At 47.5% G+C, this 72,089-nt stretch overlaps 1 protein-coding gene across 2 annotated transcripts; it reads right to left on the reverse strand.

Annotated features, from left to right (window-relative positions):
• Positions 1-31,761: 31,761 nt before the first annotated feature.
• On the reverse strand, positions 31,762-54,790 carry gpr83 (G protein-coupled receptor 83). Of its 2 annotated transcripts, XM_038775472.1 has the most exons (4): positions 54,209-54,790; positions 51,245-51,370; positions 40,186-40,319; positions 31,762-32,942 (listed from the first exon to the last, which is right to left on the reverse strand). In XM_038775472.1, exons 1-4 carry the CDS (start codon positions 54,602-54,604, stop codon positions 32,324-32,326), a joined length of 1,275 nt encoding a protein of 424 aa, XP_038631400.1. In that variant the 5' UTR covers positions 54,605-54,790; the 3' UTR covers positions 31,762-32,323. The 2 variants fall into 2 exon arrangements, with proteins under 2 accessions (XP_038631400.1, XP_038631401.1); XM_038775473.1 differs by lacking the exon at positions 51,245-51,370.
• Between the last annotated feature and the right edge of the window lie 17,299 nt (positions 54,791-72,089).

Below are 72,089 nucleotides of genomic sequence, written 5' to 3' on the forward strand. Positions count from 1 at the left end.
CTCCACTATCTCTGATCAGCCCTACTCTCACTCTGATCATCCTCTTATTTCTCACATAAGTGTAGAATGCCTTGCGGTTTTCCCTAATCCTACCCGCCAGGGATTTTTCATGCCCCCTTCTAGCTTCCCTCAGTCCATTTTTGAGTTCCTTCCTGGCTACCTTGTAACCCTCTAGAGTGGAGTCAGATCCTTGCTTCCTCGACCTTATGTAAGCTTCCTTCTTCCTCTTGACCAGAAGCTCCACTTCTCTTGTCATCCAAGGCTCCTTCACCTTACCATTCCTTCCCCGTCTCAATGGGACAAACTATTCAGCACTCGCAGCAAGTGCTCCTTAAACAATTCCCACATTACTGTTGTGCATTTCCCCAAGAACAATTGTTCCCAGTTTATGCTCCTCAGCTCCTGTCTAATAGCAGTATAATTTCCCCACCCCCAATTAAATCCCTTCCCATACTGTGTGTTCCGATCCCTCTCCATGACTATGGTAAAGGTCAAGGAGTTGTGGTCACTGACACCGAAATTCTCTCCCACCGAGACATCTGACACCTGGCCTGGTTCGTTACCGAGCACCAAGTCCAATGTGGCCTCCCCCCCCCCCCCCCCCCCCCCCAGTTGGCCTATCTACATATTGAGTCAGGAATCTTTCCTGTGCACATCTGAAAAAGCCTGCTCCATCCAAACCATTTGCACTGTGGAGGTTCCAGTCAATATTAGGTAGGTTGAAGTCACCCATGACAACAACTCTGTTACTTCTGCACTTTTCCAAGACCTGCCGCCCAATCTGTTCCTCTATCTCGCTGCTGCTATTGAGGGGTCTATAGAAAACTCCCAATAAAGTGACTGCTCCTGTTTCTGACTTCCACCCATACTGACTCAGTAGGCAAACCCATCTCAACGACCTCGTTTTCTGCAGCTGTGGTGCACTCCCTAATCAACAGTGTCACTCCCCCTCCTCTTTTACCTTCCTCCCTATTCTTCGGAAAATATCTAAACCCCGGAACATCTAACAACCATTCCTGCCGCCTGTGAAATCCATGTCTCCGTAATGGCCACAACATCGTAGTTCCAAGTACTGATTCATGCTCTAAGTTCATCTCCCTTATTCCTGACTCTCCTTGCATTGAAACAGACACACTGAGTGCAACGTTGCCCTGTCAACTGTCTGTCCTTCTTCACAGACTTGCTGCATACTATTTCTGCCTGTTCAACAGCTACCCTATCCTCTGATCCATAGCTCTGGTTCCCATCCCCCTGCCAAACTAGTTTAAACCCTCCCGAAGTGCTCGAGCATACCTCCCACCCAGGATATTGGTGCCCCTCCAGTTTAGGTGCAATCCGTCCTTCATGTACAGGTCCCACCTTCCCCAGAAGATATCCCAATGATCCACATATCTGAAACCTTCCCTCTTGCACCAGTCCTGCAGCCACGTGTTCAGCTGCCCTCGCAGAGTGGTTCACTTTGATTGCAATGGACCCCAGAGCTTCAGCCTTCAATGCACAATGGGCTTTGGCCAATTTGTCCTTTCATCGTGCTGCCGCACTTTGAGGTTAATTCAAGACAATCTCCTTCGATGCCTGCCAAGAGCCCTGTGCCCACGTCCCTCGCCTCACCTAGTAACATCTTACTTACTTACTTACTTACTTAGGCATGAGGCAGCACGGGCTGCACGGTAGCATTGTGGATAGCACAATCGCTTCACAGCTCCAGGGTCCCAGGTTTGATTCCGGCTTGGGTCACTGTCTGTGCAGAGTCTGCACGTCCTCCCCGTGTGTGCGTGGGTTTCCTCCGGGTGCTCTGGTTTCCTCCCACAGTCCAAAGATGTGCAGGTTAGGTGGATTGGCCATGATAAATTGCCCTTAGTGTTGGATAGGGTTACTGGGAGATGGGGATAGGGTGGAGGTGTTGACCTTGGTTGGGATGCTCTTTCCAAGAGCCGATGGGCTGAATGGCCTCCTTCTGCACTGTAAATTCTATGATGATGACGTGGAGATGTCGGACTGGGGTGGGCACAGTGAGACGTCTTACAACACCAGGATAAAGTCCAACAGGTTTGTTCGGAATCACTTTGTTGTTGAGTCACCTGATGAAGGAACTGCACTCCGAATGTTAGTGATTCCAAACAAACCTGTTGGACATTTTTTAAAAAAAATTCAGAGTACCCAATTATTGTTTTTCACCAATTAAGGGGCAATTTAGCGTGGCCAATCCACCCAACCTGCGCATCTTTGGGTTGTGGGGGTGAAACCCACGCAGACAATGTGCAAACCCCACACGGACAGTGACCCAGAGCCGGGATTCGAACCCGGGTCCTCAGTGCCGCAGTCCGAGTGCTAACCACTGCGCCACATGCCGCCCTTACCTGTTGGACTTTAACCTGGAGTTGTAACACTTCTTACTTACTTAGGGTTAGTTCCTCGAGCCCCATGTGAAGCAATGGACAGCAAGACTCTCGCACAGGGCCACCGTGGGCAGCATCACAATCAACAGCATCAGCGTCACTTTCAGCTTTTCCCGTCATCATTCAATTGTGGTTTTTTTTAAAGTTGGCCAAGAACATTTGTACCAGATATTGAAGAATGATCAAAGCTGATTATTTGGAGGGTTGTGAGAGGGTTGTGACTGTTTAATCTCTGGATTTACAGCAAGTCAGACTGGGGCTGGATGATGAGTCTCTTTGAATCAGCAAAGTGAATAATTATGGACAAATATAGAAAATTGGCGACACATTTCCTTTTGAGTGATTTGTTTCTTTAAAGGTCTTCAATCAGTTCAAATATCCTATGAATTAGAAGTGGGTGTTATGAATTCACCTCAATGTGCTACATTGCGTACATGAAATGTAATTTATTTTGGCTCAAAACACTTTGTACTGGATGAATAAGAAATTAGACTTCATTATCATGTTGATGAGGGTGATTGAGACTAATAGCTGTGCAGACCATCCAGTAATCACCTGGCCTCAATTCCTGATACACGGACACTGCTAGCGCTCCTTCATAAATAGTATCCTATCCTGTGCAACAGGCTCCTCGTAATGGGAACTGCTGCACTATTGAGTCTTCCATCAAAATAACTGGTTATATAACAGGCTGGAAATTAGATTGGGCTAGCATTAAGATTGATGTTTGGGTCAGGAGCAGAAATGTGGTAAACCTCTGTTACATCTGTATTAGGTGATGTAAGGTAGGACCTGTACTACAGGTTCGCCGGTAGCCCCTGCCTACTGGCTCCGCCCAGTAGGAGGAGCGTGTCCTCTATTCAGCAGCCATTTCGCCAGCTGCCATGGGAGGCCACACATCTTACTGCAATAAAGCCACAGTTGTATCCAACCTTAGTCTTTGTACAATTGATCGTGCATCAATTTATTGCAGTAAGATTTTCTAAAAGGTGGACCTCCGAATCAAACCACATCGCCTGCAGCTGGATCCGCAATCAAGCGACGCCAAAAAGGACGTTAATCACTGGCTAGTTTGCTTCGAGGCCGATATCAACTCAGCGACCACCCCTCCGACGGAGGCTCAGAAGATACAGATCCTGTACTCAAGGTTGAAATCAAACGTGTTTCCGCTGATCCAGGACACCCCGAATTATGCAGACGACATGGCGCTCCTCAAAGAAAACTACGCACAGAAAACGAACACACTCTTCGCCAGGCACATACTCACCACTCGCTCTCAACCCCCTGATGAGTCCATAGAAGACTTCTGGTGGGTCCGAATCCCACTCGTCCGGGACTGTGACTGCCAGGCCGTTACGGCCACCGAACATTCCAACCTTTTTATGTGCGACGCGTTTGTAACGGGGATTGGGTCGGACCTAATAAGCCAAAGACTGTTAGAAGGAGCTACGCTCGACCTAGCTGAAACTAAAAAGCTAGCACTCTCATGACAGTCGCCTCATGTAATGCTCAGGCCTACCCCCTCCGGCCATGCGGCCCACCCTTCCTATCTCTCGTGGACCCCACAGACGTCCGCCCCAGCCGGGTCTTCACCCAGCCAGTACGCCTGCGCCACACGCGAACTCGCGCACCCTGGGGGTCCCCAATGTTACTTCGGCTGCCAGCAGAAGTACCCCCGCCAACGCTGCCCGGCCCGCACTGCCATTTGCTACCGCCCCCTCCCCCCACCCCCCTGACCTACACACAATGGGTGCTGCCAACTTCATCCCGGACCACGCGCGGCCAGTGGGCGCTGCCATCTTCACCTCCCGGGGCCACACGCGGCCAATGGGCGCCGCCATCTTCACTTCCCGGGGCCGCGAGGGGCCAGTGGGTGCCGCCATCTTCCCCCCTCAGTCCACATGCAGCCCATGGGCACCGCCATCTTGACCAGCCCCCGCAACATGCGGCCCATGGGCGCCGCCATTTTGTTCCCCGCAGGATCTTCAAGCGCCGCCATCCTGTCTTCCCCACGGGGCATGGACGGCGACAACATTCCAGGACCTGGGCCCCCCACGCTCTCCATCTTCTGACGCCAGCAACGACCGACCGCAGCTTGCCTCAGACGATCGACCAGTCTCGTCCGCACAACCTGGCCACCGCTTCGACCAGTGTGAGAATCAACAGTCGTGTGACCTCTTGCCTGCTGGACTCCGGGAGCACCGAAAGCTTCATCCACCCAGATACGGTAAGGCGCTGCTCCCTCGCGGTTCACCCCGCCAATCAAAGAATCTCCCTGGCCTCCGGATCCCATTCCGCCGCGATCCGGGGATTCTGCACGGTCACTCTGACAGTCCAGGGCGTAGAATTCAGCGGCTTCCGCCTCTACGTCCTTCCTAATCTCTGCGGTGCCCTGCTCCTAGGCCTGGACTTCCAGTGCAATCTCCAGAGCCTTACCCTCAAATTCGGCGGGACCCTACCACCCCTCACTGTGTGCGGCCTCGCGACCCTAAAGGTCGACCCAACCTCCCTCTTTGCCAATCTAACTCCAGATTGCAAACCCCTTGCCACCAGGAGTAGACGGTACAGCACCCAGGACAAGACCTTCATCAGGTCCGAGGTCCAGCAGCTGCTTCGGGAAGGCATCATCGAGGCCAGTAACAGCCCCTGGAGAGCCCAAGTGGTAGTCGTTAAAACTGGGGAGAAACACAGAATGGTCATGGACTACAGCCAGACCATCAATCGGTATGTGCAGCTCGATGTGTACCCTCTCCCACGCGTATCTGATATGGTCAATCAGATTGCGCAGTACCAGGTCTTCTCAACGATAGACCTCAAATCCGCCTACCAGCAGCTGCCCATTCTTAAATCGGACTGTTCATACTTTCGAGGTGGACGGTCGTCTCTATCACTTCCTCAGGGTTCCCTTCAGCGTCACTAACAGGGTATCGGTCTTCCAAAGGGAGATGGACCGAATGGTCGACTGGTACGGTTTGCGGGCCACCTTCCCGTCCCGAGACAACGTCACCATCTGCGGCCACGATCAGCAGGACCACGACGCCAACCTTGCCAAATTCCTCCACACCGCCACTCTCCTCAATCTCACCTACAACAAGGAGAAGTGCGTGTTCAGTCCAACCCGCTTCGCCATCCTCGGCTATGTGGTCCTGAACGGTGTTCTGGGGCCCGCTCCCGACCGCATGGGCCCCCTCATGGAGCTTCCTCTCCCCCACTGCCCCAAGGCCCTCAAACACTGCCTGGGGTTCTTCTCCTACTACACCCAGTGGGTCCCAAACTATGCGGTCAAGGCCCGCCCACTCATTCAGTCCATCCACTTTCCCCTTACGGCTGAGGCACAACAGGCCTTCGCCCATATCAGAGCTGATATAGCCAAGGCCGGGGTACACGCAGTAGACGAGACACTGCCCTTCCACGTAGAAAGCGACGCATCAGACTTCACACTTGCCGTCACCTTCAATCAGGCAGGCAGACCCATGGCATTCTTTTCCCGCGCCCTTCATGCTTCAGAAATTTTGCACTCGTCCGTCGAAAAAGAGGCCCAAGCTAACGTTGAAGCTGTGCGGCATTGGAGGCATTATCTGGCCAGCAGGAAATCCACTCTCCTCACTGACCAACAGTCGGTAGCCTTCATGTTTAACAACACGCAGCGGGGCAAGATCAAAAACAATAAAATCTTGCGGTGGAGAATCGAGCTCTCCACCTATAATTACGAGACTTTGTATCACCCCGGCAAACTCGACGAGACCCCAGACACCCTACCCCGAGGTACATGTGCCAGCGCTCAAGTAGACCGACTCCGAGCCCTACATGACAGCCTTTGTCACCCGGTGGTCACACAATTGTACCATCTTGTCAAGGCTCGCAATCTACCCTACTCCGTTGAGGAAGTACGGACAGTCACCAGAGACTGCCAGGTCTGTGCGGAGTGCAAGCCGCACTTCTACCGGCCGGACCGTGCGCGCCTGGTGAAGGCCTCCCGCCCCTTTGAACGCCTCAGCGTGGATTTCAAAGGGCCCCTCCCCTCCACCGACCGAAACACCTATATTCTCAGTCTGGTCGATGAGTACTCCCTATTACTCTTCGCCATCCCATGCCCTGATATGACGTCTGCCACCGTCATCAAAGCCCTAAACACAATCTTCACTCTGTTCGGTTTCCCCGCATACATCCACAGTGACAGGGGATCCTCATTCATGAGTGATGAGCTGCGTCAGTTCCCGCCCAGCAGGGGTATCGCCTCCAGCAGGATGACCAGCTACAACCCCCGGGGAAACGGGCAGGTAGATGTAGTGATCCTTACTTGAGTGTGTACAGAAGGGGCTGATGGGTAATGGAAAGACCACCAGGGAGCAGCACGGGAATGTATAAAAGTGATGCCAACGGCCCTCCCCCTCACTTTGGCTGATGTGACTGTGAGGGGAACAGGAACAGAAATTTAGCTCAGCGCTGCTAGTGTGTTCAGGCCTAGTTGCAGAGCATCGAAAAGTTGTAACCTCATTTACAAGTGAAGTTCTTTAAGTAAGAGCTCACGCAGTTATTTAAGTTGTGTTGCTCAATAAACCTACCATCAAACTTCTGGACGACTTCTAGCCTTCTTTCCAGAGCGTCTACTGTAACTGAGTTACCATCTCTGCAGGTAACAAAACATGGTACAGGAGTGGCTTTATTTGAACAGCACTAGATAGATCAGGTTAGAGACCAGAAAGAATCAAAGCAACCAGCAAAAGCAACGGGCCGGCCGCTCGACTGTGGAAGACTTCGCAGCATTTTGATTCCAAACAACCTACTGCAGCGATGGATCGCACGCTACTTCCAGAGATGCTGAAAACTACCAGTAATTTAAATAGTAACTGGAAAATGTATAAACAGCAGCTTCAGATATATATGGCAGCTATGGACCTAAATGCAGCCACCGACGAGGGAAAGATTGCATTATTACTCTCAATGGCAGGCTGGCAGGCAGTAGACATTTATAACTCGTTTACGTATGGTGATACTGAAGATAAAACTAAATATCAAATGATAGTGGCAAAATTTGATGACCACTGTAAATCACAATCAAATGAATTCATGGAATGATTTAACCTGCGTAACTGATTCCAAAAAACCGGGGAGACTATCTCCAATTGTGTCACAGATCTCCGCTTGCTAGCACAAGGCTGCAACTATGCTGGTGTAACAGACTCCTTCATCAGGGATCAATTCATCTATGGTCTTTCCGACGAAAATTTAAGGGAAGCATTCATGCAACAAAATGATTTACCACTAAAAACCACAATAGCAAAATGCTTACAGCAAGAGCAGTGAAAGCAGCAGTACCTGGAGTTACTTGAAAAAAAACATGGAGAAGATCCACCACGAGGCAGGCCTTCTTTTCCGGTGGCTGGCACCCATAACGGCACGCCTGCGCGTGTGCGCAATCAGAACAGACACGATCCCGAAAGGACCCGGTACGCGCATGCGCAGTACGCACAATACCGGCCCCAGTCTGAACAGCGCGCTGCGCATGCGCGAACGCTGCCAGTGCGTGATGTCACGGACGTCATGATGTGCTACCGCGCTGGCACCGCCCATTTAAAAGGGAAATGTCCTGCACAAGGGAAAAGGTGTCTAAAATGCTCTAAGATGAATCATTTTGCCTCCCAGTGTCAGTCCACAGCCAAATACTACTCTCCAATGCAAAGGCATGGAAATTTTAAGGTATGCACAGTAGATGCAATGGACACTCGGACACCCGAAGAAAATTTTTCCGACCACGAAGAGTTCCACTCCTGGGAGAACACGTACGGCGTTGGAATCATAAACGCCACAGCGGAACCATATAAGCTGACCACACAGCCTCGTTACGTGCATACCGTTGAATCCACAAGTGAATGGAGTGCCACAGTGCAAGTGAACTCCCCAATTACGTTCAAGCTGGACACAGGAGCATCAGCAATCTTGATGACAAGCAAAGATCTCGCATCCATCCCAGGGGCACACGAGATGCTACCTGCAAGTTAACAGACTACAATGGGAACCAGATCACCTCGAGGGGATCATGCTACCTACAAGTAGTCAACAAGACAGTCACAAAAGGACTACATTTTGAGATCGTGGACGACAAAAGAACTTCACTATTAGGTGCTCAAGCCTGCAAGGATTTGCGGCTGATACAAAGGATCTTCATGCACACGGCTGTCTCATCACAACTGGACGATGACATACGGCTGCTTCTCAGTGAGTATCCCGACGTCTTCTCTGGCATGGGTCCGTTACCTTACAAATACAGAATCCTGCTCAAAGAGGATGCAATACCGGTCATTCATGCACCATGGAGGGTACCAGCTCCATTGCGGGACAAGCTAAAAGCAGAACTCCAATACCTCCAATCTCAAGGCATCATATCACAAGTCACACAGCCGACTGACTGGGTCAGCTCGTTGGTGTGTGTCAAGAAGCCGTCCGGTGAACTCAGAATCTGTTTAGATCCCAAGGATTTGAACAAAAACATTCGCTGGGAACACTACCCTATCCCCAAGCGAGAGGAGATAACGAGCGAAATGGCACAAGCTCGCATATTCACCAAACTTGATGCCTCACAAGGCTTCTGGCAAATGCAGCTCGATGATTCCAGCCGACTACTGTGTACCTTCAACACGCCGTTTGGACGGTACTGTTATAATCGGATGCCCTTCGGGATTATATCTGCATCTGAAATATAATGGAGCAGATGACAGAAGGCATTGAAGGCTTCCGTGTATATGTTGATGACATCAGAATATGGTTAACGACAGAGGAAGACCACATTGCGAGGTTAAAACAAGTCTTCCAAAGAATCCACCAATTTGGGCTGAAGCTCAACCAAGCCAAGTGCACCTTTGCACGTTGCTCTCTGACCTTCCTGGGTGACACAATATCAGAGCACGGGGTGAAGCCGGACGCTGACAAGATCGCAGCGATTCAGAGCATGCAGCGACCACGTGACAAGAAAGCGGTGCTCAGGTTCCTGGGATTCATCAACTTCCTAGGCAAGTTCATACCGAACCTAGCAGCACGGACAACGGCGTTAAGGCAAGTGATAAGGAAGGACACGGAGTTTGCCTTGACCCAACGTCACCAAGATGAATGGGACGATATGAGACACCAATTGATGGCAGCTCCAACGCTGGCATTCTTTGACCCGGCAAAACCCACAAAGATCTCCACCGATGCCAGTCAACATGGAATTGATGCGGTGATACTTCAACAGAATGACCAGTCGGACTGGGTCCCAGTGGCTTACTCTTCTCGAGCGATGACCGCCACAGAGTGCAGGTATGCGCAGATAGAGAAGGAGTGCGTGGGATTGATCACAGGCGTGACCAAATTTCATCACTATGTGTATGGTCTCCCCACATTTCTCATGGAGACTGATCATAGGCCACTGGTCAACATCATCAACAAAGATCTCAATGACATGATGCCGCGCCTGCAACGCATGATGATGAAGTTGCGGAGGTACAACTTCACGCTGGTCTACACCCCTGGTAAGGACCTAATAATAGCTGATACCTTATCCCGAGAAATTGATGCTGACAATCCGCCTCCGGCTTCCATTAATGATGTGGAAGCTCATGCACAGTGGGTGCAGGGAGACACTCCCGGCAACGGACGAGAGGCTGCAGCAAATTCGTCAGGCGACACGGGAAGATGCCACTCTGCTTCAAGTCATGCACAACCTTCAGCATGGCTGGCCAAGAGGGCGGTGCCCACAGTTCCAAAATGTCCAAGCTGAACTGTCCGTGGTGGATGGCATCATACTGCGGAATGTCAGAATCGTCATTCCACTGGCGCTCTGGGCGGGCATGCTCCGCAGGATTCACGAGGGGCACCTTGGTGCCGAAAAGTGCAAAAGCAGAGCACGGCAATCCGTGAATTGGCCTGGGATAAATGAGGACATAACGAACATGGTGCTCACATGTGACACGTGTCAAAAACATCGACCGGCACAATGCAAGGAGCCACTGCAGCAGCATGAGATGGCTACGTCACCGTGGGACAAAGTTGGTATAGACTTGTTTCACTCCATGGGTCGAAACTATGTTCTTCTCATCGATTATTACTCCAACTTTCCGGAAGTACTGAATCTCCCAGAACTCACATCGGCGTCAGTTATCAAAGCCTGCAAAGAAACTTTCTCGTGGCATGGCATCCCACAGACGGAACCTCCCAGCCTCTCGCTGGCAGGAGGTCCACCCTGATGCACTACACTCCATCCGGTCACTACTGTGTACCGCTACAAATAACACACCCCATGAACGTCTTTTTACTTCCCCAGGAAGTCCACATCCGGGGTGTCGCTCCCCACTTGGCTCGCAGCTCCAGGACCGGTCCTGCTCCGTAGGCACGTCCGACTCCACAAGGCGGACCCGTTGGTGGATAGGGTGCACTTGCTCCATGCCAACCCCTAGTATGCCGATGTGGCGTACCCCGTTGGCCGCCAAGATACTGTCTCCCTCAGGGATCTGGCACCAGCAGGTTCCACCCATACACACTTCTCCGGCCCGGCGCCAGCCTCCCCTCCCCCAGCGTTCCCAACATTAACCCCACCAGGACCATCCCTCCTTCCCCTGCCCAAGCCAGAGGATGAAGAGGATTTCAGCACACTCCCGGAGTCATCCAACATCAGGCCAGCATCGACATCGCCGCCACCGCTATGTCGCTCCCAGCGGAACGTCAAGGCACCAGACCGGTTGAATCTCTAACTGGCACTGGACTTTCAAAGGACATTTTTCTTTCTTTTCCCTGATAAAACACTGTACATAAATTCACTACAGTATATAGTTCTCCACCACCCCCGCCGGACTCATTTTTAACAGGGGATGAATGTGGTAAACCACTGTTACACCTGTATTAGGTGATGTAAGGTAGGACCTGTACTACAGGTTCGCCGGTAGCCCCAGCCTGCTGGCTCCGCCCAGCAGGAGGAGCGTGTCCTCTATTCAGCAGCCATTTCGCCAGCTGCTGTGGGAGGCCACACATCTTACTGCAATAAAGCCACAGTTGTATCCAACCTTAGCATTAAGATTGATGTTTGGGTCAGGAGCAGAAACCACCACTGACAATAGTCCTGGCACCCGATATGCTCTTTGAACAGAAATATTTAACATTATGGAAAATGTTCAAGGATTGATATTCCCAATTTCCAAGAAGAACATATGTCGCAAAGTAATGTATTGATCTGGACTACTTTTAAGTCTTTTAAAAAAATTTTTTAAATCTCCTTTCCCAGAGGCACTCCACCTTGCTGGTGACTTTGCACAAAGCAGCTCTCTATTATTTCTGTCATGTGGCCATTCTGCAATTATGGTCCGTTACAACGGCGACTGGTGGCTAATTGAGCACAGAAGACATCACAGCTGCATTGGGTCTGCCCCTACTCACTCAACCCATAAGACGTGCTTATTAGGTTATTTGGACATTCTGAATTCTGCCCCAATGTACTCAAACAGAACTTGTGATAATAAAACAGATTCTTATTATATCCAGCGTTGCTAGAGATACTGGATGATTGAGGCCGTCAAGTAGCACAGTGGTTAGCAGCCTTGCTTCACAGTATCAGGGACCCGGGTTCGATTCCCGGCTTGGGTTGCTGTCTGTGCGGAGTCTGCATGTTCTCCCCGAGTCTGCATGGGTTTCCTCCGGGTGCTCTGGTTTCCTCCCACAAGTCCCGAAAGACGTGCAGATTAGGTGAATTAGACATTCTGAATTCTCCCTCAGTGTACCCGAACAAGGGCCGTAGTGTGGCGACTAGGGGCTTTTCACAGTAACTTCATTGCGGTGTTAATGTCAATCTACTTGTGACACAAATAAAGATTATTATTATTATCAGGACAGGATGCTGATTGGTGGTAATTGTGATGAAGATGATCTAATTACTTCCCGGTGGCGTTTCCGAGCTAAAGAGTCATTATTCTGATCAACATTTCCCCTCAAGCAAAAACAGATTAAAAAGGCCCTCATCTAACTGTTCATAGAATCATAGAATCCCAACAGTGCAGAATGGCCTTCTTCTGCACTGTAGGAATTCTTTGATTCTATCTCTGGGAACATGTATGAAGAGTATTGAGGAAGTATAAATGGGTGGGTAAAACCTATCATAAAATACAATGCTGAATGGAAGGGGTGTGATTGAAAGGATACCCTTTCTTTTTCCAAGATTTCTAAAGTCCTTACCGCACCAGGGTGAGATTTATGCTCCCTTAACCTTTCTGCATCCCTAAAATGAGATTGTGAATTTAGTTTCAATTTATGTCAGACAATGGGAATTTGCAGATGAGTCTTCCACTTCATCTAGGATTCTTAGAACCACTAAGACCATCAATCACCCTGTCGTAAAAGCAAATTACTGCAGATGCTGAAACCTGAAATAAAAACAGAAAATGCTGGACAATCTCAGCAGGGGGATGCGGTGGCAGAGTGGTATTGTAGCTGGACTAGTAAACCAGAGACCCAAGATAATGATCTGAGGACCTGGGTTCAAATCTCACCACGGATATCTGGAATTAAAAGTCTAATGATGACCATGAAACCATTGTCGATTGTTGTAAAAAACCATCTGGTTCACTCATGTCCTTTAGGGAAGGAGATCTGCCATCCTTACCTGGTCTGGCCTACATGTGACTCCAGGCCCACAGCAGTGTGGTTGACTCTTAAATACCCTCAGAAATGGCCTCGCAAGCCACTCAGTTGTGTTCAACGACGAAGAAAACACAAAAAAGGAATGAAACTGGACGGACCACTCGGCATCGAACTAGGCACCGGAAATGGCAAGGGCAAACCCAGCCCTGACCACCTTGCAAAGTCTTCCTTGCTAATATCTGGTGGCTTGTGCCTAAACTGGGAGAGATGTCTCACAGACTAGTTAAGCAATGGCCTGACATTGTCTGTAAGGTATGATTCTGTGACATGGACGATGTCAGGCTGTTGCTTAATTAGTCCATCCTTGCAAAATGGCCTCATGATGGAAATAATGGAGAGCTGCTTTGTGCAAAGTCAACTCGTGCATTTGGGAAAGCAGAACATTTTTAAAAATAAAATTAAAAGTAATCCAGATTTAAAATGGCTTTGCAATGGCCCAGACACGATTATCACCATTCCTGGGTATGTCCTGTCTCACCGCAGGACAGATCCAGCAGAGGTGGTGGCTCAGTGATATACAGTCGGGAGGGGGTTAACCTGGGAGGCCTCAATGTCGACTCTGGACCTCATGAAGTCTCATGTCTTCAGGTTAAACATAGACAAGGAAACCTCCTGCTGATTACCACGCACTGACCACCATCAGCTGATGACTGAGTACTCCTCCATGTTGAACACCAGTTGGAGGAAGCATTGAGGGTGGTTAAGGGCGCAGAATATGCTCAGGGTGGGGGACTTCAATGTACATCACCAAGAGTGGCTCGGTAGTACCACCACAGGCGGAGCTGGCCGGGTCCTAAAGGACACAATTGCAGCAGGTCGTGAGGGAACCAACAAGAGGGAAAAACATACTTGACCTCATTCACACCAATCTGCCTGCTGCAGATGCATCTGGCAATGGAAATATGGGTAGAAGTGGCCATCGCACAGTACTTGTGGACAAAGCCATGTCTTCACATTGAGGATACTCTCCATCGTGTTGTGTGGCACTACCACTGAGCTAAATGGGATAGTATTATGGGTCGGAGTTTAGAAAACTCCAAAGTATGTCATGGAGTTCACCTGACCTACAACTGTTTATGGACTTCGGTTATGATGAGAACAAGGGTCTGCCTTTCAGGTGTTATTCAACAGAAGCATTAAGCACTTTTAATCAAAAACAAAGTTTATTCTGCAAATTTAGTTAACATTTTTATAAACACACACACAGTAAGCATTTTTATCAACTACCAACATAAATACCCCACACAGCTACAGTAATCTATGTATCACCTGTCATAATATACACACAGGTATATGATGGTGCACAGACAGGCATTGATTGACACACAGGATGACCAATGAACACACAGAACACAGCAGCCAATCACCAGAAAGGACACGGCCACTATAAAGCCAGACGGCACTAGTTTTCCAGTTCTCATGGATGCAGCCTCTGAGACAGTCAGAGCCTGTTAGCAACAACTAGAACATCCACCATGTGGTAGTAAGACAGTCTGGTCAGGTTAGCCTCAGGTCTCCAGTCAACTCAGCATAGTGTCAACCCACAGTTAAAGTATGTTTAATAGTTAAGAGTTCAATAAAATAGAGTTGCATTTATTCAAGTGTTAGAAACCTGTCTCTCTCACTGCTATGGTAAATGCAGTCCTCGCAGACCCAGTATACCCAACACATCATCACCTTTAATAAATTCCCCTCTTAGCTGTTCCAATTTAATAACAAGATCCCATACACGAGAAAACCCTTTTCAAAGGTGTGACCCAACACACAGCACTCGAGACCTCGTATGGATGTTCCTGTTTCCTTTCCAAAACAGCAGGTTTGAATTTCTTCCAAAAAGCAGTCTGGAAATAACTTTTAAAATGTACATAGAGGGAAAAACCTTTTTTCAACCTGTGCAGGCCAAAACCAACTCGAACTCAAAGCGAAAGTAAAACCAACTCCCAGAGCCACAGCCCAGCTCCACCCACACAATGACATCACTGAAGCCATGTAATAAGACAAAAACATTTCTTAACGGGACACCCATGTGACAATAGACTTTGAACAGATCTAGCAACACAAGACTGGGCATCGATGAGGCACGGTGGGCCATCAGCAGCAGCAGCAATAGAAATGTATTCAAACACAATCTGCAGCCTCAAGGACCGGCTTATCCCCCGAACTCTGCCATTACCACCAAGCGAGGGGATCAACCCTGGTTCAATGAAGAGTGCAGGAGGCCATGCACCAGGCATACCGAAAAATGAGGTGTCAACCTGGTGAAGCTACAACACAGGACTACTTGTGTGCCAAACTGCATAAGCAGCAAGTAATAGACAAAGCCAAGCGATTCCACAACAAACACATCAGGTCTAAGCTGTGTAGTCCTGCCATATCCAGCCGTGAATGGTGGTGGACAATTAAACAACTTACTGGAGGAGGGGACTCCACAAATATCCCGATCCTCAATGATGGAGGAGCCCAGCACATATGTGCAAAAGATAAGGCTGAGGCATTCGCAACTTCAGCCACAAGTGCCCAGTGGATGATTGATCTCGGTCTTCTCCAGAGGTCCCCAACATCACAGGTATCAGTCTTCAGCCAATACGATTCACTCCACGTGATATCAAGAAATGGCTGAAGGCACTGGATACTGCAAAAGCTATGGGCCCTGACAATATTCCAGCAATAGTACTGAAAACTTGTGTTCCAAACCTTGCCTCAGCCCTAGCCAAGCTGTTCCAGCACAGCTACCACACTTGCATCTCCCCGGCAATGTAGAAAATTTCCCAGGTCTGTCCTGTACACAAGAAACGGAACAAATCCAACCCAGCCAATTGCCGCTCTATCAATCTACTCGGGATCATCTGCAAAGTGATGGAAGGAGTCACCAACAGTGCTATCAAGTGGCACTTACTCAGCAATAACCTGCTCTCTGATGCTCAATTTAGGTTCTGCCAGAGTCACTCAGCTCCTGACCTCATTACAGCCTTGGTTCAAACATGGACAAAAGAGCTGAATGCCAGAGGTGAGGTGAGAGTGACCACCCTTGACATCAAGGCAGCATTTGACCGAGTATGGGAGCAAGGAGCCCGAGCTAAACTGAAGTCAATGGGAATCAGGGGGGAAACTCTCCACTGGTTGGCATCATACCTGGCACTGGCACAAAGGAAGATAGCTGTGGTGGTTGTAGGTCAATCATCTCAGCTTCAGGACATCACAGCAGGAGTTCCTCAGGGTAGTGTCCTCGGCCCAACCATCTTCAGCTGCTTCATCAGTGACCTCCCTTTCAGCATAAGGTCAGAAGTGGGGATTTTTGCTGATGGCTGCACAATGTTCAGCACCATTCGCAACTCCTCAGATAATTGAGCAGCCCATGTCCAAATGCAGCAAAACCTGGACAATATCTAGGCTTGGGCTAACAAGTGGCAAGTTACAATTGCGCCACACAAATGCCAGGCAATGACCATCCCCTACATGAGAGGATCTAACCACTGCCTCCTGACCCTTGAATCACCCATAATCAACATCCTGGGGGGGTTACCATTGATCAGAAACTGAACTGGACTAGTCATATTAATACTGTAGCTACCAGGGCAGGTCAAAGGCTAGGAATTCTAAGGCGAGTAACTCACTTCCTGACACCCCAAAGCCTGTCCACCATCTACAAGGCACAAGTCAGGAGTGTAATGGAATACTTTCCACTTGCCTGAATGAGTGCAACTCCAAGAACACTCAAGAAGCTCAACACAATCCAGGACAAATCAGCCAGCTTGATTGCTCCCCTTCCACAAACATTCAAACCCTCCACCACCGATGAACAGTGGCAGCCATGCGTACCATCTATAGGATGCACTGCAGGAACTCGCCAAAATTCCCAGACAGCACCTTCCAAACCCACGACCACTACCATCTAGAATAGTGTCATTCAAACTCGGGGGTGCGACCCACGGGTAGGTCGCGGGTGGGTGTCGGGAGGGTCACGGAGCCGGCCTTTGCGGTGCTGCCGATCGTACAAATCCCTGCGCAGCAGCCGGCTTTTAATAGCGCCGGCTGCAAGTGGCCTTTAAAATGGCTTCGAACATGTAAAAAAAATTCGGACGCAGTGCGCATGCACGATCGATCATCGGCCGCACATGCGCAGTGCGGCCGCTATTTTTTTTAAACGGTCGCTGCTTTTTGTTTTACAAGTTCAGGGGGTTTTTATTCATTTATTTTATTCATTTAATTTTTATTTTTTTCATTTATTTTATTCATTTTTTTTTACAAGTTCAGGAGGGTTATATTCATTTTATTCATTTATTTTATTCAGTTAATTTTTATTTTTTTCATTTATATTATTCATTTTTTTTACAAGTTCAGTGGGGTTTTGTTTGATAAAATTTTACAGGAAAAATATGCAGAACTTTGGACAGATGGAGACTCCATACTTTCCAACACCGGAAGGCTTCACTTTCATCCAACAGGTTCCATTGGAGGAGCGTGTACGAGGTCCAAAGGACCCAAAACCATTTCCTCCATTTTTATCAGCAGCAAACATGGTAAGAGAAAATGGTGGGTCACTCAGGTCAGCCAGCGTGGGTCACTCAGGTCAGCCGGCGTGGGTCGCGAAGGTCGGCCGGGTTGGGTCCTGAAGGTTGGCCGGTTGGTAAAAATGGGTCCCCGGAAAAAAAGTTTGAAGAACGTTGATCTAGAAGGACAGGAGAAGCAGATACCAGGGAACCCCACCACCTGGCGGTTCCCCTCCAAGTCACTCACCACCCTGACATTCCTTCACTGTCGCCAGGGCAACATCCTGGAACTCACTCCCTAACAGCACAGTAGAAGTACTTACATCTCAAGGACTGCAGCGGTTCAAGAAGGCAACTCACCACCATCTTCTGAAGGGCAACGAGGGATGAACAATAAATGCTGGCCTGACCAGCGATGCCCACATTCTGTAAATTAATAAAAATAAATGTCTGACAGCATCTGTGGAGAGAGAATGGGGAAAAAACAGATCTGAATCATCCTGTGATTCCCGTATTGAGTAAAAGTCAAATCCCAAAATGGAAATTATGGTCTGCCAGTTCTAAATAATTCAAAAATGAGCTTCATTTGCGAGGAGGAATTTATTTGTTACATTTGCCAAATACCTTTAATACCTCTTGTGTTGCATTTTAAGTTCTTTCCCCCACCTCTTACTCATGGTTAACCTTGATTTTAAATTTAGAATCATGGAATGGTACTGCAGCTGGCTATTTGTTTATTTATTTATTCAAGGGATTTAGATTCCATTGGCTGGGCCCATTCCTAATTGCCCTTGTCTGTCATCTCCCTCCCGGCTCCCTGCAACAGAAACTCTGTGAGTACCATACCATCCACCCTTTCCCCACATTTTTCTTTCTCTTTGGCTGTCTGTCCAATTCCCTTTTGAAAGCCATGATTGAATCCGACTGCACCAGACTCTTAAGGCAGTGCACTCCAGATCCATTCTACCTGCTGTGTAAGAATGTCACCAGTGCATCTTTTGCCAATTACCTCACATTACATACATGACAAATCAGCATGTTCTTCATCTATTTTTTTATTCAGTGATAGTTTCAGCAATTCATCAAATCTGAGATGTGCTTGTGAGTCACAGGCCGAAGTCCAATTGAAAGGTTAAGTTGTGCATAGAATAGCAATACTGGAATTGTGATGTTTCCTTTACTCCTTTCAATGAAAACATTTCAAGTGGAAGAAGAAACACATGGATCCTGAAAACTCACAGTCTGCTTGGAGCTTGAGGCAGGTTTGTACCCAATGCCGGCCTTCAAGCTAGTTTGTGGTGTCAGTGGGAAGGTATCTCATTAAGCCCGTCCGCTCCAGGCACATCTCTGGCAGAAAACACGAACAAACCAAATCCCCATGGGTTTGACCTGTTTCCTCTTGCCTCCTCCTGCAGCTTAATTTCTCAGTAAAATGTTGAAAGCTGCGGAGATAAAAGAATATCAACATAAGATAGTTTGAGGCTTGAAGGAGATTAGAGACACAGCCTGTCAAGAGAGCTTGGATCTGTCAGCTTGCAGCCACTGATTCAAATCTTTTTAAATCTACAGAACGAACGAAATTTCATATTCAGGCTGTCAGCAAGACCTGAAACTAACCAATTCCTTATAATCTGATAATAATCTTTATCGTCACAAGTAGGCTTACATTAACACTGCAATGAGGTTACTGTGAAAAGCCCTTCATCGCCACACTCCAGTACCCGTTCGGATACACGGAGGGAGAATTCAGAATGTCCAAATTACCCAACAGCACGTCTTTCGGGTCTTGTGGGAGCAAACCGGAGCACCCGGAGGAAACCCACCCAGACACAGGGAGAACGTGCAGACTCCACACAGACAGTGACCCAAGCCGGGAATCGAACCCGGGTCCCTGGCGCTGTGAAGCAACAGTGCTAACCACTGTTCTACCGTGCCGCCCATACAAGCGAAAAGGAATGAACAGTTGCAAGGGTAATTAACAAAATAGTTTTGCTGTTTAGGTAAAGCGTATCGCAGAACAACTGGGGGGGGGGGGATGGGGGGGGGGAGCATTGGCGCTCCTTGACCTTTGAGGCACATCCTCCTCTTCTAATGAGCTAAAGCCAACGCTCAGATTTTCACTGTAAGTCCTGCAGTGTGAAGGTATTGCTACCCCATTCAGTTATATTTGGGAGTGGGGAGCTTTTAGCTTTTTGGCCCATTGAATGCGGAGCGAGTCCTGTAGCACGTGGGAAATGCTGAAATATGTGCAGTGCACCTGTCAGTGGCTTTGTAACTCAGCCACTACATTAGCAGCTGACTTAAAGTTTTCTAGAACAATTAGTGCAAGCAGGTGTGATGATGAGTCAATCGAACTATTGAAAGACCTCCTGTGAAGATGACAGTATTGTGGAAATGGAGGAGCAGAGGAAGTAACTGTACAAAGGCCTTCCCGATATGGCAAGGCTGCAACCTGGTTCCCAGATGCCTCCCTAAACCTGATACTGCAACGTGTGAGGATACTGTTCTCTGCTGACATGGAGAGAGAAGCCTGGCTCAGAGAGTAAGAAAGCACAGCTGGAGATTGCAGAGGTGGTTAACAGCAGCAGTGTGGCCCCATACCCCATGTATACAGTGCCTGAAGAGTTTTAGTGGTGTAATCAGGGCTGGCAGCGTAAATGCAGTGGCACGTGCACACATCCTGTCACTACTTTCTCGGCCATTGTGTAATGCTGATTGAATAACAATGCTGCCATTTTCAACCGTGCTTCTCCACCTAATGCACAGCTGAACATGATTCAGTGACAGAAAGGACCCCCCTGTCAAGTGCTATTTAAAGGGATCATCAACAATGTGCAAGCTGATTGCTGATTCATCTCCACTGCCTCAGCTGAAGTTTCTGTTTTGTAGATTTGGTTAAGCTGGTGACATCTCAAGTGAGAGATACTGCACGTGGAGAAGGTCTTGGTGGTGGCTGCATGGGCTCTCAACAGATCATTTTCACCCAGTTATGGTTGCTACAGTGACAATTTCCCTCAGGCGCAGCATGAGAGGGTGACGAAGCAGTGAAGATGAGGACAAGTTGATCACAGAGGGATGAGAAGGAGTGCTTTCAGCAGGAGACATTATCCATGCGGGAAACAGATTAAAGAATGGCAAAGCGCCAGGTTTTGACTGAAAACCAATTTGCTTCTCTCCAAAAACACAGCCAAGTTTTCCAATCAGATCTTCTGACATGCTGTCAAAAACAAAATAGGGTTCAAGGTTTGTCATCTGGTAGTGTGTGCCTGATAGAGCTAACAGGCCCAGCGGCACCAAGGTTGGGGCGCCATCTTGAAAAGGCACCCCGATCTGCAAGTGTGGTAAATTCCCTCCCTCCACCCACAGCTACGGAAGTTCTCACCCCCACAAACTTCGGTGTGAACCCGGTAACACCACAGACGTATCGGGGGGTGGGGGGGGGGGGCACTGCCCCCCCTCTCCTCCAACAACCCCCCCACCCCCAGCATGTTAATTGGTGCTCAGCCCTCACCTCCCCCAATGTACATAAGGGTAAGACCCCTCCCTCAGTGGAAGAGGGTTACCCCCCCCTCCCCCGGTGGTAGTGCCCACATCATTGCTTCCTGGCATTCTCCCAAGCACTTCCAGGGTGCACATCCAGGGTGCCAGGGGCCAATTCCCAGCCTCACCCTTCAACCCCGGGGTCTCCAGGCATCGTCACACCCCGCCTGCCCATCATGACTCACTTTCATTTCCGAAAACCAGTATTGATTTGCACCGGTGTGAAGTCACGTTGCGGGGGGGGGGGGGGGGGGGGGGGGCATTCCACGGTGCCCGACACTATGGCGTATAGCCTTTTAATGATATTTAAATCCATGTAAATATATGGATATCAGATTCAAGCAGAGATATCACCATATCACAAGTGCAAATCCCTTTATGACCTTGTTGAGAGAACGCAGTCAGAACGCAGCTGAAAATCGAGCCCGGCGTCTTTTCCACTCCTCATCCCCATGGTGCGTGGTGCCAACAACTACACAAAGTCTTTTCAGGTGCCACATCTCAATGTTGAGGCATGGAACAATGGCAAAGGTTGCTGCTCGCTGAGCATGCAGTTGGTGTATCAGCATGATCAGGGCAACATGCTGGAGAATGTCCATTATCCCAGCAGAAATCATGATGTTTCCATTCTGTGGCAGCCAGCTGATCCCTCAGTTTTACCACAGTCACCACGTCAAACAAGATGCTGATTGCTGGATAACAAGGACTATCTGACTTACATTTGAACACCTCAACCCAACCATCCACGGCCAACATGCATATAAAAGAGGTCCCAATTTGTGGTACTCTGCCTCCATGTTCCCTCTAATGTTTCTTTGTTTGCGCTTACCTATTTGTTGTGCTGCACTGTTCCCTTCAAGATTGTGACATGGCTGCATTTGAGCAGGAGGCACAGTGGTTAGCACTGCTGCCTTCAGCACTGAGGACCTAGGTTTGATCCCGGCCCCAGGTCACTGTCTGCATGGAGTTTACACATTCTCCCCGTATCTGCGTGGGTTTCACCCCCACAACCCAAAAGAAGTGCAGGTTGTGTGGATTGGCCACGCTAAATTGCCCCTTAATTGGAAAAAATAATTCGGTATACTTGAGGAACTCCAGCTCAGATTGATCAGAGTTGATGAGCTGGATTGTGAGCTTCAGAACGCTGATACACATCAGGTGTTAGCTTCTGGCTGCTGTTGAGTAAAGAGTCAAGAGTTCTGCTCCTTTCCCAAAACACCTTTATTTTCCTTGAACACGCTCTGTACAAAATTCTATCACCACACCACACCAAACAAGTGCCACCTGCAACCCCTTCACAGATCAGTGTCACTTATTGGACACTTAACATCAATGAGATATCTAATTGGAATGTCTCTTAACCTATCCCTTAACATCAGGGAGGGGGAGAGGTACCTGTGACATTATACAAATGTACAGCATGTGAAGAGTTAATATTATGTTCAGCCCAGCCACTAAAGAGAGCTAAGGGACAATACTATAAATTGCACTGGCTCTTAAGCTAAGGCAAGGAGTTTAGACTGGAGCTGAAGAAGATACGATTCATAGTGTATTGCAGAGTTAGTTAAGATATAATAGTTATGATTAGTAGATAGAGATAGTGTTAGTGAGTGTAGTTTAATTCTTTCATGTATGTTTGCTATTCAGAATAAGTGTCGAACTCAAATTTAGTCGCGTTAATAAAATTAGTTTAGTTCTTCAAAAGAGCTTTGTGGATCTTTGTGATCACTACGCCATCCATCTTGAAAACCTCTCACAAAGTACCTGGACACTGTGTTCCAGGAAGCAGTCACACCTCTTAGATGAACTAATTTAAATTCAGCCAGTGGTCAGGGACAGGAGGGTGTGGCTGAGAGTGAGGTAGGTAGAGGAATCCAGGAAGTAGGGTTGCAGGAGCCTTAGCCCTTGTCCCTGTCCAACAGGTTTGAATTTCTTGCTCCCTGTGTGGACAGGAACGGGGACTGCAGGGAGGATGAGCAAACTGACCACAGCACTGTGGTACACCAAGCCGTTCAAGTGGGAGGAGAAAAAAAAGAAATGTCGTCGCAATTGGGGATAGTATAGTTAGGGGCATTGACACTGTTCTCTGTGATGTGGAGATGCCGGCGTTGGACTGGGGTGAGCACAGTAAGAGGTCTTACAACACCAGGTTAAAGAGCAACAGGTTTGTTTCAAACACTAGCTTTCAGAGCACTGCTCCTTCCTCAGGTGAATGAAGATGTATGTTCCAGAAACATATATAGAGACAAAGTCAAAGATGCAAGACAATGCTTTGAATGCGAGCATTTGCAGATAAGTAAGTCTTTACAGATACAGTGATAGGAGTAATCCCAGGTTAAAGAGGTGTGATTGTCTCAAGCCAGGACAGTTGGTAGGATTTTGCAAGTCCAGGCCAAATTGAGGGGGATGAATGTAATGCAACATTAATACAAGGTCCCGGTTGAGGCCGTACTCATGTGTGAGGAACTTGGCTATAAGTTTCTGCTTGGCGATTTTGCGTTGTCGCACGTCCTGAATTGTCTGTTGCGGCGAGAGAAATGCCTGTGAAGGAGGGGCAACTATGTCTTTTAAGGCAGGGTGTCTGATGCCTGTGAAGGGGGGGAATGCGATGGCTGTGAGGCGGGAGAGTACCCGTGATACTGCAATGGTGGTGGTGGGAGGAACAAAGAGTCCCCGATTCTTGAGTGGCTGTGGGAGGGGGAGAAGGAGAATACCCAATACCTCTGTGGTGGGGAGGGTTTTGGGGTGATGCGCTGATGCTTGTGGAGGGGGTCCTTCATGTCTGTGGGGGGGTGTGGGGGGAGTTTAGTTCCAGCGCTGATCCGGGTGCCCTTTAAAGATGGCACCCACATCCCTGTGGATCTGGTCATGCCTGCTCTACCAGGCCCCGGCAGAGTGACAGCGTAAACCACACCCCCAGAATTTCTGTGCACTGAGAGACAGAAAGTCTGGTCTGAACACTTTGCTGTACAGCTGGAGAGGTAGACACCGGTTTTCAACCAGAGCCTGGCACTCCGAACAATTGTAATAAAATTTCCCCCAATATGTTGAAGAATAAGGAAATGGCAGAAATATTTAACAGAAGCATACAAATCCCTAGATCAGCTGTCTATAGAAATACTGGATGCAATGATTTTGATCTTCTAAATTTCTCCAGGTTTCAGAATTTGACTGGAATTAAGCAAATGTAACCCTGATGTTCAAGCACAGAGGGACAAAGAAAGGCCAGAACCATCAGCCAATTAACCTGACATCAAAAAGGAGGGATAATGCTTGGATATATTATTAAGGAAATAGTAGAAGGGAAATTGGAAAATTGCAATAAAAGAGTGGACAAGAGTCTACACAGCTTTACGGAAAGAGAAATAATACATTAAAATTTTCATGGATGGCAGGGTGGCACAGTGCTTAGAAATGCTGCCTCATAGCATCAGGGACCGGGTTCAATTCCGGCCTCAGGTGACTGTGTGGACTTTGTACGTTCTCTCCGTGTCTGCGTGCGTTTCCTCCGGTTTCCTCCCACAGTCCAAAAGATAAGACCATAAGACCATAAGACATAGGAGCGGAAGTAAGGCCATTCGGCCCATCGAGTCCACTCCACCATTCAATCATGGTTGATTTCAACTCCATTTACCCGCTCTCTCCCCATAGCCCTTAATTCCTCGAGAAATCAAGAATTTATCAATTTCTGTCTTAAAGACACTCAATGTCCCGGCCTCCACCGCCCTCTGTGGCAATGAATTCCACAGACCTACCACTCTCTGGCTGAAGAAATTTCTCCTCATCTCTGTTCTAAAGTGACTCCCTTTTATTCTAAGGCTGTGCCCCCGCGTCCTAGTCTCCCCTGCTAATGGAAACAACTTCCCTACGTCCATCCTATCCAAGCCATTCATTATCTTGTAAGTTTCTATTAGATCTCCCCTCAACCTCCTAAACTCCGATGAATATAATCCCACGATCCTCAGACGTTCATCGTATGTTAGGCCTACCATTCCTGGGATCATCCGTATGAATCTCCGCTGGACCCGCTCCAGTGCCAGTATGTCCTTCCTGAGGTGTGGGGCCCAAAATTGCTCACAGTATTCTAAATGGGGCCTAACTAGTGCTTTATAAAGCCTCAGAAGTACATCCCTGCTTTTATATTCCAAGCCTCTTGAGATAAATGACAACATTACATTTGCTTTCTTAATTACGGACTCAACCTGCAAGTTTACCTTTAGAGAATCCTGGACTAGGACTCCCAAGTCCCTTTGCACTTTAGCATTATGAATTTTGTCACCGTTTAGAAAATAGTCCATGCCTCTATTCTTTTTTCCAAAGTGCAAGACCTCGCACTTGCCCACGTTGAATTTCATCAGCCACTTCTTGGACCATTCTCCTAAACTGTCTAAATCTTTCTGCAGCCTCCCCACCTCCTCAATACTATCTGCCCCTCCACCTATCTTTGTATCATCGGCAAACTTGGCCAGAATGCCCCCAGTCCCGTCATCTGGATCGTTAATATATAAGGAGAACAGCTGTGGCCCCAACACTGAACCCTGCGGGACACCACTTGTCACCGGTTGCCATTCCGAAAAAGAACCTTTTATCCCAACTCTCTGCCTTCTGTCTGACAGCCAATCGTCAATCCATGTTAGTACCTTGCCTCGAATACCATGGGCCCTTATTTTACTCAGCAGTCTCCCGTGAGGCACCTTATCAAAGGCCTTTTGGAAGTCAAGATAGATAACATCCATTGGCTCTCCTTGGTCTAACCTATTTGTTATCTCTTCAAAGAACTCTAACAGGTTTGTCAGGCACGACCTCCCCTTACTAAATCCATGCTGACTTGTCCTAATCCGACCCTGCACTTCCAAGAATTTAGAAATCTCATCCTTAACGATGGATTCTAGAATTTGCCAACAACCGAGGTTAGGCTAATTGGCCTATAATTTTCCATCTTTTTTCTTGTTCCCTTCTTGAACAGGGGGGTTACAACAGCGATTTTCCAATCCTCTGGGACTTTCCCTGATTCCAGTGACTTTTGAAAGATCATAACTAACGCCTCCACTATTTCTTCAGCTATCTCCTTTAGAACTCGAGGATGTAGCCCATCTGGGCCCGGAGATTTATCAATTTTCAGACCTTTTAGTTTCTCTAGCACCTTCTCCTTTGTGATGGCAACCATATTCATATTGTCATTGTCATTCAACCATATTCAGATGTGCGTGTTCGGTGGATTGGACGTGCTAACTTGCCCCTTCGTGTTCAGGGATGTGCAAGTTTCATTATGTGGTTACAGAGATAGGGCGGATGAACAGGTGTGTGGACCTAGGTCGGGTGCTCTTTCGAAGGGTTGATACAAACTCGATGGGCCAAATGGACTCCTTCTGCACTGTAGGGATTCTATGATTCTATGATTTGTTCTATGGAATGTGCAAATCCTGGCGCTGTGAGGCAGCAGTACTAACCACTGTGCCACCATGTCGCCCGTGTCTCCCTGTTCTGCCCCTGTCTGTGTGGGTTTCCTCCGGGTGCTATTAAAATGGAAAGAGGATTATTTAATGGCAGAGACCAAAGGGTAGGGATGAATGGGCCATTCCTGTAATGGCAGAGTGTCGTTGGTAGGTACAGATAGAACATAGAACATAGAACAGTACAGCACAGAACAGGCCCTTCGGCCCTCGATGTTGTGCCGACCAATTATCACCCTACTCAAACCCACGTATCCACCCTATACCCGTAACCCAACAACCCCCCCCCCCCCCTTAACCTTACTTTTAAGGACACTACGGGCAATTTAGCATGGCCAATCCACCTAACCCGCACATCTTTGGACTGTGGGAGGAAACCGGAGCACCCGGAGGAAACCCACGCACACAGGGGGAGGACGTACAGACTCCACACAGACAGTGACCCAGCCGGGAACCGAACCTGGGACCCTGGAGCTGTGACGCATTTATGCTAACCATCATGCTACCGTGCTGCCCTAATGAAAGGTCACAGACCTCAAACATTGGCTGGGATTTCCTACCGTGTGGCTGTGATGGAAAATTCAGTGAAGTAGCCAAACATCCATTGAATTTGGGTACGACGTTCCAGTCCCACCGATAATCTCAGACTTTAACTCAGTTCCTCTCTCCATGGGTGCTGCCAGACAAAAGAGTATTTCCAATATTTTCTGTTTTCATTCCGATTTCCCACCTATGTAGTATTTTGTTTTTCTAGACTGGTGAAGTGATTGGGTAAGATTTAATGTGACAAATAGAATAAATTCTGGGGAAGTATGAAATTATCCACTTTGGTGGGAAGAATGGCAAATCAGAATATATTGGTTGGACGATGAGTGAGTGTTGGTATTCAGAGGGACCTGGGTGTCATTGTGGATGAATCACAGACAGTTAACCTTTAGGCAGTAATCAATTAGGAAGGCAAGTGGTAAGATAGCCTTTATTGCAAGAGGATTGAGATGTAAGACTAAGGAAGCCACGTCGCAATTATATCGGGTTTCAGTGTGGCCACATCTGGGGCCATTTTGGTCGGCTTAACATGAAGGTGCAATGAATCTTAAATTGGAAGGAGAAATTGAATTGATCAGGCCCCTATTCTCTGGAGTTTAGAAGGATGGAATGTGGGATACAATTCAGAGGCCTCATCCTGCCCGAATTGGTGTCGGACCTCTCCCGAGATTCGCAATGCTCAAAACATCTCATGAGATTCAGTGAAATCCCACGAGACGTTGCGATCTGCGTTATGCTCTTGCTGGGCGAGATCCAGATATGCATATTTAAATGATCCATTAGGCCGGACATTTGCGGCCTCACCTGGGAAACCTCACAAACATGGACCAGTCGTAATGGCACCTAGGGGGTCACTCAGGCCATTGGAGACTTCCGGATGGTCGGGCATTGGGCAGGGTGGTACCCTGGTACTCTTTCTGGCACCTGGGCACCTTGCCAGTGCCAACCTGCAGGGATCCAAGTTGGCAGTGCCAAAGTGCCCGGGTGCTAGGTTTCCCATGTCAGCGGTCGGGTCGCTGGGGGCCTTGCCCATAATAGGGTGAGGAGGGGGAGTGGGTGGGGGTGGGGCTTATCAGTGCTGCTTTTAAAAATGGCATCCCAAACCACGAGTAGTCTTTCTGTAAGCCGGGGCCAAAGAAAATGGCAAAGTGCTGTTAATTGGCAGGGTCTTTTCTGGCCCTGAAAACGCTGAGTAACATCCTACTAAACATGCCTGAAACTGAACATTGAATTTTTTTGGTTAAATCACACCCGTGATCTCATTAAAATATACAAACTGGGGAGAGCCTTGGGATAAGAGGTCAACCTTTTGTGACTGAGACCAGGAGAACTTTCTTCACCTGAGGCTGCTGTGAAATCCCTACTTCAGAGTTCTGTGGATCCTTGTCTTTGCCATATATGGGCCGTGATTTTCTGGGCCTGTTCTCCTGGAGTGGGTCCAGGAGAATAACTGGTAATGGGGCCATGGGTCGTCAGGGAGTTCCCATTATGCTGGGGGGGGGGGGGGGGGGGGGGGGGCGGCGATAATGGGGGAGTGGGTACTGATGCTCCAATGCTGGCAATGATGGAGTGGGGGGATGGGGGAAGTGATGCTTTGATGCCTGTGTGTTTTGATGGGTTGGCCGGCGGGGGGGGGGGGGGGAGTGACCCATCATTGAGTGGTGGGGGGTAGGTTGCCCCTTTTTCTTCTTTGGTTGGGGTGTACCCCTTGTCTGCTCGGGCCGGATTTCTGTGGGGGGATGGGGGGGGGCGGTGAAGAGGGCCTTTATTTTGACTTTGTGATTGGGGAGTCATTTTTTGGTGACCCAGGCTTTCCAGCTCTATCAGGCCCCGCCACACAGAGTGACGCCGCAAAACACGCCCCCTCTTTTTTTTGGCAAAGTGGCAGAGATCTGGAGTGAAAGCCTTTTAATTGATAATAATCTTGTGTCACAAGTAGGCTTACTTTAACACTGCAATGAAGTTCCTGTGAAAATCCCCTAGTCGCCACATTCCGGCGCCTGTTCGGGTATGTCAGAATGTCCAAATTACCTAACAGCGCGTCTTTCAGGACTTGTGGGAGGAAACCGACACAGACACGGGAGACCTTGCAGATTCCACACAGACAGTGACCCAAGCCGGGAATCGAACCTGGGAACCTGGAGCTGTGAAGCAACAGTGCTAACCACTGTGCTACCATGCCGCCCATCTGGCAGTGTTTCTGAGGAGAAACACATCGGTTTTCAGTCAGTTCCTGACACTCTGTCATTTCTTTCGGAAAAGTTCCTCCCCATGATCTACTGCTTTCTCTCCTTCAAAATTTGAATAGCCTATTGGCCTGACAGACTCCATTCTGCAGAACATTTAATCAGGACTCAGCTTCTCTGGGCTTTCATGCATTGTTTCATGGTGCAAATTGTGAATGTTGATTAAAACCTCAGAATTATCAATCCTTATGTCCCATGTGTGTTTATTTTAATGCAGGTTACATTGCAGACAAATGGAACAATAAAACGGCAGATTTAGTGCCATGCTCAACTACACTGGTAAGCTCAAGCAATGATCAGTTTACACTTTCTGAGCGCAATATGTTTGGAACATTAATTTCTTACAAAAACTTAAACTACAATTGTAATTCTCTCCAGGTATAAAACACTGGTTGGTTATCTTCATTTGATAGTCTGAAATTCCGATCCCAATTTACCTCTCAAAATCCCATTGTGGCTTGTGAGTTGAAAATAACTCCCATGGTTGCAGAGATTCAGCCTCCTGGGTTTTTTCGTAGAAGCGGAGTTCCAAGCTGATGTTTGAGGACACAGCATGCCTGGACTTAGATCATAGAAATTACAGTGCAGAAGGAGGCCATTCAACCCATCGAGTCTGCACCGGCTCTTGGAAAGAGCATCCTACCCAAGGTCAACATCTCCACCCTATCCCCATAACCCCGTAACCCCACCCAACACTAAGGGCAATTTTGGACAGTAGGGTCAATCTATCATGGCCAATCCACCTAACCTGCACATCTTTGGACTGTGGGAGGAAACCGGAGCACCCGGAGGAAACCCACGCACACACGGGGAGGATGTGCAGACTCCGCACAGACAGTGACCCAAGCCGGAATCAAACCTGGGACCCTGGAGCTATGAAGCGATTGTGCTATCCACAATGCTACCGTGCTGCCCTTACAGGACTTTCAGGACACCATCCCATAAAGTCCGAGGTGAAAAGCTGCACATGAGGCCTTGGGTACCTTAGTCAATGATGTACTAAGCCCCACAGATTCAGAATGGGGCCTCACTGTTTCAAAGTTACCCAAAAGGCAAACACAACATGAGTGGTCATTTGGTGAGACAGGCTGTAGATTGTTATGGAAGGGAAGAGTTTGATGGGTTGAATGGCCTTCCTTATTCTTTTGTCGCATTTTGTCCTCAAAATAAATCTACCATTCTGATTTTGAAATATAAATTTTTAGAGATAGAAGAAGATGTTTTGGAAATATTACTGAGGCAATACTGAAAATGATTGAAGGTATAAAGTAAACTTTGACTTTCTCCCTCCCCATACTGAACTAAACCATGACAAGAACTTGGAATCAAAAATAAATAAATCTCTTCTAAAGATTATAAATGACCAGACTTAAATCCAAGGTCCAGGGGTAAAAAAAACTGAAAATTATTCCTAGGGTTAAACAACAGATACCAGTATGCAGGTTATTAATATGCATGCTTGCTGCCTCTTTATACATGTAGGATGCACTTAATCAGAAAATAATTGGATTAATGTGTACACTCGGTCATGCAGTCCAATCTGAGTGAATAACTTGCACGTATATATATTGTTTCTTTTGACCAAGAAAAATGAGCACATCACAGAACATGATGCAAAGTTTTATAAGAATACATTTGAACTGTATGATTTATATGATTTCTTGATGACAAATGCAACAATAAATAACCTTATAACACCCAAAATAGAATTCCAGCAAGACACACGGGTCCAATAAACAGAATACATATTTTCACCAGATTATGGTGATATTTGCTCAACCAGGTACAGCAGGTCAGGAAACATTTCAACCTTCCAACCAGTTTCCCATAATCTCCTGGGAAATTGGGTCATTCTTAAATGTCCATCAGTCTTAATTCTCCATGGGCGGGATTCTCCCATTTGGCGGCAGAGTGTCCACGCCGTCGGAAATGCAGTCACGTTTCACGACGGCGTGAACGTGCCACTGGGAGTGCTGATTCTGGCGCCGACAGGGGGCCAGCACGGTGCTGGAGCAGTTCACGCCGCTCCAGCCTCCCATTCCGGCACGAACTGTGCGCCGCGCGATCCACGCATGCGCAATGGCACCGGCGTCAACGAGGACATGCGCAGTGGCACCCCAGCACATGTACGGCGGCCTCCCACAACACGCCGGCTCCAACGCAACATGGCGTGGGAGTTCATGGGCCGGCGCGTAAGAAAATAGGCCCGGGGAGAGAGAGGCCGACCCGCCGATCGGTGGGCCCCGATCGCTGGACAGGCTCAATCGGAGGCCCCCCCCGGAGTCGGAGCCCCCACATAGGCCGCCCCCCCCCCCCCCCCCGACCCTGCACGCAGAGTTCCCGCCGGCTGCCGACCCAGCGCCGGTGGGACTCTGCCTTTTTGGAGTGGCCGCTCGGCCCATCTGGGCCGGAGAAGTGGCTTGCAACCAGCGCCGTGCCAAACGCGCTGGCGCCAATGAGCTGTGCTGGCGTCGGAGCGGCGTGGCGCGTTTACGGGGATTCTCCAGCCTGGCGCGGGGCTGGGAGAATCCTGCCCCATATTCCTCATTTTAGAAGGGGTACTGTAGAGTAGTGGTTACGCTACTTCAATCCAGAGGCCTCGATGAATAATTAGCTCAAATTTGTGAATTTGAGTTCAGTTTCTAAAAGAAATGTAAATACTGCAAGAAGTTGGATTCAGTAAAAAGTGCGCACTTGTTGAATTGTCATAAAATACCAACTGATTGATCACAGTTGTTTAGGGGAGCGTACCTTCAGTCTTTTACCATGTCTGACCTGTGAAGTGGCCCAGCAAGCCACACAATTGTATCACCTCACTATCGTAGCCCATCATCATCTTCTCAGGGGAAACTAGCAATGGCTAATAAATGCTGATCTGGCCAGTGATGCTCATATCCCCAAAAATGATTTGGTTTTCTCTAAATTGGGAAACTCAGCATATACTGGTTCTCGACTTGTGGCAGTAAAAAATGCCCTCCCTTTCCAGTTTAGCTTACAGTCACAATAGGTTCAACAATGGAAATATCGGTCCTTGCAGAGTTGGTGTTGAACCTCAAGTTTTGAGCTGCATCGATTCTCTTGTGGTTTCTGTCTTCAATCCATGCCTGTCTGTAGGGAGGCGATGTGTAGGGGAGGGGCTGTGCATGGGCTGTTCTTCTCCTTTTGCAGATATCCAATAAAGATTTGAGTTCGGCTCGGAAACTTGCATTGAGCCAGCAGTAGATAAAGGGGTTGTAGCAAGTGCTGCTCATGGCGACCCAATGGAAAACAAAGTATGTGGCATTGTTGGTGTTGATGGCCTTACTGGAGACAAGGACCACATAGCAGTTCAGAGGAAACCAACAGACAGCAAACACCACCACCACTAGCATCAGCATCTTCAGCGTCATTATCTTCTTGCGTCTGTGAGCAAAGTACTGCTCCAGGGTGATGTCTCCGATGGCATTCCGTAACCACAGCTTCTTTGCGACTGTTGTGTAGGCCACACTTATAATTAAAAGTGGCAAAACGTAGAGGAGAATGAAAGTAGACAGGTCCATGTACTTCCAGTACAGGTCTGCTGGCTGCGGGAAGTTGTGGAGGCATAAACTTCGCACTTTCTCTTTCCTGGAACACAGAGTAGATAATTAGATGAGTGCATGAGGAAGTAGACAACAGTGTCAACCTGGCTGGCATTGCATCGGCCACACATCCTACACCCGGACTTCTCTTCACTCCCACTGACCTGAAAAGAAACTGAATGTCAGCCAATGCTGCACTGCCTGTTTCGAGTTACTGCTCACAAAGAACTTCCATACCAATGTGATTTCAAATCTCTTTATTTACAGGGTGACAAGAGAATGCCACTGAATGGAAATGAGCGTCTGGGCCACCAATTCTTTTTTTCAGTTCTCAATCTGTTTTTTTTAAATTTAGCTTCTCACTGACTGCTCTCCATGAGATTGTTCAATTAGCGTCAGTAAGTGAATGTCCTGTGTCAGCCTTGGCTCAATGGTCTCGGCCTTTTGACTAAGATGAGTGTGAGGTCAGGTGTAATGCCTGGATCTGGTATGTCTCCCTTGTGGGGACCATGAATTGGATTCAATTTGAATTGGTTTTTAGAGTAGGCAAGGAGCTGGATTAGGGATTTGCCCCTCTCCACACTCTGAGTTCTGGCTTTGTAACTCTGATAAAAGAATTTAAAAAACATGTTTGCCTCTCAGTCAGAGGTTGCGGGTCCAAGCCTCCGTCCAGAGACTTGAGCACTTCGCCTAGACTGACATCTCCATACAGTTGCCAAGATATTGGATTAAAAAGAAGATTCAAGAGTAAAATAAATAAATATTAAAACTAAAATTTGGATAAAATAAAAGGGGTTTCCCATTGAATGCGAATGCCATCAACACACAGTGTGAACTATCTACCAGATGCAATGCAGCACTTGTTAAGCTCCTTCAACAGCACCTTCCAAACTTGTAACCTCTTAACACCTAGAAGGACAATTGTAATCAATACATGGGAATGCCATTATCTGCAAGCACCCCTCCAAGTTACACCCAATCCTGATATCAACTACAATGAAAATGAAATGAAAATCGCTTATTGTCACAAGTAGGCTTCAAATGAAGTTACTGTGAAAAGCCCCTAGTCGCCACATTCTGGCACCTGTTCGGGGAGGCTGGTACGGGAACTATATCACCATTTCTTTATGATCTTTGGTACCTACACCACATGGACTGCAGTGGTTCTAGAAGTTGGCTCACCACCACCTTCGAAGGAAATTAGCGAGGCTCACACAGAATCAGAGAATATTACAGTGCAGAATAGGCCCTTCGGCCCATCGAGTCTGCACCGATGCATGAAAGGCCCTGACCTGCCCACCTTATCCTACTTGCACAGTGGCAACTTGGCACAGATCCGATGAACAATTGTTTTTTAAACTTGCAGATGGATCCCCTTTACAGTTGAAACACACTGAACCAACTCCCAATGTCATAGCCGGTTCTCACTCCCTGTTCCACCTGTTGCTTCCCTCTGCTGATTGCTGTCCGAGCCCTCTCAGTTCCCCACCATGCCTTCACCACCACCCCCCAACATAACTGCTTCCTTTCTCCCAAAGAGTTACTGCCAGTGACACAATGATTCATAATTGCAATCCTCTCCATCAGTTCACTGTCTGGGGATATCCACCAGGTACCCCGGGCTCATTAATTGCTAAATTCAGGCAGGCTTTGAGCCTATCTAATCTGGAGCATAGCTCCTTCCATATACCAACTTCTTGCAGGTGGGTTTATTCAATTTCTAGGACACATATTACAATACAATAGGATGTTGATCAAAACCTGTAGACTACCTCAATGACCTTTCCCTACAATAGCATGATTGTTGTGATATATAGGCCACTTAATGACTACCTGCTTGGTTAATTAACTATTGACACCTATTTTCCAGGTTAACTTCAGCGTTGTCACTGGAGCGCTTTGCAATTTCAGGTGTCCTGTGCCAGTAACAGAGTCAGTTCAGAAAGGGCAGTCTCTTGTGGAATAAACGCCCCGTAGCAGTCTGCTTTTACCATTGTGGCAGTGACCAGTTAACAAACCAAAGGCATCCGAAAGCTCATTTACTAATTTGGCAGCACGGCAGCATAGTGGTTAGCACAATTGCTTCACAGCTCCAGGGTCCCAGGTTCGATTCCTGGCTGGGTCGGTGTCTGTACGGAGTCTGCACGTTCTCCCCGTGTCTGCGTGGGTTCCCTCCGGGTGCTCCAGTTGTCTCCCACAGTCCAAAGATGTGCGGGTTAGGTGGATTGGCCGTGCTAAATTGTCCTTAGTGACCAAAAAAGGTTGAGTGGGGGTTCCTGGGTTACGGCGATAGGATAGATACGTGGGCTTGAGTGGGGTGATCTTTGTAAGGGCCGGTGCAGACTCGATGGGCCAAATGGCCTCCTTCTGCACTGTAAATTCTATGATTCTGTAAATTCTATGAATTTGACGGGGTAACATTCAGGCTTTTCTTTATAGATGTTACAATTCAGCGGCAGGCCAGCTGTGGAACAAAAGCAAAATGCTGCACACACCGGAAACAAAAACAGAAAATGCTGGAAATTGACAGCACGTCTGGCAGCAACTGCTTCAGGCTGAAATGTTAACTCTGTTTCTCCCTCCACAGGTCTACTGTGTAGCTCCAAGAATTTCTTTGCTGTTGTTTTTATTTATTATTATAAACTTTGAACATCTGGGAAATAACAACAACTCACTGTGCTGGACCGAGTCCCGGTCTTTAATAACTTGTTCTTGGCTGCTCACTTCCTACTTCCCACAGCTCTCATTGTTTCTTGTCTGGGTCTCAGAAAGATTTGATAGTACTTTTTCAACTGCTTATGGCGTTCTGATTGTGACTGTCCCTGTGTCGGTGGCAATCTTCCCCCCCCCCCCCCCCCCCGAGGAGAAAATCCATAGAATCCCGACTATTCAGAAGGAGGCCATTCAGCCCATCGTGTCTGCACCGACCCTCCGAAAGAGCACCCTACCCAGGCCTGCTCCCCCCATCCCGTCCCCACTTAACCTGCACATCTGTGGGACAAAAACCGAAGCACCTGGAGGAAAGCCACGCAGCCACGGGGAGAATGTGCAGACTCCGCACAGTCACACAAGGCCAAAGTCAAACCTGGGTCCCTGCTGTTGGAAGGTAGCCATGCTAACCAGTGCCCCACTGCGCCACCCTTGCATGGAGAAATGTACTGCACACGCTTTCACATGGCTGTCTGCATCTATAACATAGTGACATTGTTTTCAAGTGAAGGCTAGCAGAAGTCTAGCATTAATAACCTCTTCCCTGAGGTAACCATAACTGATCCTCGAGTCAGGCAGTAAACACAATGATAGAATAGAACAGTACAGCACAGAACAGGCCCTTCGGCCCTCAATGTTGTGCCGAGCAATGATCACCCTACTCAAACCCACGTATCCACCCTATACCCGTAACCCAACAACTCCCCCCCTTAACCTTACTATTAGGACACTACGGGCAATTTAGCATGGCCAATCCACCTAACCTGCACATCTTTGGACTGTGGGAGGAAACCGGAGCACCCGGAGGAAACCCACGCACACACGGGGAGGACGTGCAGACTCCACACAGACAGTGACCCAGCCGGGAATCGAACCTGGGACCCTGGAGCTGTGAAGCATTTATGCTAACTACCATGCTACCGTGCTGCCCGACTGATGTGGTGGGAGAAATATGCCTCCATGATTTCTGACATTTCTGATGAATATTAAAAGTTTTACATTCACCTAATCATTTATGTTAAGCTCTAATGGTGCCTCTGTAATAAGAGCTAGAAATAAAGTAATAAAATCTTGACTTCAACTCCAATGTCATTGTGCTCCACAATCATTTCTCTTCCAACTCCCCAGTACCACTTGTATCCCCTTTATATGCGTGTGCAGTAGATCAAATAAGTGTGGTCCATTAAATAATTAAAGTTCGAATTCGAACTTAAGCACTGGAGAACATTAACTCTTTCCTAAAAATTTACACTGTAAACGTACGTAGGTAATGAGATGAGTTATGCCTTCATTTAACATGACCAACTTCATGGCAACTGAGGCTGTTCAGCACTGCAACAGTATGTGGGGTGGTACAGGTAGCACTTGTTGCCTCTGCCACCTTCCACCATAGCATCTGCATTACTGATTTATGGGCTTCCTCCTTTGGTTTCTCCTTGTCTTTCTTTCTGTTAGCAGTCCCTCCACTGATGCATCAGAAATCCTCGGAACTCTTCCTGCTGTTGGATCTTATCACTACTCCCCGACCAGCCTCATGCCAATTCTCACAATCTTTCACCTGATAGTGTGTGCTTCCACCGTTGTAAAATGTGCAGGCTCCTGACGCACAGCTAGAATATGACCGTGGGCCGTTTGTCGGATTGATTCGATTTATTATTGTCACATGTATTAGTATACAGTGAAACATGTTGTTTCTTGCAGGCTATACAGGCAACGCATACCGTACATAGGGAAGGAAAGAGAGACTACATAATGTAATGTTACAGTCATAACTAGGGCGTAGAGAAACGATCAACTTAATATGAGGTAGATCCATTCAAAAGTCTGATGGCAATAGGGAAGAAACTGTTCTTGAGTCGGTTGGTACGTGACGTCAAACTTTTGTATCGTTTTTCTGACGGAAGAAGGTGGAAGAGAGTCTGTCCGGGGTGTGGGGTCCTTACTTAGGCTGGCTTCCTTTCCGAGGCAGCGGGAATTATAGATAGAGTCAATGGATGGGAGGCTGGTTTGCGTGATGGACTGGGCTACATTCACAACCTTTTGTAGTTTCCTGCAGTCTTGGGCAGAGCAGGATCCATACCAAGCTGTGATACAACCAGAAAGAATGCTTTCTATGGTGCATCTGTAAAAGTTGGTGAGAGTTGTAGCTGACATGCCAATTGATTGATGAGGGAGTTACTATCGTATTGTGCCTTTGTCCGAGATGCCGTTTGCAACATGTGACACATTGGGCGCGATTCTCCGCAAATCCGGCGTGAAGGCTGGCGTGAAACTGGCCGTGTTTCACGCCGGCCTCGGAGCTCCGCCCCGGGACCCGATTCTCCCCCCCGGGCGGCGCTAGTATCGGGGCCCGGGGAATCACGGCGACGCGGAGTTAGCGAACGTCGTTAACTCCGCCCGCCAAGAGTCACGACGGCTGACGCGCACGATGACGTCAGCCGCACACGCGTGGGTTGGATGGCTCCAACCCGCGCATGCGCGGATGACGTCATCACGCAGACGCGTCAAACCCACACATGCGTGGGCCATCATGCCCCTCAGCCGGCCCGCGGACTGATCCTGTGGGGCGGCGGAAGAACAAATAGTACGCGGGTATCAGACCCGCTGCCCGCAATTGGTACCCACCGATCGCAGGCCCATTCCACCCTTGGCACGGCCAATCGGTGCCATGGTTGTCCGGGACGGGCACTTTGCGGCCGTTTTCACGAACGCTGAAAGCAGGTGTGATCGCGGCCGTGTAAACGGCCGTAAACTCCGCGGTATTCGGCCCATCGGCCTGCGTAGAATCGCTGTTCGCCGTAAAAAACGGCGAGCGGCGATTCGTGTTGGGGGGGGCGGCCGGAGGGGGGGGGGGGGAGAGAATAGCGGGAGGCCGTGAAAATTGTCGGGAAGGCCCTCCCGCTATTCTGCGACCCGCCATGGGCAGCGGAGAATTGCGCCCATTGAATCTGTGATTGACACAGATACTTTGAAGATTTTATATTGCATCAGGAGAGGTGATTTGATTGCTACATGCTTCCATTCTCACTGGTCTGCTATTTTTCCTGAAAACCTTGCAACGGATTGTCCTCAGTGAAGCAATGCTCCAGTCCTACAGATGCCCCGTCGCTATTTTCTAGCCTGGCTCTCTGTGCTACCATTTATTTGAGGTACAGTTCAGTTTCTCTGCCTTAAGAATAGCTGAAGGGGTGGCACAGTTTCGCAGTGGTTAGCACTGCTGCCTCATGGCACCGAAGACCCGGACTCGATCCTGGCCCCGTGTGGAGTTTGCACATTCTCCCCGTGTCTGCGTGGGTTTCACCCCCAGAACTCAAAGATGTGAAGGGTAGGTGGATTGGCCACGTTAAATTGCCCCTTAATTGGAAAAAAATAATTTTAAATAAGTAAGAATCCTGCTGACATTTCCCTTCCCCAGGTTTTTCCCAATCTCTCCTAAAGTTGCCAACTTAAGCTAAATTTGGCAGATAGTGAAACCCAAATCCTATCAAACCAAAGAACCTGGCCGCGATTTTCCATTCCCACTCACAACAGGTGTTCCCGTGGTTCACCATTAGCTACCGAAGGGAGCTATTGGTCCCACCGAAGTCTACGGTTTTGTTTGCATGGCTTCTTCAACCTGCTGCACAGGAACCCACAGCGAGGCCAACTTTAGCGAGTTTGGAAGTCAATGCCCACCCTTGGTGACTGGCACTGTGCTTTTTGTATACTTGAGATCCAGTAAGCCCTTTTAAAATAATTCTTCGATCTGGTTGTTTGAATAGAAACAAAAGTAAGAATGATTATGGCCTGGATTTAGTGGTCATTGGCAAATCGATGGTGTTCACCATCAACCTGAAAGAAAGTTGTCCACAAATATCTAGTGATTCCTATGATCTGAAATTCCCCTTTCTCGATGACAGTTTATTTCCAGCAGCAAGTCAAGGGGATCAGAGCAGGTGTCCTATAACAATAATGTCACCAAGCAGGGCGAGAAGCCAATCACACTGAAGAATTCCCACAGGCAGGAAACCAGGGTCTGAAATGTATAAGTTACCTTTCAATTTAAATACATTTTAGAAAAGAGCAAAAAAGGGTGGGACATATACATTGGAAGCTGAAATATCTTAAACAAGCTTACAAAAAATTATTATATCAAAAAACTAGGGAGTGTTTATCATGATGGGAAATTTGAATTACGCAAATAGTTTTGAGGGCCAATAAGGTTGTTCAGCAGCAGTCAGTACACAATACACAGTTAAAGTGCATTCAGGAGGCACAGGTTTTTCAGGTTATTTCATAGCGATATTGCAACATAACAGAGGACGTTCTCATCAGTTCAGTGATTTCTAAAAACTTCCGTCTGCAGGGATTTCATCAGCACACCTGGTGGAGAATCAGGGAATTGCTAGCAGCAACTTTTGGATTCTATATATGTGTAGATAACAGAAGTTGCTGTCAATTTTACAGGGTAATGATTGCCAATTTATTACAAAATCAAAATTTAGGCCAAAGATTTTTCTTTTCAAAAGGTGCACCTATGTGAAATGGAATACAAGAAAAGGAGGTAAATATTCCCTGGCTGGCTATGCTTCCTGCCTCACCTGTATTCAACTCTGAATAACTTCTGGTAGATCGCATGTGGAAGGGAGAAGCAGGTTGCCATGATCCAAATGACGATGATCCAAATGACTCCTTTAGCCGTAGACATCCTGGGTTTCAGCGGGTGCATGATAACCTGTGCAAAGCAAAGCAAAAGGGAATCAAAATGGTGTCCTGTGCACCCTGGAGTACACAAGCAACATACGACCTATGTGCAAAGCTTCCAGATGCAAATAAATCACCTTTTCTTCCTTCAATATTTCTTCTCCATCTGCTAAAGGCATCAAATCAAGTTGGGGCGCAGTTTCACAGATGTCAACTACCTATGGGAACCCTCAACCAAGTAGCTATTCTTCTTGTGTCTGGGCAACAAATAGCTGCAGACAATTGGACCAGATAGGGCACCAGAGCCAATACAGCCATTAGCAAATGTCCACATGCAACAGTACACACATTTTCTAGCAGCTGTGAGATATGGCCGTGGTTTTTCCGAGATCACAGCCTCCAAACTGACTTCCAAACTGCTGCCAAGTGGCAAGTGGTGATGAAATTGCTGTGCATAAAGAGAAGAGCAAGAAGCTACTTCAGCAGCTCTGCCAGAAGATGAATGCCTCTGTTGTTTTGTTCACAGCTGCAATGCGAGGAGAACCGGTTAGTTTTCATTCTCATTGCAGAAGCAGCAATAAATTAGATATTGTATTTCCAATCACACCTTCCTTTCAATATGTAGAGGCTGCCAGATTGGTTCTGAATTTGCTGCTCAACCTCACATCATTAAAATGTGTAACATGCTTCAATAGGGTTTAAGATAATCTCGAACATTAAAGGGCATTGCTTGAATCACTGTGATCGAGCCAAGCTTCAGTTCCCACTTGGGGAATATTTATCGGGCCTCATCAATGACAGTGCATGTAGGAAAAACAGAAATATGACAGTTCAGGCAGTATTTGCTGAGCAAAATAATTAGGGTTATTGGACCGAATTATCCTGGTCCAATGCAGCTGGATTGTGAGGTGGAGGGAGGTCGGGGAAGTAGGAGGAAGCTGCATAAGGATGGCTCACTGATGCCATCCCACCTCCAGGGGGCTTCCCAGGGTGTGCTGGGTGCAAAGTTAAGAGCCCACTTCAAAGAGGCCGGCAGAAAATTAGGACAATTAAGGTCCCAACTAGCCGTAATTATCCAAAGACAGGGTGACTGAGCGCAGAACTTGGAAGCTCCATGGAGGTGGCTTCTCTTTGACAGCCAAGGAGCCATTGGTGCCGGAGACGCCAAGCCCAAATGAAAGAGCTGCCAGGGTGGAAGGTCATCGCCATGTCCTAACCAATTCTGTGGAGCGGTTACTCTCTCCACGTCGATGGCTCAACCTTCTCTGGGTTTATTCATTCTCCAAAATGCAAAAGTCGTCTCAAGATTGCCTTTCAGCAGTGCCCAACTTTCTTGGTAGGACCGCTGGCTGTTGTGTGCTGAAGACCCTCTAATTGAATCTCCCATATCAGGAATGCCAGGAGGTGGTGAATAGGGAGGCCACTGGTCAAAAGGTTGTGCTTGTTGACAGGCTGACAACATGCAAAGGCTGGGGACACCGATTTAGTCTCCAAATGTTGTCCACCAGAAAATGTAGATCTTTGTTTCAGGTCAATGATCTCTAATCAGAAGCGTACGCTTTCTGATGTATCAACCAGACTTAATGACCCATAACATCCGGGTTTTCCAGCGTCGTATTTAGGGGATATCCCAATGATGCGCTGGGAATTCCTTTAGTAAGTTCCCATACAAGGATTTACCCGGCAATTGCCCAGAAGTGCTAACTTCGTCTGGATGGTTCTGCCAGTTTTATTCTGATAGTCTGAAAGAGTTAGACTGGAAAAAAACCTAACTTCAGAGTAACTATTTAAAAATCACAGACTCAGCCTCGCACGGGACACCCCGCACATACACAACCGACGAGAGGTCCCACCACCCCACCCCTGGCACGATGCCCCCTCTTCTGCCAGCATGCGCTATCCGACACCCCACCCCCTACCAGACCGAATCCCTTCCCTCCCAAACTGACCTCCCCCTTCCATCCCAGACCCAACAACACCGCCCCTCCCACCCGCCCAATTGCCAGGTCTGACCACCCCTCCTTCCCCAGCGCCATCCCCCCCCCCCCCCCCCCCCCCCCCCCCCCCCCCCCCCCACCTCCAAACTTTAAAAACTTTCCTGCTCCCTGGAAATTTTCCATTTAAACCTCCCTTGTTACAGTTCCTGGCATAAAAAGGGGGAGTTTCTTACCTCTCTTCACCCCAGTTACTCCACGCTGATGCAACGAGGGAACTTGCTTCAATGCTCCTGTCTCACCCAGCCTGAGTGAGGAAGGTTGGGCAAGACAGGGGGCTTCGCAATCCCAATGAAGGTAAATCTGGCGAGAGTGGCAATCGGCCAGAGATTACCACTGCAGAACCTCCGGGCCATTAATTCACATTTTGACAATTCATGGCCTGAGCAAATTTTAAAACTTGGGTTGCATTGAAAATATCGTAGTGAGAATGTGCTTTTGATGTAAATCGTAATGGCAGGTGCAAAATACTGAAGATGCTGGAAATCTGAAATGCTCAACAGGTCAGGCAGCATCTGAACTGAGCTACCTGCTGAAGATTTCACCAATCCAGTCTTTACTGTGGGTGAGCATCGATAAAGACACCATTAATTAGGCTCTGCTGGAACGGTACGGGGGTGGCCATAATAAAGATGCAATCAGGCTCTGCTTCAATGCAAATCAATTTGAATCACTTGTATCTTCACAGAAAACCACACAACAGCCTGCAAAATGTGGAGTTCAGCCGAGATGATGAAATGCAAGTGTTTTTTTTTAGGTTTTACATTTTAGAGAATAACATAACAAACTAAATGCATTGACATAAGCAAGGAACAAAAAAAAATGGGCCAGCATACACGAGCACAGATGGAGATGGGAAAACAACATCACAATTCACTCAATCCAATCTTTAGACATAACTAGGTACCAATACAGCCCCACCAGAGACCGAGGGAGAGAAACGCATAAGGCCATGAAAACATGGTAAAATGGTGCACATCCTCCCACACTGTCAGTCCGCAACTACTATGAGAAATCAGGAGAAATGTTCCACGCCGTGTTTGCGTGCGTGCCAACATACATCGCCCTCAACCTCATATCAGCACAGGGACCAATGTCGTCCCACAGGCTCGTCTCCTCCAGTAAACAACATTGCAGACTATTATACAGTGAGACCAGGCAGCAACATGTTCGGTTTATGATCAAACATTCAGAACCTCCAAAGAAAGGAAGAAAATATTTAAACAAAAGATAAAGCTAAACTCACGGGATAATAAGGGATGAAGACTTAACCCAGGCTTCCTACTTCCTTGGTGCACAAAGGGCAGCCACTACTGAAAAAGAACAGGTCATCCAAACAACCAAAATGGTGCCACACGCCAGGGTGACAACAGGAATCCACCAAGCATAGATCTCCGTGCACTGAAGAATTAAAATCGAACCTCCCAAGAAGCCTCCAACAAATATGCTGAAGAAAATCCCTAGCCACCAGGGGCAATAGGATTTTAGCCATAGCACCGGACCGGGCCTCGCCCTGTATATCCCGACACACAGGAAACTATACCCTCATGGCCTCCAGCACAGCCCACAATCTGTACCTCAGGTTACAAACACTACGCCCAGGATTCAAACCCAGGTCCTCAGTGCCGTAGGCAGCAATGCTAACCACTGTGCCACATGGCGCCCCCAACCATACCACAATTAACCAATCTCACCTCAGTAATTTACCATTAGTAAATCTTCTGGTTCTGATAGCTCAATAGAGGACCACATTGAGAGACTGAAGTGAAAGAAGATTCAATCTCAAGAAAGAGTCAGAAGGATACAAAACCTGCCCAGGCCATTGAAGGATAAAGACATAGGTCGCAAATCTCATTGGGCTTTCGTTCGAGTGCCACTCGGCCGGTGAGTGCCGGGAGAGTTGTCCAGTGAGCCGCCCAATAGGCTCTGCACGTTCCAGGATTCTCTGAAGACCCGCGAGACATCGGAGTCGGATCCCCGCCCAAAATGTATGAAGTTTGTGGACCTACTTAAATTCGTAAACCTACTTAATGACCTACCTGCACAGGATCCAGGGGCCTGCCACAATTCCTCAGCCTCCCCAGCATGGCTGCAGCCAAGCGCCGATCAGTGCTCATCCACACATTCATGGACCAGACGGAACGGCACCCGGGGTGTCTCCCGGACCACCGGAGACCCAGGATGGTCAGGGTAAGTGCAGGATGGCTCCCTGGCCCTCCTCCTGGAATGTGGGCACCTTGGCATTACCACCATGGCACTGCCAAGGTGCCCGGATGGCACTGTCAAGCCAGGAGCACTGCCTGGGTACCAGCACAAGGGTGCCTGGTGCTAGGGTGGCATTGCCAAGGGTCAGGGGCAAGAGGGGCCATGCCCATGAAAGGAGGGGTTTGAAGGGTGGGGAGTGCAGGGCAGGTAAGTACAAGCCAGTGGGTCAGCCCTGCAGCCTCACGGCGCCGAGGTCCCAGGTTTGATCCTGTCTCTGAGTCACTGTCCATGTGGAGTTTGCACATTCTCCCCGTGTCAGTGTGGATTTTACCCCCACAACCCAAAGATGTGAAGGGTAAGTGGATTAGCCATACTAAATTTCCCGCTTAATTGGAAAAAATGAATGGTGTACACTAAATTTATTTAAAAAAAGGTAAGTACGACCTCTGGGAGGTTGGGTGAGTGATGGATGGAGGTCCTAGAAGGAGGGGGGTGCTGCAAGGGGGCTTGGGGGTGGACCCCCATGGACCCAATAGCGGGGTGTCCTCACTTGGGGGATGTGTGGTAGTGTCCATGTGTGTGAGGGGTGACATTGGCCATGGCTGGGAGGGATGCGGAGGACCCACAAGCACACTTGGGGATCAGGGCACCCTTCCTTTCAAAAGGGCGGCCCCATCTCGAGTTCATCTCCCCAGTGTTAAAAAAAATTTGAAGTGGGCGCTAAAGCGGTGAGAATCTCCCCAGGACTCCAAAAAAATGGCTAAGTGTCATTTCTTTTTTAAAATTTAATTACCCAATTATTTTTTCCAATTAAGGGGCAATTTAGCGTGGCCAATCCACCTACTCTGCACATTTTTGGGTTGTGGGGGCGAAACCCACGCAGACACGGGGAGAATGTGCAAACTCCACACGGACAGTGACCCAGAGCCGGGATCGAACCTGGGACCTCAGCGCCGTGAGGCAGTTGTGCTAACCACTAGGCCACCGTGCTGCCCATGGCTAAGTGTCATTGAATAGCAGTGGGGAACTCACAGGTAGAGCCGGATGGAAACTTCCTGAAAAATCCACCACAAATTAACTGATATTTTTTGGGAGAATCGGGCCCACGGATTCTTAAATGAAATACCTTAAAACAAAAATCACAAATAAAATCCGACAGGAATTAGTTGTAACTGGGGGCTATCGTCAATCTCAGTGAGGGCAGAACTAACCCTACCAACCCCAAACATCTGCCCTTCACCCTGCTCCAACTCCCCTCATCTTCCCCATAGACAAGATTGGGGGTGATATTAACAAAACACTCCCACAACCATAACGATTATAATAACAAAAAAGTCATACAAACTCTGCACAGATGATACTTCACATAATCAACTTAATATGAGTTTGCTCAAACGGGTTCACAGATTCATAGAATTTATAGTGCTGCAGGAGGCCATTCAGCTCATCGAGTCTGCACCGGCCCCTGGAAAGAGCACCCTACTCAAGCCCATATCTCCATCCCATCCCCGTAACCTAGCAATGCGCTTCACCTTTTTTGACACTAAGGGCAATTTAGGATGGCCAATCCACATAGCCCGCACAGCTTTGGACTGTGGGAGAAAACCGGAACACCCGGAGGAAACCCACGCACACATGGGGAGAGCATGCAGACTGCGCATAGACAGTGACCCAAGCTGGGAATCAAACCTGGGACCCTGTTGCTGTGAAGCAACTGTGCTAACAACTATGCTATCGTGCTGCCCACGGATTAATCGGCATCACCTGACCTCATACTCATATCTCCCACTTCCCTGCAGCGGAAAGGACAACAATAAATAATCAACAACATGTCCACAAGGGAATAACGTTCAGGGTTATGGAAGAATTGCAGGATAAAATGCAGGAGCAAGACATCCTTCCATATTGCACGAGAACGTAAGGGATAAACCAAGATCAGTGAGCACGTATCAGGATCACCCAAGGATTCCGACGCTCAAAACATGAGGCACCATAACTTCCAAAATGCTGTCGGGGGGGCGTGCAGAGGGAGGAAAACAACTCAATCCATTTAGCCACCTCCAACCCCAATCGAGAACAGGACGATGTAGGACCAGTGATCGGTGGGCCCGACTGACCCTTGATCTTGAAGGTCAGATTCATTGTACTCCATCGAATCTGATGCATTCAGCCTCCCAAATAAGGTTACTGAAAAAATGGCACCTAACGTTTGAACTCAATGGGAACTTGCCTTCCACCTCTTGCCAGGAAGTGGGCCTGTGGACAAACCTTGCCCGGCCCCCGACATGCCATGTAGTAGAATCGTGATGACACGAAAGCAGGCCCCAGGCCCTCACTAAGGAAAGTGTTCCTTCGAATACCAGAACTCTCTCATGTGCCTCCACCGTTCTCCTAAAAGTACTCCGTAATTCTCCAATTGCCACTGCAAGCTGTGCCCCATCCCAGCCCACTCCCACCACCACAAAACAACTGAGGACATTTACTATTCACCTCAGTTCTTCTTCGCAAAACACCCAGCAGTATTCTCCAGGGACATAACACAACCCAAGAGAAAGCAAACATGGGTAAATTAAAGATGAAAAGATGAGCAGAACCAGATCTTTCGAAAACGCAACTGCTCCCACGCTCACAACACACAACCCCCAAGTGTTTTTTTTCCCAGGTTGACTATTATTGGACAATCTCAGCTCAGTTCCAAGTTCACGTCAGTGTATAACCTTCCAGTGAGCAAGTGAAGGCGAGGGAATGTTTGCAGTGTCAATTTAGTCTTTTTGCCCAATTTGCCCACTTTGGAGCTCCCAGTTTTACTGGGCTGGTGAACAGCTCAGGGTGACGACTTTCTTCCACCCCAGGCTACTGTCACTGCTGTGAAAACCGCTCATCAATTCCATCCGCAAAAAATCATAAAATGACTGAAATGTTAAACAAACCATCCAGCTCAATTTTTGGATCCTCGCCAATGGCTTACAAGCAAGCACAATCAACTGGCAGCACAGTAGCCTTGTGGATAGCACAATTGCTTCACAGCTCCAGGGTCCCAGGTTCGATTCCGGCTTGGGTCACTGTGTGTCGAGTCTGCACATCCTCCCCGTGTGTGCGTGGGTTTCCTCCGGGTGCTCCGGTTTCCTCCCACAGTCCAAAGATGTGCAGGTTAGGTGGATTGGCCATGATAAATTGCCCTTAGTGTCCAAAATTGCCCTTAGTGTTGGGTGGGGTTATGGGGATAAGGTGGAGGTGTTGACCTTGGGTAGGGTGCTCTTTCCAAGAGCCGGTGCAGACTCGATGGGCCGAATAGCCTCCTTCTGCATTGTAAATTCCATGACTCCAAACTGATTAACTCAGCGGGAGTGTGTGGCTAGATTTGTGGATAGAGCAAAATTTTTAAAACTGGACCAAAGATTGAAATTTTTTTTTTCAGGTGGCCCCTAGTCAACGGACGTTTTTGCTCGTCCATCAGGTTTTCTACCCCACGTGCAGCGATTCCCATGGTGGGCGGGACCAAAATATTCCGCCACTTCAGCTACCCCTACCGGGCCATCACTGGCAAACTGGTGATAGGAATTAAACCTCGACCACCAGCTTTAAATTGTCTTCGTTGATCGAGCATCAGTTCCCAGCAAATATGAGACTAGAGCAAAACGTTGTTCAGTTGCTCAGCCAGACTGATTGTCAATCACATTTAAATAAGACGCAAGAAGAGCTGATCAGGAAATGATGAGGTTGCAATTATGTAATCTTAAATGCTATTTTCAAAAAAAGTGACACAGCTCACGGGAGCTTTTGATGTTCACACTAGTTGGCCAAATGTGCAAACATTTACCCACCTTTAAGTTATTTTCCCTTGATTCATTAAAAAAAACTCATACAAAGATAAACTAAAATAAAAAAATACTAGCCTGATAATATAATTGGGTAATGTAAAGAATAATATGACCTGAAATGTGTTGACAGTTATGCAATTCCCTCAACGCGCTTGAATTATTGATGATAACTGTCAAACTTTTCCAAATCTCTCAGCTTTTTATAAAGCCCTGAAGTCTATCCAAAGTATAAATATCATTTTCAAATCTGTGACGTTTCATAGAACATAGAACAGTACAGCACAGAACAGGCCCTTCGGCCCTCAATGTTGTGCCGAGCCATGATCACCCTACTCAAACCCACGTATCCACCCTATACCCGTAACCCAACAACACCCCCCTTAACCTTACTTTCATTAGGACACTACGGGCAATTTATCATGGCCAATCCACCTAACCAGCACATCTTTGGACTGTGGGAGGAAACCGGAGCACCCGGAGGAAACCCACACACACAGGGGGAGGACGTGCAGACTCCACACAGACAGTGACCCAGCCGGGAATCGAACCTGGGACCCTGGAGCTGTGAAGCATTTATGCTAACCACCATGCTCCCCTGCTGCCCCAATGTTTCCAAACACCCACTCCCAGGTAGACAGGAAAATAACTTGCTGCACAACCTTCTTTATCCTCATTATTTTCACATTGTACCTTTGAACTCTTACCATCTGTTTGCCCCAAGTTCTAAAACACCATTTTATTTTATTTTCCAACCACCATACTGAAATGGTGACTCAATGTATTGCATCCTATCTTAATGTGTGCTTTCCCAGGATCCCCAAACAGTGGAACTCCTTGCTTTTATCAGTGTTTTCAACCTTAAGCAATCTTTAGGATTTAATGGCCATGTGTGGCATCTCTTACCCAGTTTTTATTTTGAACTTTTGCCCCCTGCTTTTGTTAAACTTGGCGATGTCCTGCATATGGGTCTTAGTCGTTCAATTAGAGCATTTCCTTAAAGATTATAAACTATACATGTTCCTTCTTATAAGTTCCAGCTAATATAATATATTATTTAATAATCTATTATATTGTGGACTCATCCTCCAGTGGTTAGGATTTTTAGAACAAGTATTCTGATTCAAATTCTCTCCAGTATCTAAAGATTACTTCTGGTAATCTCAGTATTAGCAGCCCTCGCATGCTAAAGCTTCCCAGGCTCTCAGACTGCTACTGGAAGTCAACAAGAATAATGTGTGAGTTGCTGTTGTTTTTTGATAGGAGTTGTATATTCCTGGCACTGTGCCTATGAAATAAGGATAAGCATGTCCCCCATGACTGGCCTTTGATACAATGTAGAATTCTACATTCATACAGTGCCAACAGAGAGGCAAGTTTGCAGAGAACACAGGTCAGAGAATTGGAACAGGTTAGAGTGTCATACCCTCCCATACAGGCGTTGCAAGAATAAACCTAGAATATTTACATCACATTTAGGGGTAAATTTTCAGAGGATGTGGTTCACTGGGAGGATATCAAATATCAGCAAGCGTGAGGAAATCACTGACACAAATGCTTCCACAATTCTATAATTACCAGTTGGCGTGAGAACATAGGAGGAGCAGAAGTTGGCAATTCAGCCTTTCAAGCCTGCTTCGCCATTCAATTCCATGGCTGAACTCTTCCTGGTTTCAAATCCACTTCCCCTCTTGTTGCCCATATTCCTTTAACCCATTTTTAAAATCAGAAATATATCTATCTCCTTTTAATGCCTTTGAAATTTACTGTTTGTAGTTTGTACCTTTCCCTGAATTTATCCTACACAAGAGGTTCTCGGGTTTTGTCAAGTGGCAAAAATCAGTTATACAATGAAGGGTTGCATTCAATATGTTAATCCTTTTATGAGCAACATGTCTGCACCAAATGAAAATACACAGAATCCTTTGATTTTTGCTTTATCAAGAAACTATTAATTTCTCCTCCTGAAGACAACACTACAGGTGCAAAGCAAAATAATCCCATATTTGACCCTCTGTCTCGGTTGAGGTAGCAGACGAAGGTTCTGATGAGAGATCATAGGCCTGAAATGTTAACTCTTTTCTTTTCCTTCTGAGATGCTGCTGGCCCTGTTGAGTATTTCCAGGATTTTCTGTTTTTGTTTGATATAGCTGATGTTTATTGGGGAACTACCTGGGTGTCACTTCCCAATAGTGTGTTTGTGCATCTGGAGAAGGAAGGGTTGGAATTGGCTACCATGGCCCCCAGGTCAAACAGCTTGGCAGCTTTCATTGCCCATCCTCATTCCTGAAGCAGGGGAACGGGACTGGCAGACAGAAAATGTCGGGCACCAGGGGATAGGTTGTTAAGATGCCTGCTGGTGCATTGCATCACAGATTTCTATTATGCCTCCCTACACTACAGCACGGTAGCATAGTGGTTAGCACTATGGCTTCACAGCGTCAGGGTCCCAGGTTTGATTCCTGCTTGGGTCACTGTCTGTGCAGAGTCTGCACGTTCTCCCTGTGTCTGCGTGGGTTTTCTCCGGGTGCTCCGGTTTCCTCCCACAGTCCAAAGATGTGCAGGTTTGATGGATTGGCCATGATAAATTGCCCTTAGTGTCCAAAATTGCCCTGAGTGTTGGGTGGGGTTATTGGGTTATGGGGATAAGATTAGATGGGGTACCTGGGTTACAGGGATAGGCTGGAAGTGTGGGCTTGAGTAGGGTGCTCTTTCTAAGAGCCGGTGCAGACTCGATGGGCCGAATGGCCTCCTTCTGCACTGTAGATTCTATGATTCTATGACGACGGGAAAATAAATTCTGAGTATTTTATACCTCCAAACTTTTAAACCCTTAATATTTGAATCCTCCACAATTGTGGGAAGATTTCCTGGATTCCTATCCAACAACAGAAGGTTGCTTCACATTAATTTTGCATCCTTTAGGGTCGGCGCTGTACCTGATGTCGGTCCAAAGCGATAGCAGTGAGGGTCAGTACAGAGACATGGACAGAACAGTACTGCGCAAACCGACTGACGTGACACATCAGCTTCCCGAACACCCAGTTACTATTTACGAACCGAACCTGCAAGAGAAACAAGAAATTATCACTCTGCAATATTCATTCACTCCTCCATGGACAATTCATGCTTCAACATCAAGAATAAATAAATATAAAGTGGTGAAGCAGTAAACACCTCATCCCACAACTTCACCTGCTCCTGACTTGAGATATGGTTCTTCTCCAGAGAAGTCAGAAAACCACTGGTATTTTACGCAATTAACCATCGTTAATGTGGGGTTTCACCAGTTTATTCAATCAGGAGTCAGATTCTATCCATACGCATGCACTTCCAGGCGGAAATTCTGGTTAAAATCCAGGGGCAGGAATCTTTCCCAATACCTTTCTCTGGAGCAGGAAGCAATGGCAAATAATGGCAACTCAAATGGCAGACAAGACCAAAGATTAAAGCTCAGACCTTTGAAATCTGTATAACCACTCAAATGGTACATTTAGCGACTGTGATATTAGAGAAGTCTTTGGTATTTATATATCTTAAAGAAAGAAAGCCATGCAGAGGTAATGTGGTGATGCAGCATGTTAACGGTTCTGTGGTTGCAGACCACAAGAGAAAGGAAGACTGCAGACAATCAGCCTGAAATAACATGCAGTAGACTAAATAACGTGAAATTATGCTTTAAAATGTACCATAACATGATGATGAGAGGAGGTTCCCTGAATAGGAGAGACGAGAACTAAAGGACACAGTTTAAAAATAAGGTGATGAAGAGGGCAATTTTCTCTCAGAGGGATTCATCTGTCGCTTCCCCAGAGAGAAGTGGAAAGATGGTCATTTCATATTGTAAGGCAGAGTTAGACAGATCCTTGATTGACAAGGGAGTCAAAGGTTATGGGGAGGTGGGGGGTGCTGACAGGGAAGAACAGTTGAGGTCACAATCAGATCAGCCATGATCTAATCAAATGGCGGCGCAGGTTCTTGGGGCTGACGTGACTAGTCCCAATTTGTGTTTGTAAATTCATACGTAACATTGACACGACTGTTTACTTCAGTCCAGCTGGACATGTCCGACCAGTTCAATCGATTGAAGTAATGAAAGTGCTATTTTACATGTGTTATAAACCAAAATCAACCTTGTGAAGACAGCGAGTAGTTTCCTTCAGTAATCAGTGAACTCTCATGTATAACTGACAGAAGTTGATTTCAAGCCTCCTTTTTGTCATGAAATAAATCATTTTTTTAAAAATTAATCAGTGTTTCAGGTAATATTTCTCCTGAGTAATGTGAGACCTACAACACAGTTGGAATCTTGAACTACTAATCTGGTCCACTCAATATCAGAACTGGGAACTCCCAGTGAGGAAGTGATTGTGAAAAGCATTCAAAATGTAATTAAAGGTTAATTGTCAATTAGTGGCATCAGTTAATTTAAGTCCAAGCCCGGAGTGCTTCTTTCAGTCTCAATTTAAGGGAATGTTAAAGGCTGTCAGACCATGTGCACGCCCCTTGGAGCATGCCGAGGAACATCAAGGAGAACAGTGCTGATTTTCACCAACAGTGTATCTTTAAAATCAAGAGGTTTAGACTGCAGGAAAGCTGCAAAATCTGTTTGCATCATTCCCTGGGCCACTGGCAACTCTAACCCTCAGATTTTAACATGCAGGTTCTCACTGATAAGGATTGTCATTTTTCACTAGGGGCGGCACGGTAGCACAGTGGTTAGCACTGTTGCTTCACAGCTCCAGGGTCCCAGGTTCGATTTCCGGCTTGGCTCACTGTCTGTGCAGAGTCTGCACGTTCCTCCTGTGTCTGTGTGGGTTTCCCCCGTGTCCAAAGATGTGCAGGCTAGGTGGATTGGCCATGCTAAATTGCCCTTAGTGTCCTAAAAGGTTAGGTGGGGGTTACGGGGATAGGTTGGAGGTGTGGGCTTAAGTAGGGTGCTCTTTCCAAGGGCCAGTGCAGACTCGATGGGCTGAATGGCACGGTAAATTCTATGATTCTATGGCTTCGCTTGCAGAGATGAGACTGATTCTTGGAGATCTGTTTGGGGCTCTGGATAGAGGTGAATAGAACATTAAGGCAGGTAATATAATGTCACTGAGCAGCATATTATTACAGCACCATTAGATATCAAAATTATTTGATGAGGGTTTTTCTTTAAAATTCTGAGTACCCACCAGGTGCAGAGTTGGCATATCGAATCAGCCATTGATGTGTATAGAGATACATGATGGAGATGCCTTGTACTTAACAGGCAGAATTCAACAATCATTCAATCGAAGTGGGGTGTCACATTTGAAGAGAATGTGCTTTGGGGAATCAATCTTGTAGCTCTGTACCTCTAACCCACCCTCCCTTTGAGCCTGGCTCCCCAACATGAGCTTGGCCATCACTGAATAATCCCGAAGAGTGCCAACAACTGGCTCTCCATCCTCTCCAAGAGCTGTATTCACTCCACTTAAACACTACCTGTCAACATGACTGTACAGTTAGCAGTGAAGATATGCCATCAATGCTTAACAAAATGCCGACATCCCCTTCTTCATGAATTCAGAGTGACGTCCCAAATGTACAGGGTGATTCATTAATTCTTAATTTGCATTTGCTTTTTGAAAAGCTAATACTCCACTGCGAAGATCTTTTAAGTGAGCAGTGGATTCATTTAAAACCAAGATTAATTAGCATGTATGTTTTTTTGAATCACAGTTATGAAACATGGGGCAACTTGAAACACTTCTGCCTGTCAATGTACCAGAGACAGAGGATCTCTCCCAGTTCCTCCCTCGCCCAAGACCAAATAGAAGGTTGTCTAAACACTTTCTCATCAAATGTCAAAACTCCGAATGAGCTCCTAATAATTCTGGAATCTCCAGTTTGAGGTTAAGGCAACAGGCAGGTCTTACCAGAGTGAAGGGGGTGTTGAGAAGGGTGATCATGATATCTGCTACGGCTAGATTGACAATGAACAGGCTGGTTGCAGAATGCATCCTCTTGTTTTTGACCACCACCTGGCAGACCAGGACATTGCCGAACAGAGAGATAACGATGATGACCGAGTAAGCGACGATCAGCAATGCTTTCACGGTCGGGTTCTGGGACTCGGCTTCGTACTTGCTGTGGTTGCTGAAGACGCCCCAGTCATCCATGGTCAAGTTGCGCCAGTTGAAGAAGGCGGAGGTGTTGGAAAGGCCATAGAGCGCCGAGAAGAAGTCGCTGCCGTTGCCTTCCTCCGAGCTCCTCCGGAAGGAGCTGGTCACATAGGGCAGGGGCAGCCACAGATAGCGGCTCATGGCGTTCATGGGGCAGCCACTTTGAGCAACTTGGGTGATCAGGTCAACAGCTTTGCAGCGCCCGGTTCTGGCTCCCCCTCACTGTCTGTGAAACAGCTGCAACATTCCCTTACACTGACTGACAAGGTGAGTGCGAGGTATCAAATATGCCCTTCCCTGGTGGATTGCACCCTCTCTGGAACATTGCGGGTTCCAATCGCCGGCAACATTTATACACAGGCTGAAATGCAATGAAGAGGCGGGGCCTCCTCGCAACCAGTTAGCCAATCCAGGCGCTCCATCCGCCTCCGGGTTGTATCAATTCCAACACAAAATAAAACTGGTCCAGAGAGTCAGAACTTTCCCAATGGGTTCCCGTCCATCAGCCAGAGAGGGGTTTCCAAAGAAAAGTATTCTTAAATTCAAGCTGCTGGATAACAACTCACTTTCTCGCAGTAGCAAGCAAGCAGGCAAGTTAAAAAAAAAACACAAGCCGATTTTTTGAGGTTTACACAGAGGAAGGTGCCAGCAGCTCACCTCCGGGGGAGGAAGGGGGAAACAATAATGTAGTCTCTGGTTTCAACTCAAATTTTAAGTGACTTTGCCATTACCCGACCCCGCAATTATCCCCATCCCCGCGGTGAGATTGACATAAGAGAGAGCGCAGCAGCTGAAGACCTCTCACGAGCAATGCCACCGACTGAGATTAACAAGCACTTTCTATCTAACAGTGTCAATCTTCGCACAATTTCTGCTGCCCCTTTTTGGCCGGGCAGCTGGGGGTGATGGTTTGCACCATCAGCTGATCATGTATCATGTGTGGCCATTGGGGCAGCTCTGAATATTTTATTATGCATACAGGTTAGAAGAAAATTAGTCACAGTCAGTTAACTAAAGACACCGGTGGACATCATGCAAAAGAACAGAAATAGACACGTTCAAATTGTCCATGTGACTCACTAGATAATTGCAGTTTTTTAATTGGCCATAAACGCTGGAAAATGGCAAGGTTGGATCTTCAGTCTGTTTCACATTGACTGATTTTAGCCAGGATGGAGGTTGGGGTTTGTTGCCTCTCCTGGATGAGGGTCACAACTGACATGTCAGAGCTGACATGTCACAACTGACATGTCACACAAACTACTTACACAAGTATTCGTGAATCAAGTTTACTTTATTCGGATCCAATGTGTCACACAGGCATTTATGCAGTTAATGATTGTCACACAGATTAATACTTTAACCCTGAATAAAAACCCGTCTCACACACACTTCAACTCAATACATGGTAACTGTTATGCAACTCACAAATTGAACTCAAGCCCTATCAAACAGCTGGCCAGGCTTTCTGGAAGGATGCTTTATTGCTCATCGAGCCCTTGACTCGGGGTATGATTCTGCGATGGCTATTCCCTGGGCTCTCGCTGATGAAGCTTTAAATCCTTTTTAAATATGATTTCTTCCAGTTTTTCGAAGGTTCGATGATGTCAGTTTATTGCCCTCTGACTGCTGAGGTTGTGTTTCACAGATCCAGTGAACAGGAGTCAATTGTTCCATCATGCCATAAAACATCATCCAGATTAATAGATTCTGTGGCTAAAAAGGTTATGTGGCCCTTTTTCAATGTTTCCAGCCGCCTGGTTCCAATCATCCTTCAGCTTCCTTTGTCACATTGCTGTTTGGTGGTATTCTCCGTTTCTGAGACTAAGGGCTGGATTCACCAATTTTGATACAAAGTGTTGATGCCAACGCAGAATTTGTTGAGTATTACGACTGTGAAACTGGTGCCACACCTGGACTGATTCAGCAACTGTCAAGGGGCGAGACCGGCACCACGTGGAACGCAATCAATTCTCATGAGAAACACTGCGGGATTCACCAGTTTCCTGATTAACACTCAGGAGGCTGACATGCTGCAGCCGCATGTCCACATTTCACTCCCGACAGGCACCATCCCTGCCAACAAGATGGCAGTAAGATGCACAGCCCCACGTTTTGCAGTGGCAGAGCTGGAGACCCTCCTGGATGTAGTGGAGGAGAGGTGGGTGACCCTGTACCCCGGCCCGGGGAGGAGGATGCCAGCCACCACCTGGGTGCAGGTGGCAGAGGCTGCCAACGCCATGGGCAACCTAGTCCGGACCGGCCAGCAGTGCAGAACAAAAACTTCACAACCTCCTCAGGGTGACCAGGGTGAGTAGGCAGCACTATGCTCCTGGCATCAACCCCCGTCTTACACACCCATAACTCTACCCCCTCCACAACCCAGAGGGCAGCTGAATCCCCACATGCCAGGACCCATGCCAGCTGCTATGGCCGGAGCCCTGGCCACTGAAGCCATCAGCTGCCTACCCCCAGGGCTGCACGAGTCATTCTGTCTAAAACTGTTTCTGCCCCCCACAAATCCAGCAGAAGGCTGCGCACAACCACTGGGAGCGGGAGGAGACAGAAGCGGGATTGCCAGACCTGCGGTCCCTCATCATGGCAGAGCAGAGGGCCCCGGAAGTGGTCGGCGGCCCACAGGAAAGGGAAGTCACCGATGTGGAGTTCAACCACGGATGAGGAAGTGAGACCCCGCTTAGTTGCCGTCTCCATGACACATGTCAACCCCCATCCCACTCCATGCCCACCCCCTCCCCAGCCCGCGGTCTAATCATGCATCTTGTCTTGTGTCTTACAGGTCCACCTGCTAACCCAGCCAGTGGTACAGCCGGAGCCCCCCTGTCAACCGAGCAGTGATGGGAGAAACTGGGACACCAGCCCTGCACCCAAGACTCAGGAGACACCAGAGCTTGTGTCGGAGGATCACAGTAATTTTCCATTACAGCTGTCTCCAACAGCCTCCGCCATCCCAGAGACACTCACCTTGGTTGGGAATGTTAATGAAGAGGCTGCAGGGACACTATCTGGTGCACACCTCACAGCTGTTCCAATACAGCAGGTGGAGGTAGGAACATCCGAGGGAACGGATAGTCGGAGGGCAGGCCGCCCCAAGGACGAGCTGCTGTCCAGACGGGTCTCAGGCTTTGGGAGCGGACAGTCCCATCGATGGTGGAGATGCAGTCACAGAGCCAGGTACTACATAAGGGGTTGTCCGCGAGCATCCAGCACCTGCAGGTGCAGTTGGAGGAATCCAACCGCGTGCAGGAGCAGGAGGTGGTGCCAACAATGCGTGCCACCCAGGCCAACACCGCACGGGCAGCGTCCGCGGTGGAGGCATTGGGGATGATGGTCATGGCAATGGATCAGCATGTCCAAGGCCTGGGGAATTCTGTGCTGGCCGAGGCCCAGGGCAGGGTTGCTGTCTCGCAGGTGGCCATGTGCCAGAGCCACCTGGGCATCGCAGTGGCACTCCCGAGCATGGCCCAATCACAGCAGGCCATGGCTATGAACGTTGCCATTATTGCTCAGGCACTGGCCAATGTGGCGGAGACAGAGAAGGAGGTGACCCAGTCCCAGAGGGAGATGGCAGTCACTGGCTGATGTGACACAAACCCAGAAGCTGGTGGCACAGTCAATGAGATGGTCCACTCTCTGTGTTCCATGGCCATGAGGTTGTACTGGAACCTCAGTGGTTAGCCCCACTCGCACCCCCATCCAATGGAGTAGCCCGGGAGCCATTGGGCAACCCAACGGGGAGGAGGTGATGGGGCCCGTGCCGGTGATTCCCGCAGGGGATGTGCCGGAACACCGCAGCACCTTGGACTCTTCCCCCCCGCCTTCCCCTCCTCCTGTTCCCAGTGCTACTTGTGGGCACCGGGCAGAATGGGGCGGCACCTTGCCACCCGGAACACCTGAGCATCAGCAGGTTCCATCCAAGCTCGGTCGCCCAAGAAGACTCCTGCCAACAGGGACTAAGGTCGCAGGGCAGGAATCACAGCAGGCCACCTCCACTCCTGATGTACCATCTGGGGAGCCACCAAGGCATAGCCTTAGGGACCGTAAGGCCAGGAAGTTAGACACCAGTTGAGTTGGCTCGCATGCAGGGCACAGTTTAGTTATAGGGACTAGGGCACAAATCTGTAAATATTTGTTCACATTAAACACCTACTACCGTTATGGGCCAGGGTTCAGTAAACACCAAAGTATATTATGGAGTTCATCTAACCTATAACTGTTTATTGATTTTGCTTATGATGAACACAAGAGCCTGACTTTCAGGTGTTATTCGACAGAGTTCTTCGGCGCTTGTAATCAAAAAACAAGCTTTATTCTAAGAATTTAGGTAACATCTGTATAAACACACACAGTAAGAATTATCATCAACTACAAACATAAATCCCCCACACAGCTACAGTAATCACCTTAATGACTTCCTCTTTAACTGTTCCAATTCAGTAACAAGATCCAATAAACCAAAAACCCCTTTTTACCAGAACAGCAGTTAAGTATAATCATTGGGTTTCTTCCTTGGAATAACTCTTTAAAATTGAAAATAGAGAGACAGGCCAAAATACTTCTCTGTCTGAGTCGACAGAAGCCAAATGTGAAAACAAAAGTTAAAAAGTCACATGGCCACAGCCCAGCTCCACCCACACAATGACTTCACTGAAGCCATGTGAGAAGACAAAAATGTTTCTTAAAGGGACACTCCCATGACATACCAATGTTACAAGCTGCCTCGGGGCTCTGTCAGATGGCTCTGAGGGTTGGGCTAGTCTGGGCTGGCCGGGGGGGGGGGGGGAGTGGTGAGTGGGCGGACATTGGGAAGGGTGGAAATGGGCAGACCACGTGGGTGGCCTGGGCTCCGCATCCCCCCTCCCACCCGACTGCTCTCACCACCGTCACCCCAGGCATTTGGTGACACCGTGCGATGGAATAGCCCGCTTGTATGCAAGGATCACCCAGGTGGTCGGCGGGAGGTGCTACCATGGGCAGAAGTCAGACATTGTCAAACGATGTGGAGCACCAAAGCTCATTGCAGAGCGGGTTTCAACATCCTCCATCCCATGGACCAGACCTGCTGTTACTGCCACCCCAGGGCCCCTACCCCGTAGTGCGACAGTTATGTATCACCGAGAGTGTTGACAATCCCGTGGTGCCAGGTGTACCATTGTCTGGCAGATAGGGGCAGCAGGGTAGCATGGTGGTTAGCATAAATGCTTCACAGCTCCAGGGTCCCAGGTTCGATTCCCGGCTGGGTCACTGTCTGTGTGGAGTCTGCACGTCCTCCCCGTGTGTGCGTGGGTTTCCTCCGGGTGCTCCGGTTTCCTCCCACAGTCCAAAGATGTGCGGGTTAGGTGGATTGGCCATGCTAAATTGCCCGTAGTGTGCTAATAAAAGTAAGGTTAAGGGGGGGTTGTTGGGTTACTGGTATAGGGTGGATACGTGGGTTTGAGTAGGGTGATCATGGCTCGGCACAACATTGAGGGCCGAAGGGCCTGTTCTGTGCTGTACTGTTCTATGTTCTATGTTCTATGTTGCACTGTCTCTCTGCTCAGCTGGAGCCTTCAACGCCATGCCAGTCCGGCATGTCCTCGAATGACAGGCACAGCCGGTACACACGAGGCCTCATGCAGTGCCTCTTTGGCACCCCCTCCTGTTCGGCCTGTTGGGCGGCTCAATCTCCATCCTGGGCACCTGCCACTTGTCCCTCCATGGCCTGCTCCGCTGCAGAATGCTCTGCCGCTGCAGCTTCCTCCTCAGACAGCCGCAGGGTACCCCCTCAGGGCTGCGGCAACTAGCAGGAAGGCCACCATCGCTGGTTGAATTCAAATATCCATTGTCAGCAGATAGTGAAAGGCCGACATGTTAGCATGGTCTATAACCTGTGCCCAACCAGGTCCAACAGGCTAAACGGTGGCCCCAGTTGGCACTGCGGACTCTGCCCCAGCATGTTGCCCCCCCCATCCACATTAAGTACATGAAAATAAAATAAAAGAAAATACATAACAGGACAACAAAAGTTACAATGTAACTACATAAACACCAGCATCGGGTGAAGCTTACAGGGGTGTAGTGTTAATGAGGTCGTTTAGGAGTCTGGTTACAACGGGGAAGAAGCTGTTTTTGAGTCTGTTCGAAAACAAAAACAGCTTCTTCCCTGCTGTTAAACGACCCTCTTATGGACTGACCTCATTATCACTACTGTGGCTGCTGTGGGGCTACTGTGGGTGTTGTCCTGGGTGGTCTGCCAGTGGGTAGTGGCCGGTTGGGTGGTGAGAGGGTGCGACGGGGGGTGGGGTGCGCGATAGAGAGGTGGGGGCACCCATGCAGATATCACTCTGCAGAACCAGGAGTCAAGGTGGGTCGTCAGTGGGTGTGCAGCACGATGGCTGCAGTAATGGCAATCCATGCCTGGGCACCGCCCCAATCCCGTGGGGGGGGGGGGGGGTGTGGCACCCCGGCCACTTGGCCTGTTCCCCTGTCACACTCCTCCTCCAAGGGCCCGGCAGCCTGCAGTCGCTCCTCTCTGTGTCCTCTCTCTCAGCAGCCACCACACAATTTTCAAAGCACAAGTGAACCGCATCATCGGGTACTCGGCCCATCGGACGAGGAGAATCGCGGAGGCCCCGGAGAATAGTGGATCGGGCCTGGTAACGATATGCAAACAGTGTTTACGAACAGCACATTTTTCGGGACTTGTGGGAGGAAACTGGAGCACCCGGAGGAAACCCACACAGACACTAGGAGAACTTGCAGACTCCGCACAGACAGTGATCCAAGCCACGTATCGAACCTGGGTCCCTGTGGCTGCGAAGCAACAGTGCTAACCACTGTGCTACCGCGCTGCCCATAAGGGGTCATGGTCTTAAAATCAGTTGGCTTAGAGCGGAACTGGGAAGCACATTAGGAATCGTCAAAATCCCGAGCTCTTAGCCAATTGTGGATGTTCGAGAACTTGCATCTTGTGAGACTGATGACCAAGATTTTTGTTGGGTAATAAAGGATGTGAAAGTCGGTCGGTAAGCAGAATGAACAGGCAGGCCATTGGTCTAATTGAATGCAGGAGCAGGCTTGAGGGGCTGAATGGCCTACATCTGTTCCTGTGTGCCGAAGGAGCCAAAGAATCCAAGGCTATCACTTCTGACTAATGGTCCCTGATCAGGAGTGGTTTTCAAGTGCAGATAGATTTTTGGACTGAGCTTTTTCCATACCCCTTGTGAATAGTTTCCAGAACTCACTCGGGTTAAATATGAAGAATAATCACTCACAACCCAGAAGCTTCCTGCGGAACGTTAACTCCAGGAAGAAAGAAAACACTCCAGAAAGAACTCATGGAGCTTAATCATTTCACTTACAGTAAAATAGTTCTGCATAAATGGTTCTTGTTCGTCAATTGTTCATGGGTTAAATGGTACAACGAGGCGCTGAGAGATTGAATTTAAGTGCATTATGATCGTAGTTAGAACTGGCAATGGATTTGCTGAATACAATAGAGAAATATACAAGGAAGAGGGAGATATTCAACAAGGAGCAAGTGATCTGAAATCAGTCAGCCTGGAGTGAAGTTGTAGCATGATATTAATATTAAACAGGTTCATTTTGACGGTGTTAAAAATGTGACTATGCTGGCCAACTTTATAATTCTATCTTGTGTTAGTTGTTTAATATTTAGCATTGCCACCCATCTGTTAGTTCATGTTTTGCATAGATATTTCCTGGTGTGCATATGGCTGGCCCATATGCACCCTGACAGTCATAGAATAATAGAATGCCTACAGTGCAGAAGGAGGCCATTCAGCCCATCCAGTCCGCACTGGCCCTTGGAAAGAGTACCCACTTAAGCCCACATCTCCAACCCATCCCCGTAAACCAGTAACCCCATCTAAACTTTTTGACGCTAAGGGGCAATTTTAGCCTGGCCAATTGTTATGGGAGCGGCATTTTCAGAACCCCAAAATGTATCATGGAGTTCAACCAACCTCTCCCTTTAATGTATTGTTGCTTTTGAAGCACACGGCTTGGTCTCCAGGTGTGGTCTACAATTACGGACACGTGGGTTTGAAAATGAAAATGAAAATCGCTTATTGTCACGAGTAGGCTTCAATGAAGTTACTGTGAAAAGCCCCTAGTCGCCACATTCCGGCGCCTGTCCGGGGAGGCTGGTACGGGAATCGAACCGTGCTGCTGGCCTGCTTGGTCTGCTTTAAAAGCCAGCGATTTAGCCTGGTGAGTTTTTAAACACAAAACAATGTTTATTCCATGAATTCAACTTAACCTTTTTAAATAAACATTGGATCACTAACCACCCCTTACTTAAAAGATATCCCCAAAAATAATCCCTCAAAATGTTCCTTCAAACCTCCAAAAGACTTAACACCTTTGAACAGACACACATCAGGTTAAAGACATTACTATTATGAGTTTAAATCAGCCAAATGATTCAGAGATAGTCTTTCCTGGCAGAGATCACCGCAGATCCAACTCACTGCAAACACAGACACACTCAAGCTCTTTTCCTCAAAACTGAAACTAAAACTCCCAAAAAGCAAAAGTGAGCTCAACTCAGCTACCCCCATCTTCTGACATCACTTCAGTAATATGAGCTGCTCCATTTCTTAAAGGTACATTGTTTAAACATCGATTTTTTAAAGGTACTCTCACATGACACCTCTCCCCAAGAAAACAAAATAAACCATCAACTTCAAGATGGTTTCATTTTGCACTTTTGCACCATCCACTAAGAAATGTACACAGTAAATATACTTTTTCATTAAAAAAAACAACACGCGCAAACAGGCATAATAATAAAGTCCATCTTTCCCGTTCTTCTTCCTCCAACCAAAATCCTTCTCGATTGACAGTCTCTTTGAACAAGAAAGTCAATGCACGATCCATCCATTCCTCTATGCCTCGGCAATTCTCTTTAAAGTTAGATACTTCAGTTCAATCTGATCACAGAGTCCCTTGCAATTCTCAAGTACAGGAGCATCGGTTATCACAGCTTTCAGACAGTCACATGCCTGTTGAAAGTTAGCTGTCCATTGAAATGTTTGATGTTTCTTTAGCAAGTCCATCCGTGGAGTAATCACGCCACAAAAACTTTTGCACAAAGGTTCGATCAAATCCACTCATGCTAAGAAATCGCATTATTTCCCTTCGTCTTGAGGGTATCGGAAACACCTCAAGGAAAGTGATTCGGGCTTCTCCAAATTCACTTTCGGCTAGGTTCATCACCAAACCCGCATCCTGAAGTCGATCGAAGAACTCCATACAATGTTTTAAATGTTCTTTCCACGTCTGGAAGTTGGAAATAAAAGCAGATTGTACCACTTTCTCAATGTAATCCTTCAAATGTGGGATAGGGTAAGAGTTCGTTCTTGTAACTGCATTCTCCTTTCGATAGTCCACACACAACCGTTGGGTACTGTCTGGTTTAGGTACCATCACTATGGGTGAGCTCCAACCCACTTTTTTCTTTTCTCCTTTCTTCTCTCTCGTTTTTTTTTCTTCTCTCTCTCTCTTTCTTTTTCCTCTCTCTCTTTCTTTTTCCTCTCTTTCGTATTCAAGCTGCTTTAATTCTTTCTCATGTTCCATTTGTTTAATTTGCTCCTGAATTTTTTCCATGAAAAGAAAGAATAGCCCTAGCAGAACAAAAAGAAAAAGAAAGGGAGATACAGATCAGGGAAAAAGATAAAGAGAGGGAGTATGAACTTCAGAAAATGACCATGAAACATGAAAGTCAGTTAAAATTGGCAGACATAAAGGGAAGTGTACAGTTGGATGATAGTGATGAGGATAGTGAGAAGGAGCATCATAGTCGAAGGCTTGGTGGTAATCTATTTAAATATGTCCAAGCATTGCAAAAGTTTGACGAGAAGGAAGTGGAAGTCTTTTTCATTTCATTTGAGAAGGTAGCTAAACAGATGAAATGGCCACAGAACATGTGGGTGTTACTGATTCAAACAAAGCTGGTAGGTAGAGCTTGTGAAGTGTTTGCATCACTACCGGAGGAGGTGAAACGTATGAGGAGGTGAAGAAATCCATCTTAAATGCATATGAGCTAGTGTCTGAAGCTTACAGAAAGATTTAGAAATTTAAGGAAAGAATTTGGTCAAACATACATGGAGTTTGAAAGGCTCAAACAGAGTAATTTTGAGAGGTGGATAAGGGCTTTGAAAACCCCCACCCTCTGACATCACTTCAGTTAAATGAGCTGCTCCATTTCTTAAAGATACATTGCTTAAACATCCATTTCTTAAAGGTACTCTTACATGACACAATGCACCCAACCTGCGCATCTTTGGACTGCGGAAGGAAACCGGAGCACCCAGAGGAAACCCACACAGACACAGGGAGAAAGTGCAAATTCCACAGACAGTCACCCAAGGCAGGAATTGAACATGGGTCCCTGGAGCTGTGAAGCAGCAGTGCTAACCACTGTGTCACCACAGTTACAGTGATTATAATAACAAACAAAAGCAAGCAACTGAACAAAGTCATGTGGACCATCAATTTTGTATCTTACTCATACAATTTAATTCATGGCGAAGGTTCTGCCAAACTATTGCCAGCTGTCCAAAAGTCAGTCAAGTAGATGAACTGAATACAAATGCAAATAGATAACCTGTGTTATATACTCTTGCCAAGTTCCTTTCTTGATATCTCATACCTTGGTCTTGACAATTCAGGGCTCAGCATTGCATGCATGTCATATTCTAAATTCCACTGTCCTTGTCCATAGTTAGCCATATACCCTCCAATCCCATGTTTACCAAGCTTTTATTTAGGTTTTTAATTGTCAGATCTGATCCTTTGATTTTGTTGCATTTTCCTTACTTTTCAGCTGGCTGGTTTAGCACAGGGCTAAATAGCTGGCTTTTAAAGCAGACCAAGGCAGGGCAGCACCACGGTTCAATTCCCGTACCAGCCTCCCCGAACAGGCGCCGGAATATTGCGACTAGGGGCTTTTACAGGAACTTCTTTTGAAGCCTACTTGTGAGAATAAGCGATTTTCATTTCATTTTTTCATTTTCATTTCATTTCACCTGATCGTACAGCCTGATGTCATAAGAAAATGTGAAAATTTTGGCAACAGGTCGCCACATCCGCTAATCGTATGAACAGCAAATAAGACCCAGAAAAGATTGAAGGGAGCTTTGCTTGTCATTGTATAAGTTGGGGGGGGGGGGGTCATTGGGGTGGCACAGTGGTTAGCACTGCTGTCCCACAGTGCCAGGGACCCAGTTCAATTCGAGCCACAGCTGACTGTTTGGAGTTTGCACTTTCTCCTGTGTCTGCGTGGGTTTCCTCCGGGTGCTCCGGTTTCCCCTCACAGTCACAAATATGTGCAGGTTAGGTGGATTGGCCACACTAAATTGCCACTTTGTGTCCAGGGATTTGCAGATTAGATTAAGGGGTTATTGGAGGGGTGGGTTTGGGTGGAATGTTTCTTCAGAGGGTCTGTGCAGACTCGATGGGCTGAATGGCCTCCTTCTGCACTATAGGGGTTCTATGTTTTTTTTATTTGTCCATGGGATGTGGGCATCGCTGGGTGGGCTCGTTATTGCCCATCCCTGAGGGCAATTAAGAGTCAACCACATTGCTGTGGTTCTGGAGTCACATGTAGGCCAGACCAGGTAAGGACGACAGATTTCCTTTCCCAAATGACATTAGTGTTTCACGACAATTGACAATGGTTTCATGGTCACCTTTTAGACTTTTAATTCCGGATTTTGATTGAATTCAAATTTCACTGTCGGCCAAGGGATTCGAACCCGGTTCCCCACAACATGACTCTGGGTCCCTGGATTACTAGTTCAGCGACAATGCATTGCACCTGAATGACGTAAATCCGGAAGGTAGTCACAATCCTGAGCCCACAGATTTATGCATGGCGGGGATCATGAGCAATTCCCGAATGAATTCTGCTATCGGGCCGTCATTTTGAATGGGTGGCCTAATAGCGATGTCCGGCAGTCAGACTTCCCTCTTTACGCAATGTAGTTTAGCGCTCTGCCAGGATTTTCTGGTCTCCCATCCCAAGTATGAGGGTGACTCGACCCCCCCCCCCCCTCACCAGAGACCCCTTGGAAGGGGCTTCCAGGCAGGGGTAGGTCTTATCCGGGCTCTCTGCTGGAGGTCTCTGCGGGAGACCGCAACCTGGCGGCGGTCCCGGGTTTTTGACTCAGGCTGGATTCTCCACCCGATCGTGAAAAGCCCTTCCAGCATCGCGAAACAGAGAATCCAGCCCCGGGACGAGGAGCCACGGTTTTAAAATGAGGGGTCAACCTTTTAGGACAGAGGTGAGGAGAATTCTTTTCTGGCAAAGGGCTATTCAACGTTGGAACTCTCTGCCTCAAGAGGGCGGTGGAAACAGAGTTATTGAATATTTTTAAGACAGTGGTCGATAGATCCTTGTTCGGAAAGGGTACCTCGGGTTATCGAGGATAGATGGGAATGTGGAATTTGAGACATAAACAGCTGTGATCTTACCGACTGGCAGAGCAGGCTCGAGGGGCCTACTCCTGCGCCAATTTCACATGTTTGTATCTTCTACTCTGGCAGGAAATTGGGTTCCAGATGGTAACATAATTCAGAGATTCTGAATGTCAAGAAAGATTGAACAGCCTGGGGTTCTTTTTGTCTGAGAAAAGAGAAGACTGAGACTTGGCCAAATGGAAATTGTCAAAATTATGAAGTTTTTGATGAGGTAGTTGGAAAGAAGAGGTCTCCACTTGTGAGGTCAAAACCAGGAATTATAAATAAAAGATAGTCACTTGTAGATCCATTAAGGGATTCTGGAGAAGTCCCTTTACCGAGGAGATGATCAGAATGTGGAAGGATGATACCTGTGGGGTTGTTGAGATGACTATGTATAGGTGCATTAAATGGGATTGGTATCTGAGAGAAGAAGGAATAGAAGGGAAGGCTGAAAGGATATAAGAGGTGGGTTGGGTGGAGGCTCTTGTGTAACATGAGGGCAGGCACGGCCCAGTGGACCTAATTGCCATTTTCTATTTTGTATATTCCTTGTCCTCCATGTAATCGCTGCCCTCAGATGAGCACTCCTTCACATAGGGATTGTGGTGTTCTTTGTGGTTCAGATCCAAGGATGGTTGGCGTAGTGTTAACAAAGACCACGACTAGCTTTTATATTAAACAAAGCTGAAGACTAATTTGCACCACTTAATTGAATTCGACTCTTACTTCTATATAATAATCAATTGACATATACAATCTACACTTATCTACCACTAATCTCTACACTAATACAATAACTATGATCCGCTCTCACTCACACTAGCTTTCCGACAGTCTTTCCACTCGCCTTCTCCTCAACACTCTCCCAGAAGGCTCAGCATCAATGCTTTATATAGTTCTGCATCTGGCTCCCTCTAGTGGAGTGGTTGATTCAGACATAATATTAATCCTTACAGTGGGCAGCATGGTAGCACAGTGGTTAGCACAGTTGCTTCACAGCTCCAGGGTCCCAGGTTCGATTCGCGGCTTGGGTCACTGTCTGTGCAGAGTCTGCACATTCTCCCCGTGTGTGCATGGGTTTCCTCCGAAGGCTCCGGTTTCCTCCCACAGTCCAAATATGTGCAGGTTAGGTGGATTGACCATGATAAATTGCCCTTAAGTGTCCAAAAGGTTAAGTGGGGTTACTGGGTTACGGGGATAGGGTGGAGGCGTGGGCTTGGGTGGGGTGCTCTTTCCAGGGGCCAGTGCAGACTCAGTGGGCCGAATGGGCTCCTTCTGCACTGTAAATGCTATGATTCATACAGTTCTATACATTTATCATAATGTCACAGGAGTGACACCTTTCCATAACCGCTATCTCTGAATGAGGTTGCCATTAAGTGTCAAGTTAGGAACACTACTATCCTGTAGCCCCCTGTGCACCATTCAAAATAAAGGTGAGTCAAACTATCGTCAGAAAAATATTGTGCAGTAAGAGGCCGGCACAGAATCTGATATTGAAACTTTTTTTGAAACTTGATTACATTGAATATTTTACCTCAAGAATTCCAAACTGGCAGAAAGTTATTGCGCAGGAAATCATTTCCAAGTCAGTTGGTGTTTCAATGCACCTCTGTTGAACTCCAACAATCAGAGGGCTGGGACTGACTCATATAGTTTCAACCATTCTAAATCAAAGAGCAGGTGGACGTGGCAGCTTAGACAGTTGAGGGAAAAAAAGAGTCTATCGTTTTCCCCTTTATGTTTTCTCACCTGCTCTCCTGAAAACGATGACTCACGCTGGAATACAATTCCAAAGGTGCTAGTTGCTTGAGAATACAACATTCTTCCTGCGTGAGCCTTGACAGTGAACGTTGGCAGGAACACGGGAGATTCACAGCCGAACGCAGTTGTAATCAGAACAAAAGATTTCTTGTATATACTTAACAGCTGGATTCAGTTGTCAAAAGTGAAAGTGCTGGTGGGTGTTTGATGTGCTCATTAAAGTGGAAGAATGTTAGTGTTGCACAATGGAGCAATTCCCATTTCGGATATTTACAGCTGGATTTTAAAAAATCCCAGATAGGGGTGAATGCAGAGGCGGGTGGGCGTGGCATTTTACACTGCCAGCCCGCATTGTGCTTTGCCCAAGCTATTTTTGCAGAGGTCGGATTAGAGGTGGCAGGGCTAACTGCCCGCATGGTATGTGGTCCCCACATAACAGTTGTTGAAGGCCAATTAAGGTCAATTGTCAGAAGGCAACTGGAAATTTCTGGGGCTTGACCAGTTGCCTGGAGGCGTTCTCCTAGTGGCATGCTGGGGCAGCGGGGTTCCAAGCAGGTTTTGAGGCCTTTTCCTACTGCCTGGCATCAGCTGCAGCCGCAGGTCTCCCTGTAGAGGGGATGCCTGTCCACAGTAGTGGCCCAGTGCTGTGGGGATGATTTAACATAAAAGTTAAAATAGCTGGAGTGAGGGTGTCTCCATTATGAGGCAGTTCCGCTCTCTTAAAAATAATTTATACTTTGTAAGTTGAAATATTTGTTTGTTGAGAAAGGTAAAGGGCAGCCAGTTTCATTTTGTTTTTTTATGTTCGTTGGTGCCAGTCTGAATGACTGGTAACTAAAAGATCAAGTTTGTAAACATACATCGTTAATGAGGTTTTACAACACCTGAAGTAAAAGAGATGGTTTAAAGTTTAGCGATTCTAGGAAAGCACAAAGTGGGAACAAAATGATTACTGTCGCCGTGTGACAGAGCTGAAGTGACACGGACTCAGGGAGAGTCAGGTCAGGGCTTGCAAGCCCAAGATTGAAGACAGGAATCTCTCTGGTAAAAAATATTGCACGGATACTGGGGGAACTGAGTTTAGGGAACCCATGCATTTACTCTGCAGTTGAAGCAATAATGAGTTTAGAGTCTGGTTTTGCGTGTCTCCGAGAGGAATGCCATGTGGGTGAAAAATATCAAGTGAATGCTCACAAATTCACCGGAAGAAAACAATTTGCAACTGTGCCAGTTCCAAGCATGAAGACTTGGTGCCAAGTTAGTGGTAAATCTTCACTGGGCTTTGTGTCTGTAAAGATAGTGCTGGGACAAAGGAATAATGAATGTGAATCATCTTTTTGAGTTTGTATTGCGGTCTTTACAGACTTTTTCTTTGGTGTAATATTTTATTCGTTGTGTTAAAAGTTCATCAGCAGACTCCTGCCAGTTTGGTCAGCAATTTTCCTCCACGGTTTCAAAAAAAGTTAGGATCAAACCAGGTTTCAATCTGGACTCTGACTTGTCTAGTAGTAACATTAACTGGGATCATAACAATATAATGCCCTTAACATAGTGAAATACTGGAAGGTACTTCACAAGAATGTGACAAAATTTAGTGTGATACAGAGCCGCAGAGGAAGTATTGATCTCGGTTTAATGTTGGCATTGAAGTTCTTTCCCACTCATTGGAGAATATGACAAGAAACCGGAGTTGTTTCTGTGGGGGGAGGCCCAACAAAATTAAATGACGCTCAGGCATTCAACATACCAGTGTCAGGCCATCCTGGAAGCATAAGAACATAGAAAATACAAGCAGAAAGAGGCCATTTGGCCCTTCGAGTCTGCTTTGCAACTCATTATGATCATGACTGATCATCGACCTCAGTAACCTTTTCCCCCATAAACTCTGACCCCTTCAGCTCCAACAGCTATGTCTAACACATTCTTGAAAACATACAACGTTTTTGCCTCAACTGCTTCCTGGTGGTAGAGAATTCCACAGACTTACCGCTGGGTGAAGACATTTCTCCTCATTTCAGTCAGACTGACCACAGACTGTGACCCCTGGTCCTGGTGTCCCCCACAATCGGGAACACCCTTCCTGCTTCTACTCTATCCTGTTAGAATTGTATAAGTTTCTATGCAATCTCCCATCATTCATCTAACCTCTAGCGAATAAAATCTTAACCGACTCAATCACTCCTGTTACCCCAATTACCCCAGAATACTGAAGGAGGCAAGAGAGGAAATTGCGGAGGCCTTGACAGAAATCTTTGGATCCTCCCTGACTTCAGGTGATGTCCCGGAGGACTGGAGAATGTTGTTCCTTTGTTTAAGAAGGTTATGAAGGATAATCCAGGGAACTACAGGCCGGTGAACCTTACATCAGTGGTAGGCAAATTACCAGAGAGAATTCTTCAAGACAGGGTCTACTACCATTTGGAAGCAAGTGGACGTATTAGCGAGAGGCAGCACAGTTTTGTGAAAGGGAGGTCATGTCTCACAAACTTGATACAGTTTTTAGAGGAGGTCACAAAGATGATTGATGCAGATGGGGCAGGGATGTTGTCTATATGGACTTAAGTAAGGCCTTTGACAAGGTCCCTCATGGCAGACTGCTACAAAAGGTGAAGTCACAGGGGATCAGGGGTGAGCTGGCAAGATGGATACAGAACTGGCTAGGTCATAGTAGGCAGAGAGTAGCAATGGAAGGGTGCTTTTCCGATTGGAGGGCTGTGACTAGTGGTGTTCCGCAGGGATCAGTGCTGTTCATAGTATATATAAATGATTTGGAGGAAAATGTAACTGGTCTGATTAGTACGTTTGCGGATGACACAAAGGTTGGTGGAATTGCGGATAGCGATGAGGACTGTCAGAGGATACAGCAGGATTTAGATCATTTGGAGACTTGGGCGGAGAGATGGCAAATGGAGTTTAATCTGGACAAATGTGAGGTAATGCATTTTGGAAGGTCTAACGCAGGTAGGGAATATGCAGTGAATGGTAGAACCCTCAAGAATATTGACTGTCAGAGAGATCTTGGTGTACAGGTCCACAGCTCATTGAAAGGGGCAACACAGGTGGAGAAGGTAGCAAGAAGGCATACGGCATGCTTGCCTTAATTGGCCAGGGCATTGAGTATAAAAATTGGCAAGTCATGTTGCAGCTGTATAGAACCTTAGGCGACACTTGGAGTATAGTGTTCAATTCTGGTCGCCACACTACCAGAAGGATGTGGAGGCTTTAGAGAGGGTGCAGAAGAGATTTACCAGGATGTTGCTTGGTATGGAGCGCATTAGCTTTGAGGAGAGGAATGGCGAACGTTGAGGGGCGACCTGATACAGGTCTACAAAATTATGAGGGGCATAGACAGGGTGGATCGTTAGAGACTTTTTCCCAGGGTAGAGGG

The sequence above is a fragment of the Scyliorhinus canicula genome, chromosome 17, assembly GCF_902713615.1.
Source record: "Scyliorhinus canicula chromosome 17, sScyCan1.1, whole genome shotgun sequence".
NCBI classification, from domain to species: Eukaryota; Metazoa; Chordata; class Chondrichthyes; order Carcharhiniformes; family Scyliorhinidae; genus Scyliorhinus; species Scyliorhinus canicula.

Bases quoted from the DNA above. Each gene is read 5' to 3' on its own strand.
- gpr83 (XM_038775472.1), bottom strand. From the start codon at position 54,604: ATGAACGCCATGAGCCGCTATCTGTGGCTGCCCCTGCCCTATGTGACC. The intron at 40,320-51,244 runs GTACAGCGCCGA...TGCTTTGCACAG, and splicing joins TCGCTTTGGACCGACATCAG to GTTATCATGCACCCGCTGAA. The intron at 32,943-40,185 runs GTGAGGCAGGAA...TCTGTGTTCCAG, and splicing joins TTATTCAGAGTTGAATACAG to GAAAGAGAAAGTGCGAAGTT.